This window comes from Triticum aestivum, chromosome 7D (genome assembly GCF_018294505.1).
Source record: "Triticum aestivum cultivar Chinese Spring chromosome 7D, IWGSC CS RefSeq v2.1, whole genome shotgun sequence".
Classification (NCBI taxonomy): Eukaryota; Viridiplantae; Streptophyta; class Magnoliopsida; order Poales; family Poaceae; genus Triticum; species Triticum aestivum.
Window position 1 is genome coordinate 265,288,752 of NC_057814.1, and position 72,089 is coordinate 265,360,840.

The following is a 72,089-nucleotide window of genomic DNA, read 5'->3' on the forward strand; positions in this document are numbered from 1 at the left end:
AAAGGCCACTATAAATAGGACCTAGCCACCACCATAAAGAGGGACTGGGATCAGATCCATTCCAACTTGACCAACTCACGAGCTCATCGAGCTCAAGAACACCTCACCTCCTGAGGCTGTTCATCCATTGTACTAGTTCATCCACAGCCCCTCGAGGCCAAACCACCATAAAGCAGCAGTAGGGTTTTACACCGCAAGGTGGCCCGAACCTGGGTAAACTGTCGTGTCTCTAGTCCGTTGGGTTTGTTGAGCTAGGCCGTGGGACCGGTGGGTAGGCAGACTGGGGAGGACGAGTTCTTCGCACGCACCCTAGAGTTCAAACCTCTGAAGTGTCTGCGGAACCCTGAATCCGACAATAATCTTGAGTAAACTGCTTTGGCAACCACTACAAAGGAAAAAGATTTAGACATTCCTATTGTACGAATACCATCTACTGCTGTTCTTTGACCAGCATAGGGTGATGCTTTTCTTGAGCTTTTGAATACACAAGTACCGGCCGAGGACCAAAAAACCGCCCGACCTTGTGGGTCTGTAACAGTTATAATGGTATTGTTGAAACTAGCTTGAACATGAATAACTAACACAACTCATTATGGGCAGTAAAAAGAAGGCTGCAGAGTTCTTACTTACCATCATGTAGCTCGCTGTTGTCTTGGATAACGTGTAAACAAATAGTTTAATTGCCATATTTGGACCCATTTTACTAACAATCTTTATCAGCTTCCTCACTTGATGCTGGTTCATCGATATCTCATTGCCCCATACGCAGAAAGGGTCGAAGGGCGGATCTTTACCAATGACATATGTACCTAAAAGCACCAAGTTAATATTAGAAGCTAAACAACAATTGCATAATGATGTAGTACAACACTCTTTTATAATATCTTATAACATCCAATATACTCACATATTAGATGAATTAACATCTTATATTATGGGCCGGAAGGGGTTTATTGCATTCTTACAAATTATTGGCTGATTAACTGTTGTTGTATCCATGGGTTACAGTTAGTTTGAGCTAGTTCGGGCTCAAATAGCCCTAAAGTATATCTAAACATGAGGGCTAGTTTGAGATAGTTGCATCTATAACCCACCCAAAAAAACTATCCAACCCAAGAGGTGCTAATTGGAGCTACTTCTCCTAGTGCATTTATTGTCAATCTAACCCTGCCATCCAAACAACTCTTTGGATGGAGTTAGTTCAGGGTTAGTCATGAGCTAGAAACTAACTCTAGCCTCTAGCTAAGTTGAGTATCCCAACAAGGCTGTGTTGTTGTTGTTGTTGTTGTTGTTGTTGTTGTTGTTGTTGTTGTTGTTGTTGTTGTTGCTGTTGCTGTTGCTGTTGTTGTTGTTGTTGTTGCTCTTCTACGTATATCTAGACATCATCAGAACATTAATGTAACACTCTTCCTTGTTGCTATGTAGCCTAGGATTGCATATTTAGACATTAAGTACAATGCATGTTGCTATGTAACCTCAGATATATTACATATGGCCCTAGTTAACCTAACGATAACTGGGTTGCACATATATTCAGTTAAAAGTCTGATTCACTGATTAGTCCCTTATCAGCCCCCTGCCTATATGGTACCAGCTACCGACATCCTGAACAGTGAGCATATATAAGCCATGGGATGAAACTAACCTCGATGGAAAACAGCAGTCGTTCCAAAAATTGTCATGTGTAGGTACATCGAGAAGCATGTTAAGCACAACAGGCTAAACATCAACCAAAATTATCCATGGCAAACAAAATAATCTCCAAAAGATAGCTTCAGTGTGCAGGTTTAAGCACGCTAGTAAAGAAAAACAAGTGGAAAGGTGTGTTAACTGCAACAGGCCTAACATTTAATAACAAGCAAACATAGTCATTCAAACTGGTATTGTGCCAGTCTAAGTACACTGGTTATTGTTAAATAAAAATGGAAGGCGTGTTAACTACAAGATGCAGCAACCAAATGTAGTCATTCATAGTGGTATTGTTGAAACTGGTACTGATGAAATTGAACTGCAAAGTTCATACTTGCACATATAGAACATCACGTTGTGAATAACTGGAATAAACAAGGCATACTACGAACAACCAAAGATAGCATTTGAAACTAGACATATGCTAACTACAAACAACCGACCAATCAAAAAACTTTAAAAGAGGCATATGCTAGCTATAACAGGCTTAATAGCAAGAAAATATATGCATTCCTATCGGTATGTTTAAAACTGGATTGATGAAATGTACTGCACAGTAAATAATTGCACACATAGACCATCACATTGTGAACAACTGAAATAAACATGGCATACTGCAAACAACCAGATATAGCAATTAAAACTCGACATATTCTCACTACACTACAAAAGGGACTCGACAAAACAAATCATGGGTTTCCCCCTATGAAGAGGCATGGCAAAACAAATCATGGGTTTTCTCACTTGTCACACATGGGCTCGTTCCCTTGGGAAGAGCATGGACCCTGGATGCGCTCCATGTTGTCGCAGATGGGCTCCTTCCCCTTGGAAGAGCACGGCTGTAGGGTGCCCTCCCAGCTGTCGCAGAGGGGCGCTTTCCCCTTGGAAGAGCAGATGGGATCTTTCCCCTTGGAAGAGCTGGAGAGGGTGCCCTCCTCGTGGTCGTCGTCGATGAGGTATGACTTGGAAGCTGTGGATCCCAAGCCAGCATCGCAGAACGTGTCCTTCAGAAATGATAAAACAGGCTCGATGGCGATGTAGGATGGCAAATTCTTGACATCTAGCCAGAGGAGATCAGCGGTGGGGCCATGGATGAGATCGACGGCAGTTGAACCCGAGGGGTTGGGGGCGGGCCACTTAACCTGTGACATAGCCCGCCTCAGGCTGTCGCTGTCGACGACCTCGATGTCATAGCCGGCGTCCGTGACATACCTGCATACTCTAGCCCACTGATTGAGTGTCTGCAGCCAGTAATGTTCGTCAGCTTCCTCGGCAACGTCGGGCAAAGAGACCGCGATACACCTCTTTTGGGCCAGTCGCTCCTCGAGCTCCAAGGGAAGGGTAGCCGAGCTTAGTCTGTGACGCTCTGGAGTGGGGGATGGGGATCTATTGAAAAGGGGGCATTTGGCAGGCGTCATCTAAGAAACTCAGGGCAGCGTGGGTATGGAGATCGGTGGGTAAGCTCGTGCAAACCTGCAGATGTTGACAATGGAGGCCTTGCGGTGGCGACGGCGGAGACCTTGCTAGGGTTTAGAGCGAGGGAGGGGGTGTGTGTGTGCACGCACACACCCGAGGAGGTTTGGGTGTGTGTGGGGGGGGGCGGGGGTGTGTTTGAGGAAACGACGCGGGTGCTGAAAATTTTACTACGCGGGAGTCAAATGCGGGAGTGAAATGCCGGGGCTATTGAAATTTTTGATGATGGTGCATCGCACACGGTCCGGAGATGGCAACCGTGTGTTATGAAGCAGAAAAACCCTCGAGGCTGGCAGATATTTTCGAGGGATGCAGGTGGGATTGGGAACAAGAAACATCACACATGGTCGAAACACAATAACCGTGTGTCATCAAATAGAAAAAAGCTGCAGGCGGGTAGATATTTTTTAGAGGGGAGGCCTTGTGGAGCCCAATGCACACGGTTAGTTTGAGTGAACCATGTCTGTTGCGTCATCCGACTTGTCTAATGTTCATAAATTTGGCGAAAAATGACGCGGGAGAGGGTCAGAACACGAACACACTTGCATGTGGACCAAATGTATGTATGAAAAAGGTGGTTTGATTTTCAAATACCAAATGCAACTTCGATGTGGCACCTATCTCGCAAAGCGCACGGTATTGCTTGCCCCCACCCCCGTCGTGTCGGCATGAAGGGAATCCTAAGCTATGAATGCATGCCCCCTCCCCCCCCAACCGAGGTTCACCTAGCAAAGTGCAAAGTAGCTAGCTGCCCCCCTCCCTCGTGTCAGCACGAACGGAATCCTAAGCTATGAATGCATGCCCCCCCAACCGAGGTTCACCTAGCAAAGTGCGAAGTAGCTACCAGCCCCCCTCGTGTCGGCACTAAGGGAATTCTAAGCTATGAATGCATGCCCCCCAACCGAGGTTTACCTAGCAAAGTGAGAAGTAGCAGCCCCCCACACACTTTCACTCGGCGGGCCAGAGAGACATATCTCACCAAGATGGATTGTAAAACGGACCAAGAATAATCCACCTTGGTTGTACAACCTCTCTCTTGTTTTTGGTCAAAGTGATGGCCGTCCATGCGACCCCAGAGATGGGCTAGACGCCAATAATCACACAAGTAGCTAGTCCCCGAAGACAACCACTGCATGCATGTGGCCCAAACATATGTATGGAGAGGTGTGTTTTTTAGTACACAATGGAACAACTTTGATGTGGCACCGTGACTTCGAACTAGAAATCCCCACACCGAGTGAGGGTTAGGTTAACGATGTATATGTATGTTACACCACACTTCAAGCCGACGACGGGGATTCATTCATGCTTGCGTGCATAGAATATGCGCTCATATTTATTAGGTCTGAATCTCACCATGACCTATACTATGATAACACGAACCGAATGAAGAATCCGCCATGGTAACCTATCTTGTTGTCAGTCAAGGTGATCATGGATGTCCACGCGGTCCCACGAATATATAGGCTTGTCGTCGATAACCATGCGAGGGAGTGTACCGTTCGAAGGCAACCACTACATGCATATGTATGGAGGTGATGCGTGCATGCATGTTTGAATACCATTTCACAACATTGATGTGGCGCGTGCGTCGAAAATCATACACTCCCCACACAGAGCGAGATCGGTTCATGACGTGTCGTTGTACTAGCCACTTTGACTCGATGGGAGGGATTCATGCGTACACATGCATGTGTGTGTGCTCAAACTGTATCATGCATGTCATCCCAGAGCATGACCTATATATATACCGTATTACAAGCAAAAAAGACCCTCCTAAGTCAAATTAACCTCTCTCGTTGTCAGGCAAAAAGTAGTGATGGACCAAGCAGGCCCACAGATGGAAATCATCGATATCGCTGATAACCGCTTAAGTCGGTGCGAGAGGACAACCACCATCGCTTTGCATGTGGGCCAAACATATATATGTTGAATACCCAAAATGCACAACTTTGATGTGCAACATGCCTCAAAAACCGTAAACCATGCACCCACACAGAGCGAGGCTCATGTAGCGTACTACATATAATGGTCCCCTTCCCCCCTCTTCGACGCATACTATATGCTCCTACCGTAATACGTACAACCCAAAAAGAATCCTCATCGATGGTGAAATTAATTAACCTCTCCCGATTGTAGGTCAAAGTGATGCATGCATGCATCGACGATGGCCTCGTGGGCCCACAGATGGAAGCGTCACACGTGAGTGTCCTAGCTAGGATAACCACCACCTGCATGCATGTGGCCCAAAGAGGTGGTGTGTGATGTTTGAACAGCCAATTTCACAATTTTGATGTGGCACGTGCCTCGAAAACCGAAAAGTCCCGACACAGAGTGAGGTGTACTTGTTCACGGACGCATACATATAGTATATATGCTAGTCCCCTCCCACCTCTTCGACGCATTCTATATACCACCATATAACACAAACAAAAAAGATTCTACCTTGCTGGTCAAATTAACCTCACTACCGGTTGTTCGTCAAAGTGATGGACGACGACCTCGCGGGCCCACATAATGCGTTACACGCGAGTATTGAGTGTGGTGTACGATAACCATCGACGGCATGTGGACAAAACATGTATGTATGAAAGGGTTGTGCAATGTTTTAAATAACGAATTCACGACTCTGATGTGGCACCGGCCTGCCTAACAAAACGGCCAACCCACACGGTGGCTCACAACTCGTAGTGTACTGCAAGCCACCCGCCACCCCCCAGACACACGCACCCACACACACACCGCGAATCCGCCGCAACTACGATGCATGTTAAATTAATTATCCCGCGGTGAACATAGGTTACCAAAGGAGGGACATTTTAATTTTAAAAAAACAGATATCATTAAGACGTTTTACTACATTAATAGATTGATTTTCTATGGGTATAATGTGCAAAAATCAAATTTGAGCTACATGCACACGTGACAGTGCACCTAAATGGATTGCAAAAACACATGTGTCTCACTGGGTGCATGTTTACTCCCTGTGCAACAAATTTCAAACATTGAGAATCTTGATTTTTAAATTCTAGTACATCCAAAACTTATTTGAAGTTCATGAAACATATCGTGTTGTCATATGGACACCAATAAAAAATGGCATTGTACTTTTTTGGGGTCAAATTTGAGACCAGTTTTGATGTAATCTTTATCTAATTACAAACGGGAGATTATTAATAATTGGGAACCAATATCCCAGACGGATTATTTATTCGAACCATGAGCGTTAGACCAACAATGGATACGTGCCATGCTTCGGTTAAGCAATAAAGCGGCAGCATTAATCATCCAAAAAGAAAAACAATATACGTGCCTCCGCGCGACCCGTGTGCCGTGCGAGCAAGTGTGAGTTGACGGGACACATGCGAGCAGTCCGCTGCGCAGGCACACCGGGAGGCGTGCGTGCATGTGTGTGAATTGACGAAGGCGTGCGTGCAGGTGTGCGAATTGACGGAGGCGTGCTCGATGCACACTGTCATCGGGAGGCATGCGAGTAGCTGTGTGAAACGACGGTAGGCATGCCAGCAGTCCAGTGCGCAGGCTCACCGGGAGGCGAGCCATCGGTTTGACCGCCACCCGCCTCTCTCCCACTACTCCCACTACTCCAGATTAATGGTGCGCCCGAGCGGCCGCACCCCCCATCCTCGCCACACACACAATCCTCTCTCTCCACTTGCATCCTCGACGCCGCTCTCAGTCCTCAAAGCCGTCGGTGTATGAGGATGCCGCCAAAGTGCCTCATTGGAGAGAGTGGCGACGCCGGGGCGGCGTGGAGATGGAGACAGAGGTTGTCGTCACCGCCGGCGAGTTATTGCTGCACCCTGACGTCGTCGACGGCATCGAGCCTCCACAACCGGAGGCGGAGTTCCACACCGACTCTGGTGACGACCCCGGCGACGACTCCGAGGACCACTCCGGCGATGACTCTGACGACGCCGGACAGCTGGTTAGTCATCTATACCTATTTATGTGTCAAATAGATAATAGGGTTTCTCTAGTTACTCCCGCCTCCCCCTTTTTGGAATAGAACTATGGTTATGTTCTCCCAATCCATGAAATCTGAGTAAGTTTCGTTAGATCCATGTAGTGTTGTTTGAATGGTACAAGTGATAAGTGATAACTGATTAGTTGTTTCGTCTATGCAAATGATTTCTACTAGTAATTCGACTATGGTTAGTTTTCATCCTAATAATTCCTAGCCAGGACTTGACAATTGATTTTGAATGACCTACATATGTCTCTGCCATTATTTTCTGCAAGATTTGTCTGTACATAGACGATTGTGCTTAAAAATCGAACCATAATCTCTGGATATTTATAAATAAATAGCCATAAATTCCTAATCCTATGATGATACGTGTTTGTCACAGTAGGTCACGTTTTCTATCATGCATGTACATCCATGACAATTTTATGACAGAATCAAGATAGTCATACCTATGCTGTCGTAGAAGTGTTCCATGACATTACCAAAATTATCATCACGGAAGTGTCCACTTCCATGACGATAAATCGGGCGTCATAGAAGTGCTTTCATCAAGGGTGACCGACACGTGGCATCCGCTGTAATGGGTCGCCGTTAAGCTACAGGATTCCTGTTTGGATCAGATAACCCATTAACAGCCCGGACCAATGGCAATTTTCCACGTGTAAAATTCTCATTCGCCGACGAACCACGTGTCGGCTCAGCGTTGGGATAGATGTCAACCGTCCATTTGACAAGAATCGCCAATGAAACGTTGACACGTGGGACGGCCCAATAGAGGCCCATATTGGTCTAAAAGCTGGCCAAGGAACAGGCCCACAAGATTTCGTCGGATCTAATGGGCCGGCCCGTTAACAGCCTAACATTTTCTGGACCAAATTATAGCCCACGTCAGATACGGGCCATTAAATGACTGCAATATTCTGGGCCCAGTTTATGGCCCATGTCAGATCCAGCCCGTTAACAACCTGCAATAGTTTGGGCCAAATTACGGTCCACGCCTGATCCGGCCTATTAACTGACTTTTAGTTCATGGGCCAAATTACGGCCCATAACAGATACATCCCTTTTAACAGCTATTATGCCACTGGGCCCATTGGCTTCCTGATTTGCTCTTCGGTCTCTTAATGGCCCGTTTAACAGTTCGACCCGATACTAGTTTCGGCCTGTCAGCGGCCCTATCTATATATGGGCCTCTTTCGGCCCGGTTTCACTTTCGGCCATTTAAAGGCCCGAGTTGCACCTGGGCCTAATTATGGTCCATAGTTACTTCCGGCCTCTTAATAGCCCGTAGTCTTCGTGGATACATTCTAGCCCAAACTGCCTATCGGCCCGTTAAAGGCCCTTGAGAGTGTTGGGCCTAATTTAGGCCCGTTATACATCTGGCCTGCTTCCCGCCCGTCATGTAATTTGGTCAGCCAAGGCCCAAAAACATTTCAATCTGTTAAAAGCCTATTTAATTTTCAGGCCCAATTAAGGCAAGCAGTTTACTCGGCCTTTTAAAGGCCCGAAACTAATAGTGGGCCAGATTAAGACTAGACCAAACTAATGGCCCAAGATGATTGTAGGCCCACGGTTCGGCCCATATGTAACATCCCAAAATTCTAAATTTTGGAATGTTATAATAAACAGATAGATTGGATTGATTGTTTGATTGATTGACTGAAAGTGAGTGGAGTTCGAAATCTTTTGAAAGTTAAAAGAGAGGGAATAAAAGGACTTTCCCAAACTTTCATTTTTCTTTTATGATCTCCATGAATTCAAATTCTTTTCACCACAAAACCCTGAAGAGAAGATGACATGACTTCTTCCATTTATTTAAATGACAAGGGGTGTTGAAAATATTTGAATTTCATTTGAAAATATTTCACATTTCTGAAACTTTATGCAACTCAATGATTTTCATGAGAGAAGATAAAATGACTTCTTCAAAAAATATGAAATATGAGTTGGGAGTTTCAAAGGTCAAATTCAAAGTCCTTTTGGAAATCATTTTAGTTTGGAGTTATTTGAGTCTTATTCAAATTATTCTCTCCAAAATAAAAATATACAGAAAATAGGGTAACATGATTCCCTACATCAGAAAATTGGAGAAAAATAAATTTGAAATCATTTTGGTATTTTTAAAATGATTTTTATTGGATTTTATTAAGGCAGTAGCACTGTTTGATTTATTAAAATTTGTGTGGATTTTATTTGACTTTACAAAAATGTTCACACTGTAGGAAATCTTTTTCTAAATTTTTTGAAATATTATATGCCTATATAATATTTTCATTTTCCTTTGTTTTATTATTTCTTTCTCTGTTATTATTATTAAAAAAAACTGCCGCCGACTGGGCCGGCCCAGCTCCCCAGCCAAGCCTAGCCCAGCGCGCAGCTCGTCCCCGACCCCGAGCGGAGTCCGCCGCCCGCACGGCTCGCCGGCGACGCCGTGTCCGCCCCGGTCTCCTCGCTCTTGGCCCCTCCTCCACGCCACCGCCTTCCCCCTCCTCCTATTAATCCCTCAGCCCCGGGCCCTCTCTCTCCTCGCCACCGCCGCATCTCGCCGGAGCCGCATCGCCGGCTCGCCACTGCGCCACCACCGCTCGCCTGCGCCGCCGCCCGTGCCTTGCCCCGCGCCTGAGCCGCCGCGCCGGAGCCACGTCGCCGCCCTCGCCCCTCGTCGCGAAGCCGAGCCGCCGCGCCGGAGCCCGCCGTCGCCACTGCCCCGCCTCGCCGGAGTTTCCCCGCCGGCGCCGGACCGCCGCGAACCGGTATAACCGCCGCCCCGGTTTTCTCGGTTTTCCTTTGTTCGGTTTTTCTAAAAAAAACCCTAGCCTAGATCTGTTTTTTTAGGTTTTACTAAACTGCGAACGTCCACTGTTTAGATCCTATAAACGAACGTTCACTATTTAGCTTTTTCTTTTTCTGTTATTTTCGGCCAGGGACCTAGTAGCAATTTGTTTTTCTTACAGAATAGCCCCTGGTTTTCAAACGTCTATAACTTTTTACTCGTTTGTCCAAATCCAACGAAACCAACGCCCACTTCTTCGTTATGATCTCCTCTATCCAGTAAAACAACTTAAACATGTTTTTGAAAGATTTAAAATTTGAATTCAAACAGATTTGTATTCAAACTTCTTTTGTTCATAACTTAAGTTCCGTAACTCCGTTTGAGTTGATTCTTTTTGCAAATCGAAGCTCTTGACCTAAACTTTCTGATAAGGCCAAATTCACATAATTTTGGTACTGTTAGAAATTGTTTTATGTTGTAAGAGTTAATTGCTTGGTTTTGAAGTTTTCCGAATTGTTTTCCTCGTTCTTTCTGATCTTTTGAGTGATTGCTTATGTGTGGTTACTATTGCTTGCTTGCGATAGATTGACCGGAGTGTGATGAGTAGATCTATCCAGAGTATTGAGTGCGAATCATCTTCATCAACATTGCAGGCAAGTAACACTTTGATCATACTTTCCATACCCAGTTTTATTGCATTAGATCTATTCCTCAAACAATTGCATGATTAGGATCTGATTAAATTGTGGGAACTGGGAAGTAGTTGAGGTAGTACCTATTACCTGTTTTCCATTCAAACCCTTGGGAGTTACTTCTACGTTGCTATTATTATTGCCATGCTATGCTCGTAGACGTGGTTTGGGTTTGAGAGATATTCATGACAGATGTGAGATGTTTATTAATGGTTCAACTTAAGGTGGCAACTAAAACTCACATCTGGGTGGATTGAGGCACCTGGAGAACCCAGTGTTGTCTGATTTTATAAGGTCCGCCACCCAGGCTCAAAGGGATCATAAGATTGTTCATGCTAGAAACTTCCGTGTGCAGCCACAAGCTATTATGGGCTCTAGCATAGTTGAGTAAGTTGTGGGAAACCTTTCCATGATGGGCTAGCAGATGTAGGGGATTGTAGGTGTACCGGCCTATCTATCGGTTAAGGGGACCTCTTCGGAAAGACTGTGTCTCGGTCATCCGTTTCTCAAACATCATGCAGTGCGAGAATCAAGCGGAGGCGATCGAGTCTTGTGGGGAAAAGTGCACAAACCTCTGCAAAGTGTACAAACTAATCATGATTAGCCATGTCCCCGGTTATGGACATCTTGAGTATCTAGTTCTTGGATTATCCCGTTGATCTCATCATGTTACTTTAATTAATATTGTTGGGTTAATGATTATACTTAATTGGGATTGAGATGCTGTCAATCATCTCAATGTTTCACAACCACCATGATAGTTAAATAAAATTTATTCCTTTGCAGTAGGGAAAAATTGGTTTTCGCAAAAACATTATAACCATAGAGCTTTTCCACCAGCTATATATGCATGTAGTGATAGCCTTGGTTCATCATTTCTCTATGGTGTGAATTGCCAGCATATTCCATGTGCTGACCCGTTTTCGGGCTGCAACGTTTCATGTTGCAGGATATCTTACGACGAGTAAGTGATTCGTTAGGGTTACGATTTCTACACTCAACTTTGCCATTGGTGTTGATGGGAATCCACAACCTTGTTACTTCCGCTATTTGGATTGAGGTAATAGTATTTACGTTACTTTATAAATGTGATTTACCTCTGTTATAAATCCTCGAGTACTGTGTGTGTCAGCATACCGATCCAGGGATGACACTTAAGCACAGAGACTTGAACCATTCGGGTCGGGTCGCTACACCATACTAGCGATTGGCGACGACCAGTTTTAGTATAGAAATTATTTTTTTATAAACCTAACCTGTTGGCTCATTGTGCACTGATCAAATATTACGACCTTTTCTTAGAGCAACGACAACAGAAACAACAAATAAATTACAACATCGTGACGAAGAATAAACCAAGACTATACAACAAAGAAATTATAGCATATTACATCCCCTGGGCATCAAAGTTCGCCGCCAGTGATAATAAAGGGCAGCCAGACAGCATATTACATAAAATGGGCAGGTCGCCACCAGTGGAAGTTAACAGGCGGACAAAATAATAGACAAAACCGACAGCACTTCAACACAGTTCAAGAAAGGTTAGCCCGGCCCAGGAGCTGTAGCGTAAGTAGCTTAGCAACCTGATGAGACTGCGCTTCTTTGGCGCACATATCCACCAACTTAAGCTGCATAGCATCAATAAACGTCATGTACTTACAGTTAATCTTGCATAGATATTGGAGTTCCAGTCGGATTTGAGCGGAAGCATGTATATCTGCTTCAATTTCAGACTGAAGAAGTCGAACAGATTCAGGCGGCGACTTCATCGAGCTTGTGTCACTTAGTAAGTTTGACACTACATCAAGATGTGACTTCGTGGTTGTATCCCTACCCTCAAGATGTATTGCCTTCTCCTCTGGAATATGTGTTAGAGGGACAAACAATGGGTTCGTCTCACTATCATTGTGGCAGTTCTTCCTAGCAGCAGTGTTGTCATCCTGTAAGAGAAACAAGTAGGTAGATAACAGGTTTTGCACGTATAAGCATCAACATTGTCAAATCATCTCATTTCTTTGTCAGAAATAAAGAGACACGGTTTAAAATAGCATTGACATAATAGGCATTGTTCATAGTTAAGACGGCAGGAAATGGCATTGTGCAGGAGCGGCCAGCTTCACCAGACCACTAGATTACAGATCAAGAACACAATCATAGATGTAGTTCTAAACAACGTATAAGCATGAATTGTGAGTGTACTGTCAATTTATACCATTTCAGATTGGTAAATAAAGAGACATGACTTAAATAACATTAATATAATATGGCATTGTTCATAGTCGAGACATAGCAGGATATGACATTGTGCTGTTGTTGGTAGTCTCACCACACCACTGGATTACAGATCAAGAACACAAGCATACACATAGTGCTAAATAAGATAACTTGCTATGTTTAGTTTAATTTACATGGTACGAATAAGGAACTAGGTTGTACAATTAAAGACTGAAATTGAGAAGGACAAACTTATGTTTATGTACTTCTACTTTATAAACTTTGAACAAGCAATTTGATGCAGACAACAAAAATGAACATCATTTGCACTCATAGCTATCCAAATATACACAACAAAGTTTGAAGGCTCGAGGAGTACAAACTTACATTAGTAGTGAAGACAGGCTCTATAAAGGCCTTGTCCATATTGATGGGGGGCAATTCAAGAAGTTTACCGCACACTCTTCTTCAAGAGTATTGCCTTTATTCTACATTTTGTTAAGAGTAAATATAGATGTGAAAATATAGGAACAAATGGCGATTATTTAACTTAAGATGCAGAGTACAAATGTAAATACAGCATACAGGCCGAAGGCACTGACAAGAGCAATGCGGAGCTAAAATTCTTCAGTAACATTGGTTTTATTCAATATTTTGGCAAGAGTAAATGTAGATCTGATGTGTAGAAAAATGGAGGACAGGGGAAAATAAGTTGCAATGTGTACATGAAGAACTAGCTGACAAATATAAGTACAGTGATGAAGGACAACAGATAATTACAAGAACAATGCAGAACCAAATTTCTTTATAAGCATTGGGTTTATTCTACATTAATTTAAGCATTAATGTAGATCTGATAATTTGGAGTAAACAGTGGATAAGCAAGCTATAATGCACAATGATGTCTCATAATCCACCAGGTATGAATGTAAGGAAAGCGATAGGACAATATGTACTCACAAGAGCAAAGCAACGACCAGCATAGTTGTGATATCCTAGGTTTTGCAGCGCTGGTTCTATCGCCAATATACGTCGGGTGCTATGTGATTTCTTCGGTAGCACCACCTTTTTCAAGGACTTTGCTTGTACTCCTTCAGGTTCTGTAATCACCCTCTTCCTTTTGGATGTCCGAAACAGAAGAACATCATTTGAATGAAAAAACATGGTATGACGACAAATGGAATAGGTGTTGATAATGGATGGGCATGGCATCTTCACATATATCATGAGTAAACTAAGCAGATGGCGGTGCAACGAAGCAAAAGAAATGCAAGACACCTTATGCAAGATATGTGCAACCAATAAAACCATGCCAAATTAGAACATGCACCTTATTGGTGAACAGGATAGGCCATCTGCCTTTGACTCCTTGAGGTCAAAATAGTCATTAGGATCATATTCTGAATACGGATCTATAGGTCGGGAGTGTGTGGGTTTCATTGCATCCACAATGGACCTCAATCCCTTGATGCTAAGTTTATTACCCATTGAACTGTTCCGCAATATTCTTCTGATGTGCGCATTCTTATATTCATTGTGATTACGTATAATATCTGTAAAGCATGAAAACACAAATATTAGTGAGATTATCTTTGTAATGCAGAGGATATTGTAATATAATAGAGGCTCCCTGTAAACCGTTGTGTGCTATCACTGGATTCTGATGAGAGAGCCCATGTGTGCTGTAATATGGTGAGTAGATTAATATAATCTGGCACAACTTCACGCAAAAATAGGCTCCCTGTTGGGAGCCCCAGATGTAAGGATAGTTGGCAGATGATAGGTTCATAATATACCGTATAGAAAGTTTATTGCCAAACCATGATAACAAGAGCGCAGAACCAGTAGGCAGATCATAGTGTAGATAATAGGGGTACACCATAGCCACCATAAATAAATCGGGAAAGCGGAACTGGCTGGAAAACACATGGTTTTGTCGCTACTAATATGCAACCTATCGATCACCTACACGCCAGCTCTATTCATCTGAAGGCGCACAACTGTTACTATCAGTTTAGTCTATCAAAGACCGCACGGCTCCCACCATTTCCGAGGTATTATGGCAGACCAACTCGAAGTGCGAAATCATTTAGCAGAACCGGCCCAATAGAGCTGTCGACTGCAGATGTCCCTGCTCCCCTTCCTGACAAGGAACATACTATGCTTACTAAAGAAGAACAGGAGAGGAACATGTTAAAGAATAGAACGGGAAGCATATTATTGAGATTCCCCTTCTTTCTATACAATGTTGGTTGCCCACCCATAATGAATCAGAGCGCCCAAAGAAATGCAATTCCATGATGTCTCTCTATATGTGGCCACATGCATTTGGAAACTCAATTGGGAGCATTAGCAAACCAATTAAATGTGTGTCTGTTAGCTAATGTCGGTATCATATCACATTCATATCTAAAGAACCTTAGGACGTATGATTGGTGTGTTATTTAGCTTTAAAGGGTGAAGAGCTGCTAGTAGGACACAAAGCACCTACACAGATCGTAGTGTAGATATAATGGGAAAACCCTAAGCATCAGCAGTAAAATCAGGAAAGTGGAACTTGCTGGAATATATGTGCTAGTATTGCCGGTACGGCTAGAAAGGCTTCAGATACCACCTCTCTTCAACTGAAGGTGCGGTACTGTTAATATTAGTGTAACTCTCAAAGGTGACACAGCTCCCCGCATTTCCTTGCTAATCTTATAGGATTCAAGTGGGCAGGCCACTACAATTCCTATTCCTATGTTTACAAAATCCTACAAATCAAAGAGGTCCGACTAGTTCAAAGTGTCCATCACAACTGACCATATAGACCTCTACACTGCAAATATCCCTGCTCATCTTCACTACAAGGAACATACAGTACTACTATCATACTCCCTCCGTTCCAAAATATAAGTCTTTGTAGAGATTTCCACTATGGATCACATACAGATGTATACAGATACATTTTAGAGTGTAGATTCACTCATTTTGCTCCATATGTAGTCCATGGTGGAATCTATACAAAGACTTGTATTTGGAACGGGGAGAGTACTTATTAAAGAAGAACGGAAGAGGAACATGCTAAGAAGAGCAAGCGGATTTTGGATAATAAAATGTTCGTTGCGCAGTGCCCACACATGATGAACCAGAGCGCATTAAGAATGCAACTCCCTGTTGTCTCTCTATATGTGGTGCATGTGCTTTTCGAAAGTAAAGTAGGAACATCAGCTGACCAATTAAACGTTATCTTTTTTAGTAATATCAGCATCATATCAGATTCGTATTTGAGCAACAAGTTTGGAATTATGAGTGGCACGTTGTTTAGCTTGATGGATTCAGGAGCAGTGCTAAGCAGCTACGATGATGGTACTGAATATAAAGCATGTCTGCATGCAAGTCGCGTGACTTTTGTCATTTGGGTCAGTCGACCATTTTAGGCGGTTGGATGAAGATAATACGTCTCCTAACCCTTCTTCTTCCTCGTCTCTAATTCTTCCCATACAGAACACCGCACCGGTCGCCGGCCGACCCACCGGCTCTGACCCCCCCCCCCCCCCCGCGCCCTCCCCTGAACCGCCCCCACCGCCAGTGTTCCTCTGCCACCCCCACCCCCACCCGCAACCCCACCCGCGTCGAGTTTTCTTCATTCGGCGAGGCCCCACCACCGCCCCCCACAACCACCGTCCCCACCCGAGCCCCTTCCTTCGCACCGGCGAACTACGGCGAGCTCTCAAAAATCGACTGACCCAATTTTGAAATTTAGTCTAATGTCATTTAACTAGTGTGGAATATAAAAGGGGAAAACCATAAGCGTTGCGAGTATAGTGTTGAGCGTGCCATGGCGGATCTGAAGGTGCAAACCGGACAAAGGCAACTTCGCAACCAATGTTTGCTTTCAACTAACAAGTAAGTGATGGATAAGAAATCAGAGTAAAGCAGTGGCGATCTATTTTCTTGCTGCGATAAATAAGTTGAGCAGATATGAAAGAGTACCGCCTCTGGAGCGGCACCGTGTATGCATCTGCTGAGAATTTGACGGTGCTGCGGTAGCGATGGCTGTCAACGGCCTGGAAGCAGGTCTAGGAGGGTAGAAGGTGACGGCGGGGAAATATCCCGGCGCGGTGTACGAGACGGTCGTAGGAGCGGCGCCGCCAAGGTGGACGACGGCGGGGATGAAGCGAGAGGACGGGATGCAAGGATCCCGGTCCGAAGTCGTGGATGAGAGAGGTCGATCTGATGTAATGGATGACGACATCGGGTTATCAGCTCTGGCATGGTGGAGGAGGACGGCGGTGGATGGGGTGGCGGACGGAGGAGGCTGGGGTGGACAGGGTGTTTTGGCGCCCACGGAGTACGAATGGGGAAATGGAGAGAGAGAGGAAGGGGGAACCATGTCTTCAGGGCGCGCTTGTCTCAAATGCGAGGAAATTTACAAACTTAGCCCCCGTTTAAAATTTCCTACATCACAACAATATTAGTCGGTTGGGGATAGGACGGCAATCTTGCATACACCGAATATTTGCCGACGAGAGTTTGTTTTGGCGCCCACCGTGTATGAATCGGGGAGGGAGTCGATTTCGGTCGAGGAGACACTGTGTTTTGGCGCCCACCGTGTATGAATCCGGGTGAGAGGCGGTTATGTAACGTTTGAGTGAAATTACAAACCTACCCCTATCGAAACCTATAGAAATCGAGCCGATAAGCTTTGCGTGTCAGGGGTAGGTTGTAATTTCCATCTCGCAGATTTTGGTTTCGGGCGGTTACTGCGACTTTGCCCGCTTCGTTCAAATTTTTGCAGAGCAAGAGTGCATCTTTAACTCCGCCTATGTTGTCTCAACATAGCTGGTCCCAAGCCCGGGTAAAGGAGGAGGGTTGTGATAGGCTTGGCGAGCCAACGTAAAAACTCAGCCACTCTTATGGAGATGAAACCCAAAAGATTTTCGTTGGGGCGTAACCCTCTCAGCGACGCGCTACATCGGAACCCGGGTGTGGTGGAAAATGGACAAGGGCTGGGCCGTCTCCCCAAGGTGGCACACCGTATCTTGATCCGGATACGGTGGCAGGTGAGCGAGGATCGGGTCGTCGCATCCTTAGTGGCGCGCTACATCGGCGCCCGGATGTAGTGGAAAATGGGCAAGGGTCTTCCCATTTGACTCGACAAGTGCGAACGGTAAGGAAGCTAGCCGAGCCTAGGAGGATTCGCTTAGGTAGCTGGAACGTAGGGTCTCTGACAGGGAAGCTTCGGGAGCTAGTTGATGCAGCGGTGAGGAGAGGAGTTGATATCCTTTGCGTCCAAGAAACCAAATGGAGAGGACAGAATGCGAAGGAGGTGGAGGATACCGGCTTCAAGCTGTGGTACACGGGGACGGCTGCAAACAAAAATGGCGTAGGCATCTTGATTAACAAGAGCCTCAAGTATGGAGTGGTAGACGTCAAGAGACGTGGGGACCAGATTATCTTGGTCAAGCTGGTAGTTGAGGACTTGGTTCTCAATGTTATCAGTCCGTATGCCCCGCAAGTAGGCCATAATGAGAACACCAAGAGGGAGTTCTGGGAAGGCCTGGAAGACATGGTTAGGAGTGTACCGATTGGTGAGAAGCTCTTCATAGGAGGAGACCTCAATGGCCACGTGGGTACATCTAACACAGGTTTTGAAGGGGCGCACGGGGGCTTTGGCTATAGCATCAGGAATCAAGAAGGAGAAGATGTCTTAAGCTTTGCTCTAGCCTACAACATGATTGTAGCTAACACCCTCTTTAGAAAGAGAGAATCACATCTGGTGACTTTTAGTAGTGGCCAACACTCTAGCCAGATTGATTTCATCCTCTCGAGAAGAGAAGATAGGCGTGCGTGCCTAGACTGTAAGGTGATGCCTGGAGCGAGTGTTGTACCCCAGCATAAGCTAGTGGTTGCTGACTTCCGCTTTCGGATTCGTGTCCAGCGGGATAAGAGTGCCAAAGTCGCTAGAACAAAGTGGTGGAAGCTCAAGGGGGAGGTAGCTCAAGTGTTCAAGGAGAGGGTCATTAAGGAGGGCCCTTGGGAGGAAGGAGGGGATGCGGACAATGTGTGGACGAAGATGGCGACTTGCATTCGTAAGGTGGCCTCGGAGGAGTTTGGAGTGTCCAGGGGAAGGAGAAGCGAAGATAAGGATACCTGGTGGTGGAATGATGATGTCCAGAAGGCGATTAAAGAGAAGAAAGATTGCTTTAGACGCCTATACCTGGATAGGAGTGCAGACAACATAGAGAAGTACAAGATGGCGAAGAAGGCCGCAAAGCGAGCTGTTGGTGAAGCAAGGGGTCGGGCATATGAGGACCTCTACCAACGGTTAGGCACGAAGGAAGGCGAAAGGGACATCTATAAGATGGCCAAGACCCGAGAGAGGAAGACGAGGGATATTGGCCAAGTCAAATGCATCAAGGACAGAGCAGGCCAACTCTTGGTGAAGGACGAGGAGATTAAGCATAGATGGCAGGAGTACTTCGACAAGCTGTTCAATGGGGAGAATGAGAGTTCTACCATTGAACTGGACGACTCCTTTGATGAGACCAGCATGCGTTTTGTGCGGCGAATCCAGGAGTCTGAGGTCAAGAAGGCTTTAAAAAGGATGAAAGGAGGCAAGGCGATGGGCCCTGATTGTATCCCCATTGAGGTGTGGAAAGGTCTCGGGGACATAGCGATAGTATGGCTAACCAAGCTTTTCAACCTCATTTTTCGGGCAAACAAGATGCCAGAAGAATGGAGACGGAGTATATTAGTACCAATCTTCAAGAACAAGGGGGATGTTCAGAGTTGTACTAATTACCGTGGAATTAAGCTGATGAACCATACAATGAAGCTATGGGAGAGAGTCATTGAGCACCGCTTAAGAAGAATGACAAGCGTGACCAAAAATCAGTTTGGTTTCATGCCTGGGAGGTCGACCATGGAAGCCATTTTCTTGGTACGACAACTTATGGAGAGATATAGGGAGCAAAAGAAGGACTTGGATATGGTGTTCATTGACTTGGAGAAGGCCTATGACAAGATTCCGCGAAATGTCATGTGTTGGGCCTTGGAGAAACACAAAGTCCCAGCAAAGTACATTACCCTCATGAAGGACAAGTACGATAATGTTGTGACAAGTGTTCGAACAAGTGATGTCGACACTGATGACTTCCCGATTAAGATAGGACTACATCAGGGGTCAGCATTGAACCCTTATCTTTTTGCATTGGTGATGGATGAGGTCACAAGGGATATACAAGGAGATATCCCATGGTGTATGCTCTTTGCGGATGATGTGGTGCTAGTTGACGATAGTCGGACGGGGGTAAATAGGAAGTTAGAGTTATGGAGACAAACCTTGGAATCGAAAGGGTTTAGGCTTAGTAGAACTAAAACCGAGTACATGATGTGCAGTTTCAGTACTACTAGGTGTGAGGAGGAGGAGGTTAGCCTTGATGGCCAGGTGGTACCTTAGAAGGACACCTTTTGGTATTTGAGGTCAATGCTGCAGGAGGATGGGGGTATTGATGAAGATGTGAACCATCGAATCAAAGCCGGATGGATGAAGCGGCGCCAAGCTTTTGGCATTCTCTGTGACAAGAGAGTGCCACAAAAGCTAAAAGGCAAGTTCTACAGGACGGCGGTTCGACTCACAATGTTGTATGGTGCAGAGTGTTGGCCGACTAAAAGGCGACATGTTCAACAGTTAGGTGTAGCGGAGATGCGTATGTTGAGATGGATGTGTGGCCACACGAGGAAGGATCGAGTCCGGAATGATGATATACGAGATAGAGTTGGGGTAGCACCAATTGAAGAGAAGCTTGTCCAACATTGTCTGAGATGGTTTGGGCATATTCAGCGCAGGACTCCAGAAGCTCCAGTGCATAGCGGACGGCTAAAGCGTGCGGAGAATGTCAAGAGAGGGCGGGGTAGACCGAATTTGACATGGGAGGAGTCCGTTAAGAGAGACCTGAAGGATTGGAGTATCACCAAAGAACAAGCTATGGACAGGGGTGCGTGGAAGCTTGCTATCCATGTGCCAGAGCCATGAGTTGGTTGCGAGATCTTATGGGTTTCACCTCTAGCCTACCCCAACTTGTTTGGGACTAAAGGCTTTGTTGTTGTTGTTGTTGTTGTTGTTGTTCAAGAGTGCATGTTTACTATGCCAACTCAATTCGAATCCAGTTTGTATTCTATTTTTGTTTGGGCAAGCTCCATTTTCGATTGGAATAAAATTCTATATACATCATTTTTATATATACTTTCAAAAGCACAACAACCTTTATACATAAATATGGTTTACAAATGGCATGATCTTCGATTCATATGGTTGTATCCATCTTAATTTGGATTTTCAAATATTTGAAACCACTTTATGTTGAAATCCAATGTATGCATTCCTCGCTAACTGTTGCTACCTCTTGAGCATGCGTTGGTTTTCCCTTGAAGAGGAAAGGGTGATGCAGCAACGTAGCGTAAGTATTTCCCTCAGTTTTGAGAACCAAGGTATCAATCCAATAGGAGACAACGCACAAGTCACCTAGTACCTGCACAAACAATCAAGAACCTTGCAACCAACGCGATAAAGGGGTTGTCAATCCCTTCACGGTCACTCGCAAAAGTGAGATCTAATAAAGATAGTAAATTAAATATTTTTTGTATTTTTGTTGTATAGATTGGAAAGTAAAGATTGCAAAATAGTAAACAAGATGAGATGTAAATAAAAGAGATGCAATATAATAAGAAAGAGACCCGGGGCCATAGGTTTCACTAGTGGCTTCTCTCAAGATAGCATGTATTATGGTGGGTGAACAAATTACTGCCGAGCAATTGATAGAAAAGCGCATAGTTATGAAGATATCTAAGGCAATGATCATGAATATAGGCATCACGTCCGTGTCAAGTAGACCGAAACGATTCTGCATCTACTACTATTACTCCACACATCGACCCCTATTCAGCATGCATCTAGAGTATTAAGTTCATAAGAACAGAGTAATGCATTAAGCAAGATGACATGATGTAGAGGGATAAACTCAAGCAATATGATATAAACCCCATCTTTTTATCCTCGATGGCAGCAATACAATACATGCCTTGCTGCCCCTACTGTCACTGGGAAAGGACACCGCAAGATTGAACCCAAAGCTAAGCACTTTTCCCACTGCAAGAAAGATCAATCTAGTAGGCCAAACTAAACCGATAATTCGAAGAGACTTGCAAAGATATCAAATCATGCATATAAGAATTCAGAGAAGAACCAAATAAGATTCATAGATAATCTTGTTCATAAATCCACAATTCACTGGATCTCGGCAAACACACCGCAAAAGAGTACTACATCGAATAGATCTCCAAGAACATCGAGGAGAACTTTGTATTGAGAACCAAAGAGAGAGAAGAAGCCATCTAGCTAATAACTATGGACCCGAAGGTCTGTGGTAAACTACTCACGCTTCATCGGAGAGGCAATGGTGTTGATGTAGAAGCCCTCCGTGATCGATTCCCCCTCCGGCAGATCGCCGAAAAAGGTCCCAAGATGGGATCTCACGGGTACAGAAGGTTGCGGCAGTGGAAAAGTGGTTTCGTGGCTCTCTCTGGTCGATCTAGGGTATAAGAGTATATATAGGCGAAAGAAGTACGTCGGTGGAGCTACGAGGGGCCCATGAGGGTGGGGGCGCGCCTACCCCCCGGGTGCGCCCTCCTGCCTCGTGGCCACCTCGTAGAGTCCCAGACTTCAACTCCAAGTCTTCTGGATTGCTTTCAGTCGAAGAAAGATCATTGCGAAGGTTTCATTCCGTTTGGATTCCATTTGGTATTCCTTTTCTGCGAAATTCTAAAATAGGCACAAAAAAATTGGCACTGGGCCTCCGGTTAATAGGTTAGTCCCAAAAATAATATAAAAGAGCATATTAAAGCCCATTAAACAATCAAAACAGATAATATAATAGCATGGAACAATAAAAAATTATAGATACGTTGGAGACGTATCAAGCGTCCCCAAGCTTAATTCCTGCTCATCCTCGAGTAGGTAAATGATAAAAACAGAATTTTTGATGTAGGATGCTACCTAACATAATTATCAATGTAATTTTCTTTATTGTGGCATGAATGTTCAGATCCGAAAGATTCAAGACAAAAGTTTAATATTGACATAAAAATAATAATACTTCAAGCATACTAACAAAGTAATCATGTCTTCTCAAAATAACATGGCTAAAGAAAGTTCATCCCTACAAAATCATATAGTTTGGCTATGCTCTATCTTCGTCACACAAAATGTTCAAATCATCCACAACCCCGATGACAAGCCAAGCAATTGTTTCATACTTTAGTATTCTCAAACTTTTTCAACTTTCACGCAATACATGAGCGTGAGCCATGGACATAGCACTATAGGTGGAATAGAATGGTGGTTGTGGAGAAGACAAAAAAGGAGGAAGATGGTCTCACATCAACTAGGCGTATTAATGGGCTATGGAGATGCCCATCAATAGATATCAATGTGAGTGAGTAGGGATTGCCATGCAATGGATGCACTAGAGCTATAAATGTATGAAAGCTCAACAAAAGAAACTAAGTGGGTGTGCATCCAACTTGCTTGCTCACAAAGACCTAGGGCATTTTGAGGAAGCCCATCGTTGGAATATACAAGCCAAGTTCTATAATGAAAAATTCCCACTAGTATATGAAAGTGACAAAATAAGAGACTCTCTATCATGAAGATCATGGTGCTACTTTGAAGCACAAGTGTGGAAAAAGGATAGTGGCATTGTCCCTTCTCTCTTTTTCTCTCTCTCTTTTTTTGGCTTCTTTGGCCACTCTCTTTTTTTCATTGGCTTCTTTGGCCTCTTTTTTTTCCTCACACGGGACAATGCTCTAATAATGATGATCATCACACTTCTATTTATTTACAAATCAAGGATTACAACTCGATACTTAGAACAAAATATGACTCTATATGAGTGCCTCCGGCGGTGTACCGGGATGTGCAATGAATCAAGAGTGACATGTATGAAAAAGTATGAATGGTGGCTTTGCCACAAATACGATGTCAACTACATGATCATGCAAAGCAATATGATAATGATGAAGTGTTTCATAATAAATGGAATGGTGGAAAGTTGCATGGCAACATATCTCGGAATGGCTATGGAAATGCCATAATAGGTAGGTATGGTGGCTGTTTTGAGGAAGGTAAATGGTGGGTTTATGGTACTCGCGAAAGTTGCGCGGTACTAGAGAGGCTAGCAATGGTGGAAGGGTGAGAGGCGTATAATCCATGGACTCAACATTAGTCATAAAGAACTCACATACTTATTGCAAAAATCTACAACTCATCAAAACCAAGCACTACGCGCATGCTCCTAGGGGGAGAGATTGGTAGTAAAAGACCATCGCTCGTCCCCGACCGCCACTCATAAGGAAGACAATCAAAGAAACACCTCATGCTTCAAATTTGTTACACAACGGTTACCATACGTGCATGCTACGGGACTTGCAAACCTCAACACAAGTATTTCTCAAACTCACAATTAATCTACTAGCATGACTCTAATATCACCATCCTCATGTCTCAAAATTAATAATCATCAAGCATCAAACTTCTCATAGTATTCAACGCACTTTATATGAAAGTTTTTATTATACCCATCTTGGATGCCCATCATATTAGGACTATTTTTATAGCCAAAGAAAATTACCATGCTATTCTAAGAGACTCTCAAAATAATATAAGTGAAGCATGAGAGATTAATAATTTCTATAAAATAAAACCACCACCGTGCCCTAAAAAGATATAAGTGAAGCACATAGAGTATTCTAATAAATTCCTATTCATGCGTGTCTCTCCCAAAAGGTGTGTACAGAAAGGATGATTGTGGTAAACTATAAATCAAAGACTCAAATCATACAAGACGCTCCAAGCAAAACACATATCATGTGGTGAATAAAAATATAGCATCAAGTAAAGTTACTGATAGACGAAGACGAAAGAGGGGATGCCTTCCGGGGCATCCCCAAGCTTAGGCTTTTGGTTGTCCTTGAATTTTACCTTGGGGTGCCTTGGGCATCCCCAAGCTTAGGCTCTTTCCACTCCTTATTCCAAAATCCATCAAATCTTTACCCAAAAACTTGAAAACTTCACAACACAAAACTTCAACAGAAAATCTCATGAGCTCCGTTAGTATAAGAAAATGAACCACCACTTTAAGGTACTGTAATGAACTCATTATTTATTTATATCGGTGTTAAACCTACTGCATTCCAACTTCTCTATGGTTCATACCCCCCGATACTACTCATAGATTCATCAAAATAAGCAAACAACACACGAAAAACGGAATCTGTCAAAAACAGAACAGTCTGTAGTAATCTGACTAGTTCGAATACTTCTGGAACTCCAAAAATTCTTAAATAAATTGTTGGACGTGAGTAATTGGTCTATTAATCATCTGCAAAAACAATCAACCTAAAAGCACTCTCCAGTAAAAAAATGGCAGCTAATCTCGCGAGCGCAAAAAGTTTCTGTTTTTTTTACATTAAGATCGCAAAGACTTCACCCAAGTCTTCCCAAAGGTTCTACTTGGCACAAACACTAATTAAAACATAAAACCACATCTGAACACAAGCTAGATAAATTATTTATTACTAAACAGGAGCAAAAAGAAAGGAACAAAAATAAAATTGGGTTTCCTCCCAACAAGCGCTATCGTTTAACGCCCCTAACTAGGCATAAAAGCAAGAATAGATCTAGGTATTATCATCTTTGGTATGCAATCCATAAGTGGATCTCATAATAGATTCATAAGGAAATTTAATTTTCTTCCTAGAAAAGTGTTCCATGCCTTTCCTTAACGGAAATTGGAATCTAATATTTCCTTCTTTCATGTCAATAATTGCACCAATCGTTCTAAGGAAAGGTCTACCAAGAATAATAGGACATGTAGGATTGCAATCTATATCAAGAACAATGAAATCTATGGGCACATAATTCCTATTTGCAACAATAAGAACATCATTAATCCTTCCCGTAGGTTTCTTAATGGTGGAATCCGCAAGATGCAAATTTAGAGAACAATCATCAAATTCACGGAAACCTAGCACATCACACAAAGTTTTTGGAATCGTGGAAACACTAGCACCCAAATCACATAAAGCATAGCATTTATAATCTTTAATCTTAATTTTAATAGTAGGTTCCAACTCATCATAAAGTTTTCTAGGGATAGAAACTTCTAGTACAAGCTTTTCTTCATAGGATTGCATTAAAGCATCAACGATATGTTTAGTAAAAGCTTTATTTTGATTATAAGAATGAGGAGAATTTGACACGGATTGCAACAAGGAAATACAATCTATCAAAGAGCAATTATCATAATTAAATTCCTTGAAATCCAAAATAGTGGGTTCATTGCTATGTAAAGTTTTGACCTCTTCAATCCCACTTTTATTAATTTTTGCATCAAGATCTAAAAACTCGGAATAATTGGGATGCCTTTTAACTAAAGTTGACTCATCTCCAGTCCCATCTTTATCAAGATTCATATTGAAAAAAAAGCTTTAATAGGAGACACATCAATCACTTTTAGATCTTCATCATTATTATCATGAAAACTAGAAAAACACGCTTTCACAAAGCAATCTTTTTTAGCACGCATCCTAGCGGTTCTTTCTTTGCACTCATCAATGGAAATTATCATGGCTTTGAGAGACTCATTGATGTCATGCTTAGGTGGAATAGATCTAAGTTTCAAAGAATCAACATCAAGAGAAATTCTATCCATGTTCCTGGCCAACTCATCAATCTTAAGCAATTTTTCTTCAATCAAAGCATTCAAATTCTTTTGCGAATTCGTAAATTCTTTAACACTAGTCTCAAAATCAGAGGGCATCTTATTAAAATTTCCATAAGAGTTGTTGTAGGAATTACCATAATTATTAGAGGAATTACTAGGAAACGGCCTATAATTAAAGTTTCCTCTATACGCGTTGTTACCAAAATTGTTCCTACCAACAAAATTCACATCCATAGATTCATTATTATTCTCAATCAAAGTGGACAAAGGCATATCATTAGGATTAGAAGAAACACTTTTATTAGCAAATAATTTCATAAGTTCATCCATCTTTCCACTCAAAACATTAATCTCTTCAATCGCATGAACCTTTTTACTAGTGGATCTTTCAGTGTGTCATTGAGAATAATTAACCATAATATTGTCTAGGAGTTTAGTAGCTTCTCCTAAAGTGATTTCCATAAAAGTGCCTCCCGCGGCCGAATCTAAAAGATTTCTAGAAGCAAAATTCAATCCGGCATAATTTTTTTGTATAATCATCCACAAATTCAAACCATGTGTAGGGCAATTACGTATCATTAATTTCATCCTCTCCCAAGCTTGTGCAACACGCTCATGATCAAGTTGCTTAAAATTCATAATATCGTTCCTAAGAGAGATGATCTTAGCGGGAGGAAAATACTTAGAGATAAAAGCATCTTTGCACTTATTCCATGAATCAATACTATTTTTAGGCAAAGAAGAGAACCAAGTTTTAGCACGATCTCTAAGCGAAAACGGAAATAGCTTCAATTTAACAATATCATTATCCACATCTTTCTTCTTTTGCATATCACACAAATCAACAAAGTTGTTTAGATGGGTAGCGGCATCTTCACTAGGAAGGCCAGAAAATTGATCTTTCATAACAAGATTCAACAAAGCGGTATTAATTTCACAAGATTCAGCATCGGTAGTAGGAGCAATCGGAGTGCTAATAAAATCATTGTTGTTGGTATTGGAAAAGTCACACAATTTAGTATTATCTTGAGCCATCGTGACAAACAATCAATCCAACACACAAGCACACAAGAAGCAAGCGAAAAGAGACGAACGGAAAAGGGGCGAAGAAAAGGCAAAGGTTTTCGAAAATCGTTTTAGAAGTGGGGGAGAGGAAAACGAGAGGCGAATGGCAAATAATGTAATGCGAGGGAGAAGAGTTTATGATGGGTACTTGGTATGTCTTGACTTGGCGTAGATCTCCCCGGCAACGGCGCCAGAAATCCTTCTTGCTACCTCTTGAGCATGCGTTGGTTTTCCCTTGAAGAGGAAAGGGTGATGCAGCAAAGTAGTGTAAGTACTTCCCCCAGTTTTGAAAACCAAGGTATCAATCCAGTAGGAGACAACGCACAAGTCACCTAGTACCTGCACAAACAATCAAGAACCTTGCAACCAACGCGATAAAGGGGTTGTCAATCCCTTCACGGTCACTCGCAAAAGTGAGATCTAATAAAGATAGTAAAGTAAATATTTTTGGTATTTTTGTTGTATAGATTGGAAAGTAAAGATTGCAAAATAGTAAACGAGATGCGATGTAAATAAAAGAGATGCAATATAATAAGAAAGAGACCCGGGGGCCATAGGTTTCACTAGTGGCTTCTCTCAAGATCGCAGAAGGATGTCTAGTAGGAACAGATCACTGAGGTTACCAGCCAAGCCAGCTCTTTTTTTCTCAGTTCCCATGTATTATGGTGGGTGAACAAATTACTGTCTAGCAATTGATAGAAAAGCGCATAGTTATGAAGATATCTAAGGCAATGATCATGAATATAGGCATCACGTCCGTGTCAAGTAGACCGAAACGATTCTGCATCTACTACTATTACTCCACACATCGAAAACTATCCAGCATGCATCTAGAGTATTAAGTTCACAAGAACAGAGTAACGCATTAAGCAAGATGACATGATGTAGAGGGATAAAATCGAGCAATATGATATGAAACCCATCTTTTTATCCTCGATGGCAACAAGACAATACGTGCCTTGCTGCCCCTACTGTCACTGGGAAAGGACACTGCAAGATTGAACCCAAAGCTAAGCACTTCTCCCATTGCAAGAAAGAGCAATCTAGTAGGCCAAACTAAACCGATAATTTGAAGAGACTTGCAAAGATATCAAATCATGCATATAAGAATTCAGAGAAGAACCAAATAATATTCATAGATAATCTTGTTCATAAATCCACAATTCATCGGATCTCGGCAAACACACCGCAAAAGAGTATTACATTGAATAGATCTCCAAGAACATCGAGGAGAACTTTGTATTGAGAATCAAAGAGAGAGAAGAAGCCATCTAGCTAATAACTATGGACCTGAAGGTCTGTGGTAAACTACTCACGCTTCATCGGGGAGGCAATGGTGTTGATGTAGAATCCCTCCGTGATCGATCCCCCCTCCGGCAGATCGCCAGAAAAGGCCCCAAGATGGGATCTCACGGGTACAGATGGTGGAAAAGTGGTTTCGTGGCTCTCTCTGATCGATCTAGGGTATAAGAGTATATATAGGCGAAAGAAGTACGTCGGTGGAGCTACGAGGGGCCCACGAGGGTGGGGGCGCGCCTAACCCCCTGGGCATGCCCTCCTGCCTCGTGGCCGCCTCGTAGAGTCCCAGACTTCGACTCCAAGTCTTCTGGATTGCTTTCGGTCCAAGAAAGATCATCGCGAAGGTTTCATTCCGTTTGGATTCCGTTTGGATTCCATTTGGTATTTCTTTTCTGCGAAACTCTAAAATAGGCAAAAAAACAGAAATTGGCAGTGGGCCTCCGGTTAATAGGTTAGTCCCAAAAGTAATATAAAAGAGCATATTAAAGCCCATTAAACATCCAAAAAGATAATATAATAGCTTGGAACAATCAAAAATTATAGATACATTGGAGACGTATCAAATATCTCCAATTAATGTGTGTTTCATGCGGGTTTTTTTACTTCTCAAACATGTATAATGTGTTTCACACACGCAACATATAGTTTAATCCCGTTTAGACATTAATTGCATATAAACCATGCATTGTCTCTAACTAAATAATCTATGGATCACTAATATTGATAAACTATATAACATTACACGTGTCCCCAAATTCAAATGAATATGCATGTTTGATACACCAATTTGCGTTATGATATTATCAATGTCGTGATCTCTAGTTTAAATATTTGAATCCCCTTTAATCCAGATATTCGTCTCATATAGCTATCACTCATGCTTATATAGGAGTATCTCTCTAGACCTACACGCGTTCATCGTCTCTCGGGTATCTCTCGTGCTACCTGCATGTCGACAATGATCTTTTATCTTCGTAACACACTGACGGTACTCTCTCCCTCAACCTTCATCACTGTATCTCTCTCTAAGTATATCTCGCTCCCTGCTATGTGTCTCAAACTATGATTCTCTATGTGAAATCTCTTTCTCTCACACAAACACAAACTTCGTCTCCCGGGGTCTCATTTCTCTCTACTATTCCCTTGTGTGCCACTCGCACACCCCCTCTCACACAGAGATGTCTTTCGCTCCTTAGGTATGAGAAGCTATGACTGTTCCTCTTAAATATCTCTTTCTCACACACAAACACAAACTCTGTCTCACAGGGTCTCATATCTCCACCATTCTCTTGTATGTCGCTCACACACACTCTCTCTCTCCCTAGAGATATCTTGCGTTCCCTGATATGTCTCTCTAGCTATCACTCTCATTGTGAAATATCTTTCTCTCTCGCAGACACAAAACTCCATCTCTTGGGATCTCATTTCTCTCTGATATTTGTTTGTATGTGACGCACATGCACCCTCTCTCTATCTCTCACACACCCACACACATAACTCAGCCTTCTGATCCACTCGACTCCTATCTCTAACACACACACTAGCTAGCATATTTATCTTTCTATTTATTTATTTCTCCATCAACCTTCTTTCTCGCCCTCACTCTTGCTTCCTATCACGCACACTATATATGTTTCTCTCTACATGCAGTCATGTGCCCTCTTTTTCTCTTTCTCTCACACACACATAACTTCACCCTCTGAACCACTCGGCGGTCATCCCCAACACTCAAACTAGCCGATGTCCCTCTGGCTAGCACCTCTATCTCTGTATCTATCTGTAGTTTCTCCGTCAACATTTCTTTCTCGCACGCACACTATATATGTCTCTCCATACATGTATCTATAGGTTGATCAATTTTGCCCAATCGTTGTGTCTCGCTCCCTCTGCTCGCCATAGATGCATGCTCCAGCCCACGCCACTATCTCTTAAAGACAAAAACACATGCTCAATTATCGGGCCTTCTTCGTTGAACTCTCACATGCATGCATATTGTCATACCGATCCGCCTCTCCCATGTCATTGATCTTATGACTTTTGTCTTCTTTCTTTTATCTCGATCACACGCGCGCACACACACACACACGTCCCACGTATACATGTATACCTCTCGCACATGCATGTTCAAGGTATCCTATGTCTCCATACGTAGTTAATTACCCTCAGCCCTAACCCCACATCGAATCGTTCTCTTCTTGTGTGCACATAACTTCCGCCTGAATGGGTAAAACACACACTCACACTTAGCAATCTCCTTCTAGCTAGCCCCCCTCTCTCAGTCTTCCCCTATATCCCCGAAACCAATAAGACCATCCCTTCATTTAATTCCCGCCTACATGCACCATCGATATATAGTAGTCTTCCTCGGTGTCTCTCGAACAAACACGTTCTCTCGATGTCGACTCCTCTCACGCGCACACGCCTTCTCTTCCCTCTCTACGGGCCTTTTCTCTCTCACACCCCCTCGTTGGTGGCCTCTGCCATACACATCACCTCTCTATGATGAAGCCACGCGCACTTAAATTACTTTCGCCACCGAGGACTTCGTGTCACACACACACACACACACACACACACACACGCACGCACGTACGCACCCGCCCACACACACACTAAGACTCCATCTCGCAAACACATGCTCTAGGTGGAGCATTTGTTCCTACCACCCTTCGTCTAGCCTTACCCGCATGATAAACAATCACCTTAATTTACTTGTATAACATGGACAAATTCCACTTTACTTTAGTAGTTAGCAAACTATCATCTTTACTCTTATAAAACCCTGAGTTGGTGATGATGGTGTGTCTGCCATCTTGTAATATAGATCGTCTGATCTATATCTGACGGATAGAAAGCAAACTATGACAATTTTACAAAATATACCCACACCTCTCTCCACATTTACAGATAAGGCCTTGCCTCGTTCATCCTTATTTCCCACAACCTCATTGCTGAGCAATTAAAAAAGGAAGTCTCTGGAACAATCTAGCATGGTGGCCGCTGCCGCCTGCCAGCGCCGTCCATCCCCATGCCTCCGCCCAGTCCGACCCACCAGTCACCACCACGCTCCACTCTTCCTCACCTTATCTCTCATCTTTCATTTTTCAATGAAATTCTCGAGATACTATTTTCCCGATAAAATTCTCGAGATATCATTAGTTTTTACACATGGGATTACTCCTGAAAGGGTCAACCACAACAGGTGTTGATGTTCCGTGCAATGCACGGGCATCTTGCTAGTAATTATATAACACAAATCACGAGCACGAAGTGACATTTGTTTTACACAACCACGTTAACATGGCCACGTAAATCACTAGCTAAAGTGAAATACCATTATACTTATATCCGGATGCAAAAGGTTGAGTACATGTCCGAAGAGTAGAGTTGCACACACGCACTCTGTCTCTCAGAATCTCTCACACACACACCAGTTACGTGATGCCCCCTTAAGCAGACCCGTATGTTACAATTTGTGCATCCGCGGGTACACGTGATGGTGCGCATTTATTTAAGCCGGACGGCGAACCCAAACAGTAGCCGCTTTCCCCTCCCGCCGCCTCTTCTTTGGTCGCCGTCACCCGATAGCCATGGCCCGGCTGAAGGTAACAACATACGCCATACTCCCGCTGGAGCGGCGCTTTAATCTAGAGGCGGCGCGAAGCCCGGATCGCAAGCGCCCTACCTCCGGAGTCCAGACTAGCCGGAGCCGGACTAGCCCGAACCGGATGAGGAGGCGTTGGAGGAGGAGCAGCACGCGGAACCGGAGGAGGAGAACGGCGACGCGGAGCCGGAACAGGAGGACGACGATGCGGGCGAAGCGGAGTCGGAGGAGGACGACGATTTCCATTATACTCACACTTAAAGGGCTTTGAATTTCACGCCACATTTATTTCATAGAGATAAGAGAAAGGAAATTTTAGTGGTCATGCATGCATCTTTTTGTGCTAGCACTCCTATATAAGGGTTGACCGGTCGCTTCCCGCGGACGTGTGCGGGCGGTGGAAGAGGAAGGAGAAGGGAAGCAGGCTGTGGAGTAACGTTTTTTCAATTTCTTAGGAATTTGAGTGCAATAATTGAGTAGTTTTGCAAACTACCGGTACTACATTTGAAACGGTTCAAAACCAATACCACCACCACGCCCGCGTCTGACCGCCCTGGCCGACCCAACCCCCCTCCCTTGCCGGCGCGCGCTTCCCCCGTGAAACGGTCAGCGTCGCCCCGGAGCGTCAGTGCCGCATTAATGCCCGATAGGAGCGGAGGCGACCTCTCACTAGCGCCGGCTTTGAAGCAGCGCGATGGCTGAGAGAGCGCCGCTTCCCAGTGCACGCAACTTCGGAGGCCATAGTTTGGATGAGTCTCCATCGTGGGGAGCCACACTAACTGTGATGATATGGACTCCCGTTGCCCATAGTTATGGATCGTTCCATCTATGAAGAACACGTGGGACTGGAACTACGAGACGGACATGTACCCAGGAGTGGACGTACGAACCTGAGTGATGTATCGCAGTAAGGGAAGTAGAAAGGCACAAATAGTATGAACATGCGTGGCATATAGGCATTTGTCTTTTACTACCACTAAATGTTGTACGTGCAATGCACGGTGATGTTATGATGTACGTGCCTAAGTACTCTACTACTACTATATTAATTGGAAGCACATATAAGGTTTTATATTTGTTTACATGTATGCCCGAGACCTTCCAAATAGACGTGTCTTTCTCTCCGGGTCGCACTTTGTATCGTTCATACCACTAGTACTACTACGTGTGGTCTCCAACCCAGAAGTGGAGACGCTCTACCACGCTGTTCATGTCCCACTCCTTTCGCTGACGTGTGGGACATCTAGCACGTGCCGTGTTTGGCATTCCTTCGTCATAAGAGTTGAAACACTAGCATTCATCAGAAATAAAAAATAAATATAAATCAGCAGTGATACTATACCATGCGGTTTCCTTGCTCCTCGATATCGGAAAGAATACTTCCGTTCGCCGACATGTGGGATGTCGACCATCCTGGTCCACTTGCCATGCACGCAGAACTCCAAGGGAGAGTCACCCCGGTCGCCCCGCCGCAGTAATAATGACTAATGAGCCGTCAAATCACAGTACCAACCTTTCCCAATGTGAAGTTGCTCGGACAAAGGAACCATCATGACTTCGTTGAATTCCGCTTTTTGAAGAAAACTACAGTACCAGCAGTACTGCTAGCTACAGTAGTTACTCCAGCAGAGGCCTCCTTTGGTTCATAGGATAGGGGTTTTATAGAAATATGAAAATCATAGGAAGTGAGATGACATGCATCTCAATTCCTATAGAGAAATAGATGCCATTTAATGCATAGGATAGGATTTTTTCCATTGAGTCTAGGCTAATGTACTGGTAATTTGCTCTAAAAACTACAGTAGTAACTAGTAATGGTACATGCTCGTAATTAATTAAACAAACGTACGGGCAACACAGACACACACACTAACTACTAGTACTACTACTTCTCACATGCTGGCCAGACGTCGTCGTTCTCCTTCCTGGCTTTGTCGGTAACACCCCACCGTGCTTGGATCTCCGCTGACCTCTCCGCAGCAGCGCGTGCGTCCTCTTCTTTCTTGCGGCGGCGGGCCTCTCTTTTCTTGAGTGCTTTCTGACTTTTCCGCTCCCTCTGTGCGGCTTTGGCTGCCTCTTGCTCTACCGCCCATTCGGCCTTGGCAGCTTCAAATTTCGCCCATGTAGGTGTGAGGTCGCAAGCTGCGATGAACTCGACACGGCGGGATGCCATCGCTTCCCTACCATTTTGTGTGCGGTCGTGGGCGGCGAGGAACTCGGCGCGGCGGGATGCCATCGCTTCCTTACCGGTTAGTGTGTGGCGCGGTGGCATGAACGACGCTTGGTGAGAGCTCTGGGGTGGAGTGGTCGGACAACCGTATAGTGCATTGGTTTCTCAAGAGCTCAAGGATAGAAGACGAAGGAAATTCGGATTCCCCTTAAATCCTGGTAATTTATTACCGAGTAAAATGCATTGGTGGTCATCGAACTTGTCTTGATAGCTCACTTTGATCATTTTATACGAGATATGGTGATTATACGGTCACTGGCTCAGCGTATAGCTCCGTATTTGTCTGGTTGACCAGCCAAACAGTCCGCATGCGCCTCATCAGCTTGTGTTCTTTATATATCTATCTATGCGGGCCTACCTGTCCGTGCGGAAAGAAATAAAAACCAAAATTATGCGTATGTGAGGAATCAAACCGCGGACTCGTCGCTGCAACGCCCACTTGTCAGCCAAATGAAAATGAAATACTGTGTGTTAAATGCACAAACCGATTTTTTATTATACGTGATGCACACATTAGCGCACACCGTCCATAGAGGCAGGTAGCATGTACGCGTGTAGACACTCACGCTCACGCTGTCAAACCATGCTAATGCATGGATGTCGCCCTCTCAATCAAAGTCCTGATCATGGCGCAATGCAAAAGGCGAGCCCGTCACCTTCGCGCCTCGGCGGTGCCTGACATTACTGTTTAGACGTTTGTTGGAGGCCTCCGCGAACACCGAGCATGTATTCACCTGGCTCAACACTAACGGCCATACTCGTGCTTGGGCACCGAGCTGCTTGACATTAGCCATGGCTCTGCACACGACACGACAACGTGACTCGGCGCCTTGCTCATGTATATCATCTATCACAACGACAATCTATAAAACAGCCTAGCTAGAGAGGGTTCTATGGTACCTATATATGTATCGTGAGCGACCGATCATAGTGCCACTGCAAACGAGTGTGTGTCTGATCGATTCGTCCATTATTCGTAAGTTATACATGGTTGTGTGGTGTCTAATGGTGGTCGTCAAAGGCTAGCTGGCGACAAGAGCGGTTGCATGGATGCCTGGTTGTCAATGCATGCCACATACGCTTCAAAGGCTCGTCATCCATGAGTTCACATTTTACCACCAGCGTCTGACCGCCCTGGCCTACTGAAACCCCTTCCATCGCTAGCACGCGCTTCCCGCCTGAAATGGTCACCGTCCTTCCAGAACGTCAATGCCGCATTCACGGGACTTAACTGCAGGTGCAGTTGGTGTGTCACTGACATGCAGGCTAGATGCCTATTGGGCCCACATGCCAGTGACCCAACTGCACCTGCAGCTAAGTCACTGAAGCAGCGTCCGCATTCACGCCCGACGCGGCCACTCACTGGCGCTGGCATTGCAGCAGCGCGACGGCCGAGAGAGCGCCACCCGCGCGGCATCCCGGTGCAAGTGACTGCTCCGTGTTAACGACACCACGGCCATCCTTCCATCCGCCGCCCATATTAATGACACGCGGCTACCGACAACCCTACTCCGGGGCCAGCCGTCCATCCGTCTGCCGCGGCTCATTGCCATTCGCCCGCTATATTAACTTGAGCCCCAGCTGCCAGCCATAGCCAAAGACCCACACTCATTCTCCTCCGGTCCCTTCCTTCTGTCGGCACCACTCCAACCATGGCCTCCTGGCGCTCGAAACCTCTCTTGGACGTACTGTCGCAGGAGCAGACGAAGGACATCGGTGGCTCCGCTCTAGGCATGCTCCAAAGGTCTCTTGGACGTACTGTTGCAGGAGCAGACGAAGGAGCTCGCCGGCTCCCCCCCCCCCCCGGCCGCCCTCCGCCGCCACGACCACGAAGCCGGCGTGCGTGCGCGGGCGCAGCCGGCAGTGAGGAAGAGTAGTACACGGTAGGTCGCCGCCGCTCTGGTCCCAGGAAGGCCACCGCTCCTCCACTCAGTCGGTGCCAAGCTTGGTGGGATAAACATCGGAGGCCGATTAGCCACTTGACAGCAACGTGGAGGCGGAAATCTTCAGAACCTTGTGCTCCAGAGGAGGAGGTTATCGAGGCGGATGAGGACGAGGCAAAGGCAATGGCCGGCTTTCTTGGGGCTCATGGCCGGACAAGGTGGTCGGGCGCAGGCGATCGTTTAGATTAGGTTTACAGTAGGTTTTAGTACGGTTTGCGCAAAATATGTAATGAATTTCGTCCAGTTTATAGTAAAAGTTTTCGAAATGTAATGAATTTCATCTGGTTAATTTGAAATTTGCTTTGTTTCCATGAATTTCTTCCGGTTAGTTCATATAGTTGTCGAAAGGCATGCGGGCAGCATTGGATGGCATCCTCTGGCATCAGTGTCTTCAGACAGATGCCGGTGTAAATTTGTGGGCCAGCGCTGGAGTTGCCCTAACTATCATGCTATAATCGCTAAAAGTGCTCCATTATTTCGTAGGGAACAGTTGTCCCTCGATCAAAATCAGATCTGCCGTGTTTCGCACTCCTCCCACATAAGAGCGTAGACTCTGGCTTACATAAAAATGGAGCAAGTGGGCGACACTGTAGCACGTCATATCTCTCAAACTAGCCCGCCTAACACGCGGGAAAGCCCCGCCCTCGTCATTTTGTTCTGGATTTCTATTGATCAATTGCACGAAAATGTTACGCTTTGCAAGTTCAAAAGGAAAAGGCGACACACTTACGACTCATACGCGTCGCGTTCGCGTCGCACCCCCGACAATCCGGCTCGCACGCCGCTCACCAGAGGGGACACGCGTTGTCTTGCATTTTCACTGACATGTGGGACTGCAATTGAATAAACCTAGATAGCCGAAATCTAATCGCTCGGCGGGCATCGGCTAAGAAGAGAGAGACAGGGGAGGGAGAAAAGATCGCTCGCCCGCCGCACACGGACTCCAAGAAATATATGGTGATAATGTGAGGTGGGCCATGCGGGAGTCCGGACAGCTTCCAAGCCCGTTTCTGACTACCCTGGCCCACAAGAAAATCCCCCCCCCTCCCGCGCGTGCTCCCCCCTCAGACGCCAGCTGCCCCCATTCATAGCAAGTAGTTCTAGTAAAATACTGGGCTATAAGCCCACTTATGTGGAGGAGAGAGAGGCATTAACAAAGTCAAGGAGTGGGCTCTGCAAGAGCCCATCTCTACACGTGTTCCTAGGTATAAAAAGCTAATTCTAAAAAAAGAGGTAGAAAAAAAGAATTGTGTCTAGAAAAAGAAAGGTAAAAAACATTTGAGAGGAAATAGATAGAGAGAAAGTGAGAAAAATTTGTAACCTTATGGCCAACCTTATAGTCAATACTATGGTAGTATTACATGAGGAAGGAGGGAGTGGTGCACATGCCAAGTTCACTAGGCTGCCGTGTTTCACACTCCTCCGTCGTAACAGTGGAGATAATAGCTTTCATCAAAAATAAACAATGAATACTCGTTGCTCGTCCTCTATATCGGAAGGAATACTTTCATTCACCGACATGTGGGAAGTCGACCATCCTGGTCCACCTGCCATGCACAAAATTATCCTGGTCCACCTCGGTCGTAGCGCAAGCCGAACCTTTCCCACTGTAAGTCGGTCGGACGAAGGAACCATCATGACTTCGTTGAATTCCGCTTCTTCAAGAAAACTTACTGTCCCGCAATACTGCTACCACACGCGAAGACTGGACGGCACTGTACCACACCATATCACTGAAACCCACTAGGCCAAACTAGCCCGCTTAGGATTTGTACTCCCTCCGTTTCAAAGTTAGTAGTACAAAGTTGAGTCATATATTTTGGAACGGAGGGAGTAGGTCTCTGTACTGCTATGATTTTGTGTTCTAAAAAAAGTACATCTCTGTACTTTTGCTATGATTTTCCTACCCTATGAACCAAATGAGGCCTGAATGTATCCATTTCGACTATTGTCTGATCGATCGCTAAGCCTACAATTTTAGGAGCATGGGCTATTGGCCGATCGACGACGGATCAGACCTATAAGCGTACCACGAGCTCACCAGCCCCAACGTTTCTCTTTGGTGAGTGTTTTACAAGTAATATAGCTCGCACAGTAGCTAGCCTACTAACACCAAGAGTCATCAAACAAGCCCTAGTGATATGATAAATGGTTCAAACTTAAATCTAAGCATGCCATATATTACATCAAAAGTTGGTGAGGATAGATCTGTTTCCATAACTCGGAGAGGGTTCGCATGATTCACTATCAAACAAAAGTAGAAAGTACCACCCACACAAGATAGTGCACTAGCCCTAAGATGGTTTGATAACACGCATCGTTCTGGTAATTAAACACAATGCAAACTACCCTGAAGGATTAGCGTGACCAGCTATTTCTTGCCATCGATCTCTCGGGCAATGACCAAGCATGGACAGCGGCATGGGAATCAATCTCTGGGGCGATGTCCACAGGACAGACTGCGACATCGGAATCGATCTCTGGGGGGATATCCACATGATGGATAGCGGCATCAGAATCGATCTCCGGGGCGACGTCCATAGGACGGATCACGACATCGAAAGCAATCTCTGGGGCGTTGTCCATAGGACGGACCGCGACATCGGAATCATCAAGGACATCCACCGGCACCTGCACAACCCTAACATATTAGCAAGCACATTGCAAATAATCAAAAACCACAAATATGGTAAGCCATTATTTTTTACCTTGTGCAGCTCACCGGGGGATCCCATCCCTCTGGGGGCCATCTCCTCGTCCTCGATGGGGGCCATCACCTTGCCAGGGAAATACTGCTTCTCAACGGCGACTATTTCCTCAAACTCGGCCTTGAGCCTCGCATAGGTGGCCATTAGAGTTTCTGGGGTAGGCACGATGGGGCCCTTGCTGTTCTTCCAGCTTTCTTTGAGGAGTTCGTCCGCCAACGTCGTCAACTCTTTGGCCAGTGCCTGTTTCTTGGACTTCTTCATCTCCATGGGTTGGCCCGCCAACATGGTCAACTCGTTGGTCGGTGCTCGCTTCCTGGAGATCACTGTCTCGAGTGGGTTGTCCGCCGGCAACTCTTTGCCTAGTGTGCCAGGATCCATCAATGAACTGGCAAACAACAAGCAATCGAAAGGAAACCACAATCGCAATGAAAATGGGAAAAGAATAGGCTGTGAGAATCGGTCGGTGCTTCACAAAAAGAAGATTCTTGGAAGGAAAATATAGTAGCATCACTGATTCGCCCACCTTTCCTTCGTCGGTACGAAGAAAAATGGCAGAAGTGAGTAGCCTGGGGTGAGGTTTTCTTCAAGAAAGGGGAGAAAGGGCTTCAAAGAGCATTCCAGTGAAATGATGGTTGCTTCGTCCAGTCCAACTTTGAGGCCACTTTACCACTGCTGGTAAAGGTGTGAGTTTTGGGATATGACGGGTCATGACGGCCACACCGGGGTGACCGGTGAGTCTCGACTGTAGCACCTCACTGTGATTTGGTGGATGGCACACGGGCTCGGATGCTTTGATGTCCCGCATGTAGATAGAGTGGCTGGTCATATACTCAATATTGTGCACCGCGACCAAGGCGGAGAGGAAAATGAGAGAACTACGTATGGTGTAGATTCACTCATTTTGCTCCATATGTACTCAATTAGGGTGTACTCTAGTCACTTGTTGAAATCTCTAGAAAGGCAAATACTCCTTTCCGGTTTACAGGGCTATACTAGCCAGTACTACAACAGTTGGCTCACATAGCAATTGTGTCTCATGCAAGAGCCTGGCTATATGTGTTCTCCAAGGCTCCGCACCACGCCCCACCCCTACACAAACACTGCCACGCGAGCGTTCGCAACTGCCACATTCGGGTTGCGCTTGGCTCTTCGCCTCTTCGAGAAGACGAACAATGATGTTACTACTTCTACAGTATCGAATCAACTGCTGCATGTCCATCCACCGCGTGCGGGAGTAGTAAGCAAAAGCCTGTCCTCGTCTGCGAGCCACTGCGTGCATGGCCGAGGGAAAATGTGTGTAGTAGTAAAATGAAGCTTCTCCTCGTTGTACGAGTTGACGCGACACAACATAGCACTCGCCCCACATGCTTGCCTCTAAACTTGGCTAAAAGACCCACAGTGTACAATATATTTGCTGCAACCTCTAACATTTACCCCACCACAAATTAAAATATATATTCCTATCTTAACCAGATGAGCGTGCAAACTACAATCACCAGGATGACAGGTAGGGCCAGAAGATTATTTTAATCAAAAAATGCTTCGAGACGGCCTCATAGCATGGAGCCGACCCTAACGATTTTAAGGTTAGAGGCACGGTGCACGCTATCCTAGACTACTCTACACATGAAACTGCCACATGAGCGTCTGGGCTGCGCTTGGCTCTTCACCTCTTCGGGAAGTCAAACAATGATGGTACTACTATAGTGGAGTACTACAGTACGCTTCTGGCCATATGACACCGAATGAACTGCTGCATATTCACCGCGTGCGGGAGGGAGAGCGTGTAGCGAAAGCTTCTCCTAGTCCTGCCAGCCACCACGCTCATGGGCGAGGGAGGGACGCAGCTTCATTGACTTACAGCTCCTGCCTTTGGGTGTATGACAGGTGGACCCAACAGGTGGCTGGCCCACCTGTCATACAGCCAAAGGCAGGTGCTGTTAAGGCACCGGAGCCCAGTCCGCGAGGGAGAGGGTGTTGTAATCAAACTTCTCGTTGTTGTACGAGTTGACGCGACACATCAAAGCACTGCACTCGATATATTTCAATAGTTTGCGTTTACCGATGCATTAATTACAACGCATGCATGCAGGCCATGACTTTCCTTTTGATACTTGCATGTGTTGATTTGTAATGCATCTTGAAGTAGTATGAATATGTGATGGTAAAGCTTTGTAATGCCCTGCCCTAAAGCGAGAGATGATTGTGCACGAGGAGGGACGACAGACAAGGAGCTCCATCCTGGTTTATTAGTCCCTATGATAATTTGTGCCAAATTTTGACTATAAATTTAACTAACCAAATGTTCATGCATGTCACAAAAAAATTACATCATTGAAAACTATGTTCAAATACGAATCAAACGATATAATTTTTGTTAACATGCACTAACATTTTGTCAGTTAAATCTTTGGTCAAAATTTAGCACCAATTACAAAGGGGCCCAATAAATATTGTACTCTCACATTTTGTTTTGAGGATACTCCCACATAGAAAATATAAATAATAATGCATGTTGGGGCAGCCCACGTTTTCGATAATTTTAGCAGTGAGCTTGTTCACAAATTTTATGAGGCGATGGTTGTTCATTTAATGGAGGGTCTTATACCAGACTTGAATGATACAAAGTGCGACCTAGCACACCGTCACACCACTTGGAATAAGCGGGTAGCTATCTCAAAAAACAATCAACAACTCAAAAAATGGCGACCTGGCACGTGCACAATTTTAAACGATTATTTTGATGGAGTGAAAAAGGAAAACTACCCCACTATGTATATATATAGGCCAGAGCCTCCGCGCTTGCTTGCTAGGGTTGCTCTATTCACACACTCTCATCCTCTCCAGATCTAAACAAGATAGCAGCGGTAACACTGTCTTTCTATCCTCACCGCTGGTTACAGATCCGGACGTATCGCCCTCCACCGGTGAAGGGGAGGAAGAGCAGCGTTTAGGCCGTCGTCGACATCGAGGGAGGAGACCCACTGCCGGCCGCACCGTTATCTCTGGCCGAGCGCCGGCGCGGGAGTTTCTCCGATCCCTTCGTCGTTGCCCTAGTGTGGGCGGATCCAGGCTCCCGCTGCCCACCTATCCACATCCCGACGACCTTCACGTATATGTTCCTTCGAAACCGGCCTAGCTCTACTTCCCTAGCTCGCTACGTCGCTGCAGGTGCATCATTTTCTACCTCTTAGCAGGGGCGGAGCCAGGATGAAAAACAAGAGGGGGCAAAGGGGTATAGGATTTTTTTCAGAAACACCTATAAGAACTAATGGCTAGATCATTTAAGAAACTAACCACACAAAGCATACATATAGTGTGTAAGAAGCAAAAATCATATATTTCCTTATAAGATAATGTGAACACACATGTAATTATGCAAAATATAATCATTGCCAAAATAAAAGTAAACTAACCACTTTAGGCACAATAACTTGAGAAATATGAATATGCCGTTCCTTTTTCCTGGTACGTCCGTGAATTCTAGCAATCAAGCTGCAGGAAAAAGAAAAATGTTTAATGTAGAGAGAGAATGTAAACATTGACCGCTAAAAATATAAGCTTGAGCACATTACATTCCATTTAGATGATTGATATTAAAATCTGTAAGTATCATCCTTCTAGATGGATCCTGAGTAGGCTTGTTCAGATTGACTATTTCAAGCACACTATCAGTTGCGGATTTTGCAAATAATCTGTCCATTAGCTTTCGAAATAAATTGAAGCCATGAAGGCAGAATATTACTATAGTCCAGAGATTTTATTCTACTCCCATGTGCTCAAAATTATTCATATGAAATTATTACATAAAGCAAGATTCAATCAACCTAGTTACCAATTTGTACCTTTTAAACATGGAATCGGAATAGACTGGTAATATGGAAATTAGAAGATAAAAATGAGAACTGAACTTAGGGCTTACATTGACTAAAAGATTGATGATTAGTGTAAGTATTTTTTCTCCTCTAGGACGGCGACCCGGCCGGCGAGCCAGCCGGGGTGCAAGGCGCAGATCAAGGCTGATCGTCGGAGGGGCGACGTGTAGGCATAGCTTAATGTTGCCGGCATCGGCAGCTTCGGCTCGTCACAGCGGTCACATGAGCAGCAGATCAGTCAGGAGCCAGGCGGCGGCGCATAGGTTTCTAGCGATTTGGCAAGCGGCTGCCGGTATGCGTCAGCCTGCTCGTATTCCCTCTACATGGGCTGCAACTCACACATGGGCAGATGGGCTTTATATAACAGAAAAATTAAGAAGTGGGGACAAATACCCTGGGCTGAGCAGGGGCAACATTGTATATCCTAGGCCTGGTATAAATGGGCTGAAAAATCAAGTGGGGGCATTCGCCCCCACAACCTTGTACGTAGATTCGCCCCTGCCTCTCAGCCCCTCTCGATCGGATGGTCCAATGTCACCTATTTTTCTTCTTCTATTGTTAGAGGTAAAGCTACTTCATGGAGTCGAATCTTATACTTGGTTCAAACAAGAAATAAAGGGGGGGTTAGTATGTACAGACTTGGTACAAACAGGAAGGAAAGGGGGTGAAAGTAGTATTGACTGGTCATCCGACCGGTCTCTTGGTCGAAAAGGGAAATATAGGGGAAACGTTGTACACAGTGGTATGACCAGGACTAGATTTGCTATCCACACATAGGAGTAGGTGGCTAGAGTGAACAAAAATGGGACCAACCCAGATATGTTTCTTGGATGTTTGTTTCTCGGGGAACAAACTCTGAATCACCACTTTATGCCCCGGTTTAGGTACATGGTGCTGGAATGCTGGTGCACCCGCTGTCCCATGCCCTTATACCAAATATTTAGCTGTTCTTAATCTAATGCCCCTGGTAAAATGAAGCCATGCCACTATTATAAGCCATGACAAGTTTAGCCAGATGTTTTTGCCAGTAATTGTTTGAGACTCTGACTGTTTCCTTTGTAGATTTTTGTGCAAACAGGGATATCCATTTCACCTCGTTGCTATTGTGACCTTTTGGTGCACTGCACAAAACACTTCTTAAAAGAAGTGACTTTTGTGTTGTTTAACTGGAATGTCAAAATGGAACAGTTGGTTGATTTCGGTGGAACTGCACAAAGGGAGATCTGTGTTCCAATCCTCATCATCCATATTGGCACCATAACCTTCCTTTAGGTAAGAATGATATTTAATGCATGTGTTCATCTCTATTTTGCGACTGCCATGAGAAAATAATGCTATTGTTTACTAGTACACTTGTACTCCCTCACTAACAAAACCAATTCTGAAATAGAAGGCCAATCATATACTTGGTTTCACCAAATGGTGAGGAGAAAGAGAAACAGAGCATGAAGAGGAAGAAGAAGAAGAAGAATAAAGAGGAAATGGAGATCACACGATGGTACCGTCCTATCTTATCCTGACATCTTGCTAGGGGTATTGTATTGTTGTGTTGCTACTAGTCTTAATTTGCTTGGAAGACTAGCAAGATGCCCGTGCGTTGCACGTAACATCAAGATGCATTTGTATGAGTAGTTTATATTGTGAGAGAAAAGGATGAACAAGGGAAGGCCTTATTTGCAAATGTGGAGAGGGATGTGGGTACCTTTTTGCACAATTGCCATAGTTTCCTTCCTATCCGTCAGATATAAATCGGACGGCCTATATTGCAGGATGGCAGGCACACCATCATGAGCAACTCTGTTTTTTATAAGAGTAGAGTAGAGATGGATAGAGAAATGCAGCGGAGTGATGTCTACTACACAACCTTCTTCTTGTAGACGTTGTTGGGCCTCCAAGTGCAGAGGTTTGTAGGACAGTAGCAAATTTCCCTCAAGTGGATGACCTAAGGTTTATCAATCCGTGAGAGGCGTAGGATGAAGATGGTCTCTCTCAAACAACCCTCCAACAAAATAACAAAGAGTCTCTTGTGTCCCAACACACCCAATACATTGGTAAATTGTATAGGTGCACTAGTTCGGCGAAGAGATGGTGATACAAGTGCAATATGGATGGTAGATATAGGTTTTTGTAATCTGAAAATATAAAAACAGCAAGGTAACTAATGATAAAAATCAGCACAAACGGTATTGAAATGCGTTGAAACAAGGCCTAGGGTTCATACTTTCACTAGTGCAAGTTCTCTCAACAAGGATAACATAATTAGATCATATAACTATCCCTCAACATGCAACAAAGAGTCACTCCAAAGTCACTAATAGCGGATAAAAAACGAAGAGATTATTGTAGGGTACGAAACCACCTCAAAGTTATCCTTTCTGATCGATCTATTCAAGAGTCCGTAGTAAAATAATATGAAGCTATTCTTTCCATTCGATCTATCCTAGAGTTCGTACTAGAATAACACATTAAGACACAAATCAATCAAAACCCTAATTTCACCTAGATACTCCAATGTCACCTCAAGTATCCGCGGGTATGATTATACGATATGCTTCACACAATCTCAGATTCATCTATTCAACCAACACAAAGAACTTCAAAGAGTGCCCCAAAGTTTCTACCGGAGAGTCAAGACGAAAACGTGTGCCAACCCCTATGCATAAGTTCACAAGGTCACTGAACCCGCAAGTTGATCACCAAAACATACATCAAGTAGATCACATGAATATCCGATTGTCACCACAGATAAGCACATGCAAGACATACATCAAGTGTTCTCAAATCCTTAAAGACTCAATCCGGTAAGATAACTTCAAAGGGAAAACTCAATCCATTACAAGAAGGTAGAGGGGAGAAACATCATAAGATCCAACTATAGTAGCAAAGCTCGCGGTACATCAAGATCGTGCCAAATCAAGAACACGAGGGAGAGAGAGATCAAACAAATAGCTACTGGTACATACCCTCAGCCCCGAGGGTGAACTACTCCCTCCTCGTCATGGAGAGCGCCGGGATTATGAAGATGGCCACCGGTGAGGGATCCCCCCTCCGGCAGGGTGCCGGAACAGGGTCCCGATTGGTTTTTGGTGGCTACAAAGGCTTGCGGCGGCAGAACTCCCGATCTAGGTAATTTTCTGGAGGTTTGGGTATTTATAGGAATTTTTGGCGTCAGTCTCACGTCAGGGGGGTCTCCGACTCGTCCACGAGATAGGAGGGCGCGCCCTCCATCCTCGTGGATGGCTCGGGACTCTTCTGGCCCAACTCTTTTACTCCGGGGGCTTCTTTTGGTCCATAAAAAATCATCAAAAATTGGCACGTCAATTGGACTCCGTTTGGTATTCCTTTTCTGTAAAACTCAAAAACAAGGAAAAAACAAAAACTGGCACTGGCACTGGGCTCTAGGTTAATAGGTTAGTCCCAAAAATCATATAAAACACCATATAAAACATCCTAGATGGATAATATAATAGCATGGAACAATCAAAAATTATAGATACGTTGGAGACGTACCAAGCATCCCCAAGCTTAATTCCTGCTCGTCCTTGAGTAGGTAAATGATAAAAACAGAATTTTTGAAGAAATGCTCTCTTGACTCACTTAGATTTATTTGAGAGTTAGTAATTTTTTTAATAAATTCTCTCTTGCTTCACTTAAATTAATTTGACAGAAAGAAATATTATGCTCATGATCTTCACTTATATTTGTTTGAGCTTATCAAAAGCAACATTCGAAAATTAGTCCCAAAGTGATAGATATGCAAGGAGGATATAATAAAAACTTTCATGATGATCATTGGAGAAAATAAACTTGATTCCTTGTAATGTTTTTTTTGAGATATGATGATGTGATATGTGAGTCATGTTGATGAGTAATTATGCTTTAGTAAGAATATTGGTGTTAAGGTTTGTGATTCCCTATGCAAGCACGAAAGTCAATAGTTATGCAATTAAATTATCCTACTTGTGGTGGATTATCTGGTGTTTATTATGCTCAATGCTCACTTATGAGATTTTTTGTTTCTTGGTTGGTCGCTTCTCAATCTATTGCTAGCCTCCTTTTTGCACTAAGTATGATCACTACTTGTGCATCCAAAATCCTTTATACCAGTTTTGCCACATGAGTCCACTATACCTACCTATATGCGGTATTCTTTTGCCGTTCTAAGCAAATTTGTATGTGCCATCTCTAATTTTCAAAATAAATTTCTCTTGTCTGTGCTCGTACCGCTCATGAAACGGTAGGGGGTGACTAATATATTTCCATGCTAGTTATGTTATTCTCACGATGAGTGTTTATTCACTTGTCATTGCACAAGAGGAAGGCAAAGGTATTAGGGATGTCGAGTCCCGAAATGAAAAATGAATTTACTTTATGTTGTCAAATAATAAATTCCTTGGAAAGTGTTGGTATGGAAAGCACGCGTGGATACAGTTAGCCATGGAAAGTGAAAGTATGGTGGAAAAAGGAATAAACTTTACTTTCTGTTTGGGAACCGCCTATGATATATCTAGCATGGAAAGTATTGGGAACTACTCGATCGTTCTCGTTGACAGGAAAAGCATGCCTACCAAAATGTTTTTATCTTTATCTTTTTTGCTTTGAGCTTTGGCACCGCTACAAATCCCTACTTCCCTCCGCGAAGGTCCTTTCTTTTACTTTATGCATTTTTATTTTTATTTGAGTCTCCATCTTCTCTTATAAAGCACCAACTAAGGGGCACTATGATCGTACTTGAGCATTGGGTGTAGCTAATATGCGAGTGTGTTTCATGAATGGATCAATGATTGAGCGTAATGGGCTAGGGATAACTTATTTTAGCGTTCATATTTTGAAAGACATGGTTGCTTGTTGATATGCTTGAGTATTAAAGTCCTTATGTCAAACCTAGACTATTGCTTTGAACCATATAAAAGTCCAAATGTCCATGCTATAAAGAAAAGAATATGAGATGAGCATGTTAGGCAGCATTCCACATCAAAAATTCTGTTTTTATCATTTACCTACTCGAGGACGAGCAGGAATTAAGCTTGCGGATGCTGATGCGTCTCCAACGTATCTATAATTTTTTTATTGTTCCATGTTGTCATATTATCATTCTTGGATGTTTTACAATCATTTTATAGTCATTTTATATCATTTTTTGTACTAACCTATTGACATAGTGCCAAGTGCCAGTTGTTGTTTTCTACATGTTTTTTACATTGCAGGAAATCTATACCAAACGGAGTCCAAACGCAGCGAAACTTTTTTGTGGATTTTTTTGGACCAGAAGACATCTATTGGGCCAAAGAAGTACCAAAGAGGGAGCCCGAGGTGAGCACAAGACACCAGAGCGCGCTTGGAGGCCCAGGCGCGCCCTGGTGGGTTGTGCCCACCTCGGTGGCCTCCTGAACCACCTCTTTGTTCTATAAATACCCCAATATTCCACAAACCCTAGGGGAGTCGACGAAAATCAATTCCAGCCGCCGCAAGTTCCAGAACCACCAGATCCAATCTAGACACATATTCCATAAATATCCATAAGGAAACTAAGGGATATTAAGGACTCCTTTTAATAGAGAACCGAAACAAAGCATTAACACATAGTGACTATATGAACTCCTCAAACTACAGTCATCACCGGAAAGTACCCCAATTACTGTCACCCTGGGGTTTACGGATCATAACATGTAATAGGTGCATATGACTTGCAAGATCGGATGTAGAACATAGATATAATGGTGAAAACATAAACGGTCCATATCTGAAATCATGGCACTCGGGCCGTAGTGAGAAGCATTAAGCATAGCAAAGTCATAGCAACATCAATCTCAGAACATAGTGGATACTAGGGATCAAGCCCTAACAAAAATAACTCGATTACATGATGAATATCATCCAACTCCTCACCAACCAGCGAGCCTACGAAGAAATTACTCACTCCCGGTGGGGAGCATCGTGGAATTGGTGATGGAGGATGGTTGGTGATGACGAAGATCGAAGATCGCCCTCTTCGGAGCCCCGAATGGGCTCCAGACTGAAGATCTCCCACTTATGATTAACCATTCTCGCAAGCATCCGCAACTACAAAATAAGAATTAAGATAAATCTAACCATAACATGAAACATATGGCTCCAAATCAGCCCCTTACGAAGCAACGCATAAACTAGGGTTTAAGCTTCTGTCACTCTAGCAACCCATCATCTACTTATTACTTCCAAATGCCTTCCCCTAGGCCCAAATCATGGTGAAGTGTCATGTAGTTGACGTTCACATAACACCACCAGAGGAAAGACAACATACATCTCATCAAAATATCGAACGAATACCAAATTCACATGATTACTTATAACAAGACTTCTCCCATGTCCTCAGGAACAAACGTATCTACTCATGAAGCATATTCATGTTCATAATCAGAGGGTTAATAAATATCATTAAGGATCTTAACCTATGATCTTCCAGTGGATAAACGAACTAGCATCAATTACAAGGAGTAATCAACACTACTAGCAACCCACAGGTACCAATATGAGGTTTTGGGACAAAGATCGGATACAAGAGATGAACTAGGGTTTGGAGAGGAGATGGTGCTGGTGAAGATGTTGATGGAGATTGACTCCCTCTCGATGAGAGGATCGTTGGTGATGACGTTGGTTTCGATTTCCCCCTCCCGGAGGGAAGTTTTCCCGGCAGAACAGCTCTTCCGGAGCCCTACATTGGTTCTGCCCAAGTTCCGCCTCAAGACGGCGGCGCTTCCTCCCGAAGGCTCTCTTCTTAGTTTTTTTGCAGGTCAAAAGCAACCATATAGAGAAGACGGGCACCGGACAACTGCCAGGGGGCCCACAAGCCCTAGAGGCGCGCCTCGCAGGTTTGTGGCCACCTGGTGGGTCCCCTCTGGTATTTCTTCGCCCAATATTTTTTATATATTCCAAAATAATTCTCCGTAAATTTTCAGGACATTTGGAGTTGTGCAGAATAGGCCTCTCAGATTTGCTCCTTTCCGGTCCAGAATTCCAGCTGCCGGCATTCTCCCTCTTTGTGTAAACCTTGTAAAATAAGAGAGAAAATGCATACGTATTGTACCATAATGTGTAATAACAGCCCATAATGCAATAAATATCAATATAAAAGCATTATGCAAAATGGACGTATCATAGGTCTATAATGAACTACTCACGCATCATCGAAGAGGCACCAATGAGGATGATGAACCCCTCAGTGATGGTGTCTAGATTGGATCTCGTGGTTCTGGAACTTGCGGTGGCTGGAATTGTGTTTCGTCGACTCCCGTGGGGTTTCTGGAATATTTGGGTATTTATAGAGCGAAGAGGCGGTGCGGAGGCCACCGAGGTGGGCACAACCCACTAGGGCACACCTGGGTGCCCAGGTGCGCCCAGGTGGGTTGTGCCCCCCTCGGAGCACCCCTCTGGTACTTCATTGGCCCATGTTGTTCCTTCTGCTCCATAAAAATTCTCCAAAATAATTCACTGCGTTTGGACTCCATTTGGTCCCGATATTCTTCGAAGTAAAAAACAAGCAAAAAATAGCAACTGACACTGGGCACTATGTCAATAGGTTAGTCCCAAAAAATGATATAAAGTTGCTATAAAATGATTGTAAAACATCCAAGAATGAGAATATAAAAACATGGAACAAGCAAAAATTAGAGATACGTTGGAGCCGTATCACTCTCCGTCCCGCTGGGTGCCCATCTTGACATGCTCCTCCACCAGCTGGCCCAGCTCCGTCTGGTGGGCGACCTCCATCTGGGCCCCTTCTGCCACCAACCGGTGCACCTCGGCCTGAAATTGGTCTTGGTCGGCGGCAGCTTGGTTGCGCTGTTGGCCGGCTTCCGCCAGTCGGCTCCAAAGACCCGGCACCTCGGCTGCGGCAGCTACGCGGCGGAGTTCCCAATCAGACGCCGGACGCGAGGAAATGAAGGAAAAGGAAAAACAAGCTCTAAGATTTGACCCGACTGCTCAACAGTCGGCCCGAATCTCGGGGGCTACACCAAGTGGGTGTGCTGATGCGCCCCCACTAGAAGCATGCAAGTCATACCTTGGGCCTGGCACAACTCCTCCTCCTTGGTGGCGAGTTGAGTCTTTGACGTCACGGTACCGGTCTAGAATCTGGTTGTATGTGCCCGCTCGCAGGTCGTACAAGTGCTGTGTGAAGACGAAAGATTGAGAGAAGGCAAAGGACACCAGTGAAGACCAGACCCGGCTACCGCGTAGCCGGCCCATGCCTCGGGGGCTACACCTAGTCGGTGGCTATTGCGCCCCCACTGGACGACGGTCGAAACAAGCAAAGGAAACAACACCTACCACAAATGCCATCTCCAGCTGCCGCCCCTGCTCCTCCTCTTCCTAGTCGAAGGTCTGCAAACGGTCGCTCCGCCCATGGAGCTGCAACCGCACGGCGTCCACCGCCGCATCCTCCCGAGCGCATGACCCGATCACGACCTCGTCGGTGCTCGCCCAGGGCTGCTGCATCCGCGACCACGTCGCGGACCCAGAGCCGGATCCGCTCCCCTCTGGCAGTTGCTCGTACTTCCTGGTGGCTGGAGGCGGGAGGACCACCAGGGCGCCAGAGTCCCCGGTCGTAGCTTCTAGGGCTGGCGCTGGCTACACCTCGCTGGTCAGTGCGACGTCCAGCCTTTGGTCTCCTCCTCCCTCGCTCCCGCCTGCCGAGTCAGCCTAGGGCAGCGTGTCCACGAGGATGTCATCATCAACCTCCGACTCGCCGTCGGCCGGTTCCGCCTGCCCGGCCGGCTCACGCACCGATGCCGGCTATGGCTCGAGGATCATAACATCCAGCATCGAGTCCTCCTCCCATGCCGGCCAGGCTGGGTCCGTGGCGGTCCTTCCCCGCACCTCGGAGGCCCTCTCCCACGCCTGGGGCGAGGCCTCCATCGCCTCCTTTTTGGCCTCCACTCAGTACCGCCAGGTGGCGCGCTCCGCTGTATCGAGGTCCTGGCCGGTCTATCGGGCCACGAGGGCCTCTTCTGCGGTCTGGTCGAGCTCGCGGTCTATGGCGCTACTCCGGGTCCTCCTCCAGACGGTCTCGCCCCCGGATGTGTCTGCTACCGCTGCCACCGCCAGGTCAAGGGCGGAACTGCGCACCATGAAGATAGCATGAGAAAAACCCAGATGAACAGTGAGCAAGAACTTCAGGAAGAAAAGCAAGACCACTAACCCGATGGCCGTCGGGACTGTCCCCTTGGCCCTGATGATGGGGCGAGCTTGCGCTTTTTCTTGATGGTGTGCCTCTCGCACACCGGTTGCGCCGCAGCCGGCCTCTTCCCAGGCGGCCCGACTCGATCGACGTCTTCCCGTGTAGCCGCAAGCCGCAAGCCGGCAGCCGGGTTGCGGGAGGTCCTGACGTCAGCTGCCTTCGGCAACTGTCTGCAGGGGGTCACGCTAGCATCCGCTTCCCCGGGCAGGGGTGCTGCATCGCTGGCATTGGTCAGCCCTCCTTGTCATCGTCCGGCCATTCATGCAGAAGATTTGGAGGTGGAGACTTACCCGCTTGACACGACCCGCCGACGTTGGCTAGGCGGGCCTCGGCCGCTCCCTCTTCTTCTTTGAGGCCGGCCTCCTCGTCCGAGGCGGGCAAGTCGTCCAAGAAGATCTGGGGGTTTGGTCCGTCATGGACCTTCTAGCTCGTGAACAGCTGCAGCTCCTCCGACACGTTAGGGCGCAAGAACAAAGTTGAAGTGGCGAAGAAGAGAGACCAGGGACTCACCGCTGGCGTCGGGTTCCCCCGATAGTAGAGTGCCTTCACGAAGTGCAATGCCATCTCGCTCAGCCCAGCCTTGGAGATTTTATTGACCTGCTGCACAATCCCGAACGGCGTCAACTCCTTGGTCGACATCCTAGTCGGGTCATGCCGGTCGCTGATGTCACAGATCCGGTGCGACCAGCGCTATAGCGGAAGCACCCAGCGGGCGATGAAGGGCGCAATGAGATTGGCCGACACCAGCCCCTCACGCACCGTCATCTCCTTGATCCGACTGTAGATGTTTAGTAGCTCCTGCGATGGCTTCTTGGGGAGGTAGCCCCAGTTCTGTTTGGCCAATGGCGGCGCGTCGATAAATGATGGCAGGTTGACGACGTCCACCGCCGGGTTGACGTTTCGCACGTAGAAGGACTTCTGCCACTTTTTCACCGAGTCCTCGAGCGGCACCTTCGGGAACAACCTGTGTGGCTGTCCAGCGACCACAACCGCCCCGCAGTCAGACATGGCGCCGCCCGCCGCCCACTACTGCTTGAGGTAGAATAGCTTGCTCCACAACTCGACGCTCGGTAGCAAGCCGAGGAAGCCTTCGTGGAGCGAGTAGAACGCTGCGAGCTGCAACACGATGTTGGCTCCGAGGTGGTGCGGCTACAGCCCAAAGAAGTCCAAGAAATCACGGAGGAAGAGGCTCGCGGGGAGGCCGAACCCGCGAAATGTGTGTAGAAGATGACATACTCACCCTCCTGTGGCGTCTGCACCCTCTCTGGGCTGGGCGCGCGCGTCGCCAGCGCCTCCGCCGGCGGTAGCCACCTCATGCGCCAGAGATAGTGGATGTCCCCCACCCTCGTGTCAGAGCCTTCCCAGGATCCCTTCAGCAGCGCCATTGGGGCTCCTGGGGCGCGCGGGGACGGAGAAAGGGTAAGTGAAGAGGCGGAGAAGGCTGCGCGCTGCAGAGGGCTGGCACAGCATGCGGTGGCTCGGGCTCGCGAGTACTGCGGCAAGGCTTCACTGGTGCGCAGCAACAGAGACGAAGAGGAAGGAAGAGTGGGAGCGGGGGTGCGTGTGTGGTCGTTTCCTCCACACCCCCTCCCCCCTCATTTATATCCATAAGAGATCGCGGGGGTGTGGGATCGTCTGCGCCCTTGATCCCCACTCCCCCCACTGTGCAGGCACGTTTCCCGCGTGCATTAACTACATCAGGAAGATCAATCATCTGTCGCGGCCACAATCATTCCCACGCGCATGGGCTGAGAGCGCGGCATAGTGGGACCCGGCTTGTCGCCGCGTCCCATCATGGGCGTGGCCTGACAGGGCCTCACCCGCCGTGGGTCTGCGCGTGGCGGCCCGTCGTGCCGCGGCATGCGTGAATCGCCTTGCAAAGTCAAGTTGTGGCCAGTGGGCATTTCCGTTTCCTGCCCGGGCTGAGTGCCATGATTCGACTGCCGGAAACCGGCATCCAGTGGGTGTTGCCGGCGTCTAGGCCACCAGCGCCATTCGGCAGGACACGTGTACTCCACCAATAAACCACCTCCTCACGGACGAAAGCTGCAAAGACCCTCCTGCTTGAAGCCAGCGGGCCTTCACAGCTTTGGGGAGTACTGTCGGGGGGTGACCCCGGTTAGTCAGCGGAACCCGAATCCTTTTTTCAAAAATCCGGGGCGGCCGACGCCCCTCAATCCGGCTGGCAGCACGTCGGCTCCCCAACGTGAGCCGGCTCGGCACGGCTACCTGGTCCGGCCAGCTGGCCGTAAGTCAACGGTTGGCCCCTCCGGACATACAATAGGACGATCCTCCACGACGAAGCAGGCATGGCCACAGTGTTCCCCCCTTTGCGCCGACCAAGGTCAGCGTGGCCAAGAAGGACGGCGCCCGGACGGCGCGATCCTATAGCAGAGTGGCACCTGCCACTCGGGGTGTGGGGCGGACATGCTACAACACCAAGGAGCCGGCTAGGCCCGTGCCCAGCGGCCCCAGCACGGCCCGCACCCGGCGGAACCGGCAGGACCCGCACCCGGTAGCCCACACCGCTGGCTCCTAGACTATGACACCAGGGCCTCTCGCCCATGTAACTTTACCAATGTAGCCCTGAGGGTTGGCCTATAAAACCCCCCAGGAGCCCTCCATGTAGAGGGTTGCCTGATCTGTAGAACACACACACCCATTCACAACCACTCACCGGAGAGGCAAGGACTGAGGCCTAGCCCCTTCTTCCTCCTCGCCCCCCAGACAACTCCAGGAGCATCATTGTAACCATAGTGCACACCATACCGTATTCGGTAGGACTAGGGGTGTTACCTCCCACGGAGGGCCCCGAACCTGGGTACGCCCCGTGTCCCACACTTGCGTGTGCTAACCTCGTCTCTAGAGCCCACCGACGTCCTCATGTAGCCCCCCACTTTTAGCCATCTTATGGCATCTGCCATGAGACCACCACGACATATCTATTTCATGATGATCACACTTTTGATGAAAATACCAAAAAGGAAGTCCCTCCTTTGAATATAATCCAACAAGTTTTTAATAGTATTAATAAACAATACCCGTGGATTGTAAACGTTAACCAAGAGGGATTTGCGGATGGTCAACTTGCTAATGCTAAAATTCCCATGGATGATGTGTTTCATATTGTTTTTGAAAAACATCCCAAGGAAAACACATCTTTGAATGAAAAGAAGAAACATGACAATACTTGAAACTATGCATTATGCCTAGCTAGGGGCGTACAACAATAACGCTAGTTGGGAGGCAACTCAATAGTTATCCCTTAATTTTTTGTTCTTTTCTGTTTTCTCAATAAGCACACAACTATGCTACTATTATGATTGATTTTTTGTTTTTTAGTTAGTGTTTGTGCCAAGTAAAGCCTTTGGGATGATTTGGATGATAGTTGCTCTGATTCTGTGCAAAAACATAAACTTTTGCGTCCAGAAGCAGAATTATTAAAATTTGCTGGAGCGTGATAACTTTCTAATTTTTTTGCGCATGATTTATATACAAATTTCCCACGTTGTCCTATTTTTTAGAATTATTTGAGGTACATAAGCATGGTCAATGTTCAGATTGCTACGGACTGTTCTGTTTCTGAAAGATTCTGTTTTTGTTGCATTGTTTTGCTTGTTTTGATGAAACTATGGATTGTATCGGGGGCTATAAGCCATGGAGAAGTTAGAATACAGTAGGTATAATGAAAAAGCAAAATATGAATGGGTTTTCAACAGTACTTAAAGTAGTGATTTGCTTTATTATACTAACGGATCTCACGAAGGTTTTGTTGAGTTTTGTGTGATTGAAGTTTTCAAGTTTTGGGTGAAATCACGTTGGATGAAGGAATAAGGAGTGGCAAGAGCCTAAGCTTGGGGATGCCTGAGGCACCCCAAAGTAATATTCAAGGACTCCCAAGCAACTAAGCTTGGGGATACCCCAGAAGGCATCCCCTCTTCTTCTACCAGCCATCGGTAATTTTACTTGGAGCTATATTTTTATTCGTCACATATCATGAGCTTTGCTTGGAGCATCGAGTATTATATGAGTATTTGCTTTGTTTGCTTTTTAGTTTATCACAATCATCTCTACCGAACACACTTATTTGAGAGATCCACACGTTTATCATGATTTGTTAGAATGCTCTAAGTGCTCCACTTAAATCTTTTGAGCTAGGCAGTTGCTCAAGTGCTTCACTTATATCTTTTTGAGCATGGAGGTGATTACATTTTAAAGAAATACACTCTCATGCTTCCCTTATATTATTATGAGAGTTGATTTAATAAAATTTTGAAGAAATATTTGCACTCTCATGCTTCACTTATATCCTTTTGAGACTTGATACTAGCAATGGTAATTTGCACGAGATATGAATTTGGTCCCAGTATGATGAATATCCAAGAGGGATATAATAAAAACTTTCATATAGATCATTGGATATAATAAGTTTGATTCCTTGCAATAGTTTTGCGATATGGAGATGATAATATGTGAGTCATGTTAGTGAGTAATTGTGCTTTAGTAAGAATATTGGTGTTAAGGTTTGTGATTCCCTATGCATGCACATAAAGTCAATAGTTATGCAATGAAGTTATATCCTCCTTATGGTGCATTATTCAATGTTAGTTATGTCAATGCATGTTTATGAACGTTTTCTCTTTTTGGTTGGTCGCTTCTCAATCTATTTGCTAGCCTTCATTTGTACTAAGCGGGAATGTTGCTTGTGCATCTAACTCCTTACACCCAAAGTTGTGCCAAATGAATCCACCATACCTACCTATATGCGGTATTTCCATGCCGTTCCAAGTGAATTTGCATGTGCCAACTTTATCTTTTCAAAATGAAATTCTGTTTTGTATGCCCATACCGCTCATGAAGCGGCAGGGGTGGCCAATATTTTTTATGTCAGGTATTTTATTCTCACGATGAGTGTTTATTCTCTTGTCATTGCATGAGAGTGTGGCAAGTAATAGGGATGCCCAGTCCCGAAACGAAAATAATAATAATATGATGATAATAATAAATTCCTTGGAAAGTGTTGGTATGGAAGACACCCGTGGATATGGCTAGCCATGGATTGTGAAACAATGGTGGAAAGGAAATAAACATTATTTTTTGTTTGGGAACTGCCTATAATTTGTCTAGCATGGAAGATATTGGGAATTCTCGGTCATTTTTGTTGACAGGAAAAGCATGCCTCTCAAAATACTTTTATCTCTAATTTAAGACTTGAACTCTGGCACCTCTGCAAAACCTTGCTTCCCTCTATGAAGGACCTATCTATTTACTTTTCTGCAATTTTATTTTTATTTTGAGTCTCCATCTTCTCTTATAAAGCACCAACTAGAGAGCACTATTGTCATACTTTTGCATTGGATGTAGCTAATGTTGAGTGTGTTTCATGAATGGATCAATGGTTGAGCATAATGGGCTAGGTATAACTTTCTTTAGCATTGATATTTTGAAAGACATGGTTGCTTGTTAGTATGCTTGAGTATTGATTTCCTCATGTCAAATTATAGACTATTGCTTTGAATCATTCAAATCCAATTGTCCATGTTACAAAATGAAAAGGTTATATGATGAATATGTTAGGTAGCATTCCACATCAAAAATATTGTTTTTATCATTACCTACTCGAGGACGAGCAAAAATTAAGCTTGGGGATGCTTGATACGTCTCCCACGTATCTATTATTTTTATTGTTCCATGCTATTATAATATCAGTCTTGGATGTTTTATATACACTTTAAAGCATTTATATATCATTTTTTGGACTAACATTTTAACTTAGTGCCCAGTGCCAATTGTTATTTTTTTTGCATATTTTTGGTTTTTCAGAATATCAGTACCAAACAAAGTCCAAATGCCATGAAACTTTTTGGAGATTTTTTCTGGAAATAAGAGATGCTGGAAGCTTTGGGAGGGGGTGAGAAGATGGAGCAGTGGCCCACGAGGCACCAGGGTGCGCCCTGGTGGCTCATGGGGCCCACGTGGCTCCATTTGACCTAACTCCGCCTCTATAAATTCTATAAAATCTAGAAACCAATAGAGGAGTCCACCAAATACTTTTTCTGCTGCCGCAAGTTTCTGTTCTTGACAGATCCCATCTGGAGGCCTTTTGCGTCTGCCGGAGGGGGATTCGATCACGGAGGGGCTCTACATCATCCTTGTTGCCCTTCCGATGATGCGTGAGTAGTTTACCATAGACCTACGGGTCCATAGTTAGTAGCTAGATGGTTTCTTCTCTATATTTGATCTTCAATAAAATGTTCTCCTCGATGTTCATGGAGTTCTATCCAGTGTAATCACTTTCTGCGGTGTGTTTGTTGGGATCTGATGAATTGTGAGTTTATGATCAGATCTATCCATGAATATTATTTGAGTTTTCTCCGAACTCTTTTATGCATGATTGTTATAGCAACTTATTTCTCTCTGATCTATTGGTTTGGTTTGGCCAACTAGATTGATTTATCTTGGAATGGGAGAGGTGCTTTATAATGGGTTCGATCTTGCTATGCTCAATCCTAGTGCAAAAAGGGGACATGACACATATTGTATCGTTGCTATTAAGGGTAAAAAGATGGAGTTTATTCATACGTGAGTTTATCTTACCACATTATGTCATCTTGCTTAAGGCGTTACTCTATTTTTTTATGAACTTAATACACTAGATGCATGCTGGATAGTCGATGTGTGGAGTAATAGTAGTAGATGCAGGCACGAGTCTCGAACGTGATGCCTATATTCATGATCATTGATGACCTACAAGTATAGGGGGTCTATCATAGTCCTTTCGATAAGTAAGAGTGTCAAACCCAACGAGTAGAAGGAAATGACAAGCGGTTTTCAGCAAGGTATTTTCTGGAGGCACCGAAATTGTCGGTAACAGATAGTTTGATAGCAAGGTACGAGCAAGTAATAGTAACGGTAACAAAAGTGTAGCAAGGTAGCCCAATACTTTTTGTAGCAAAGGACAGGCCGGACCGGTCTCTTATAATAAGCAAAGCGTTCTCACGGGAATTCCATCTAGTCACTTTCATCATGTTTGTTTGATTCACGTTTGCTACTTTGATAATTTGATATGTGGGTGGACCGGTGCTTGGGTGTTGTTCTAACTTGACCAAGCCTCCCACTTATGATTAACTCCTCTCGCAAGCATCCACAACTACGGAAGAAGAATTAAGATAAAATCTAACAATAGCATTAAACATATGGATCCAAATCAGCCCCTTACGGAATAGCGCATAAACTAGGGTTTAAGCTTCTGTCACTCTAGCAACCCATCATCTAATAACTACTCCACAATGCATTCCTTTAGGCCCAAAGATGGTGAAGTGTCATGTAGTCGACGTTCACATAACACCACTAAGGGAATCAACAACATACATATCATCAAAATATCGAACGAATATCAAATTCACATGATCACTTATGACAAGACTTCTCCATGTCCTCAAGAACAAAAGTAACTACTCATGAAACATATTCATGCTCAAGATCAGAGGGGTATTGGATAGCATAATAGATCTGAACATATGATCTTCCACCAAATAAACCAACTAGCATCAACTACAAGATGTAATCAACACTACTAGCAACCCACAGGTACCAATATGAGGTTTTGATACAAGGATTGAATACAAGAGATGAACTAGGGTTTGAGATGAGATGGTGCTGTTGAAGATGTTGATAAGATTGGCTCTCCCACAATGAGAGGGTTGTTGGTGCTGACGATGGCTTCGATTTCCCCCTCCCGGAGGGAAGTATCCCCGGCGGAATCTCCCCGCCGGAGAGCAGAAGTGCTCCTGCCCAAGTTCTGCATCGAGACGATGGCGCTCCATCCCGAAAGTCCTCTCCTTATTTTTTCTAGGTCAAATTGGCTTATATACCAGAAGATGGGCACCGGAGGCTGGCCAGGGCCCCACTATCGGTGCGCCAGGGGAGTAGGCGCGCCCTGGTGCCTAGTGGGCACCTGAGTGACCCCCTCTGGTATTTCTTTTCTCCAATAATTATTATATATTCCAAAATAAATCTCCGTAAAATTTCAAATCATTTGGAGATGTGCAAAATAGGTATCTCTGACGTAGCTCTTTCAGGTCTAAAATTCCAGCTACCAGCAATCTCCCTCCCTCTTCATGTAAACCTCGCATATTAAGAGATAAAAGGCATCACAATTGCTCTACAAAGTGTTATAATGATTAAAACACTCTAAATAACAGTAGAAAAACATGATGCAAAATGGACGTGTCAATCATTGCCTTCGATATCGTCATAATTATTTGCTTTTCTATCAGTTGCCCAACAGTAATTTGTTTACCCACCGTATGCTACTTTCAAGAGAGAAGCCTCAAGTGAAAACTATGGCCCCCGGGTCTATCTTTTATCATATATAAAAACCAAAATACCTTCTGCATTTTTCTTTTATTTATTTTCTTTTGTATTTTTGTCCGATCTATATATCAAATACCATACAATTTAATCTTGCTCGTAACCGTCGAGGGATTGCCAACCCCTTGTTCGCGTTGGGTTGCAAGGATTTGTTTTTTGTGTACAGGTGCTGCTAACGAGTTGTTGGTTGGTTCTCCTACTGGATCGATAACCCTGGTTCTTAACTGAGGGAAATACTTATCTCTACTCTACAGTATCATCCTCTCCTCTTCGGAGAAATCCCAACGAGTTCACAAGTAGCCCATATGCGATAGCAGTGTCCCAAATTAGAACCCATTTGTGCTAAAGATGATATAGTTTCTGCAACTGAGAACTTGTTTTGATCCAGATCTTGCAACTTATCAAGATGAAGGTAGAGATCCCATCACGGATGCATCTAAGAATAATTTTGGTAGCAACTTTTCTAGTTTCGATGAAGAAATAAATTTCTGTGATGCACCTTAGCCCATTTTCACTAATATGAATGTTGGTGTTAATGCTCTATGATCTGCAAGATCACAGTACCAAACTTGATTGCACGCGGCTGTAAAAAAATATGAGAACCAGCAAGGAATTGCTGCCGGAATTAACTTCTATGCATGCTTTAACTTATCACTATATTACTGTGCAATGAAATTTATTGTTGAATAAAAAGGATAAGTATTTCTTATACTATGTATCTGATATGAAGTGTTGATACATCTCCAACGTATCTATGATTTATGAAGTATTCATGCCACGTTTACAACAATTTTATATGGTTTTGGTATGATTTGAATGGAACTAACTAGACTGACCTTGTTTCAGCATAATTACCGTGGTGTTGTTGTTGTTTTTGCAGAAATAAAAGTTCTTCGATTGGGATGAAAATTTACGATGATTTTTTATGGACAAAAAGCTTCGAGGAAGGACCAGAAGATCCACGAGGACACGACAAGCTCAAGGGCGTGGGACCCCCCTAGGGCGCGCCTACCGAGCTTGTCGCTCCCTCGTGGGCTTCCCTAACATGAAACCGATGCCAAAAATTCCTATAAATGTAGAAACCCCCACAAAGAAACCAAGAACTTCTGCTCCGCTGCTACAAGCCTCAATATTGAAGATATCCCATATGGAGCCCTATTTCGGCACCCTGCCGGAGGGGGAAATCATCATCGGAGGCCATCTTCATCATCCCGACGGCCTCCATGACAAGGAGGGAGTACTTCACCTCCGAAGCTGAGGGTATGTACCAGTAGCTATGTGTTTGATCTCTCTCCTCTCTCTCTCTCTCTCTCTCTCTCTCTCGTGTTCTTGATCTAATATGATCTTGATGTATCCATGGGCTTTGTTACTATAGTCGGATCATATGGCGTTTTTCCTCTCTATCTTGTTGTGATGAATTGAGTCTTTTTCTTTGAGGTTTCGTTATGTTGGATTGAATATTGGATTTGAGATCACTTGATGTATGTCTTGCATGTGGATACCCGCGGTGACAATATGGTATTCTATTGAGTTACTTGATGTATGTTTTCGTATTCAACTTGTAGATTATCGTGACATTGGGGTAATCTATGCATAGGGGTTGATAGACGTTTTCATCCTACGTTCTCCGATAGTAACTTTGGAGTGATTCTTTGTTGCATGCTGAGGGATTGTTATACGATTCAATTATGTTAGCACTGTTGAGAGATTGCACTAGTGAAACTATGAACCCTAGGCCTTGTTTCTAAGCATTGCAATGCTGTTTGTGCTCCGTTTTATCACTTGCTACCTAGCTGTTTTTATATTTTCATATTACAAAAACTTATATCTACTATCGATACTACACTTGTATCACCATCTCTTCGCCGAACTAGTGCACCTATACAGTTTACACTTGTATTGGGTGTGTTGGGGACACAAGAGATTTCTTGTATTTGGTTGCAGGGTTGTTTGAGATAGATCATCTTCATCCTACGCCTCCCACGGATTGATAAACCTTAGGTCATCCACTTGAGGAAAATTTGTTGCTGCCCTACAAAACTCTGCACTTGGAGGCCCAACAACGTCTAGAAGAATAAAAATTGCGTAGTACGTCATCAAGTTACTTTCAGTAAACATACACAATTATTCAGTAAACATCCAGATCGGAGCAACCCGTAAGCAAATGAAGGAACAAAAGAGAAGGGGAGGACACGAGGGATTCATTCCTACGCACCATTGTCGGAAATCTGTCATCACCAGGGATTAGCTCGCCTTAGATGGTCGGCTGCCAGCGAACGTCATGGAGGTTGAGGAAGAACATTCGCTCATTGTCGCCGTCCTCGAGCAGGACAAGGATGTCCAGGAGACGGAGCGACACATGGGGGAGAGGGTGGCATTGGGGAGGAGTAGTCGGAGCAGCACCGAAGTTGGGGGCGACCGAAACCCTAGCCACCAGGTTGCGTGTGGCTGGGAGCAGCGTATCCAACCGGATGGGTGGATGCAGAGGCGCGAGGTTGGGAGGATTTGGTCGCCCATGAGCCATGAGGTGAGAGGAGGGCGGCGAGGTGGGAGGGCGGCAGTGGTTGGCTTGGCGGCGGCGACGTGAGAAGACGGACAAGGTAGGGTTTCAGGAGAGGGTGATGTGGGGTGGATGTGGATAGGCCATTATGTGGGTCCCGATGTGTTGGCTCGGCTCCCTCTTCCTTCTTTTCCAAAAACTGGAGCCCTTTTTTACGGGAAAAACTCGAGCCCTTTTTAACATTGGCGGGCAGAAAAGAATACGTGTGGCGGGCACAAAACAACGTCGTGGCGGGCACGTATTGCGACCCGCCAGTGTTATTTTTGGATAGATTTGTCGTGAGACCAAAAATAACAGTGGCGGGTACGTATTGCTGCTCGCCACTGGTAACTCAGGTACCAGTGGCGGGCGTCAGTTTGTGCCCCCACTGATAACATTTGTCGCACGACAAATCTGGACAACTTGTACTAATGGCGGGCGCAAACTGAAGCCCGCCACTGGTTAGCCAATAGGAGTGGCGTGCGGGTTTTATCGCCTGCTGCTGGTAATTTTTTTAGTTTAGCAGTGGTGGGTGCTAAACTGTGCGCGCCACTAATGGGGGTTCACCTATAAGCCCTTTCCCAGTAGTGCTTGTGACTACTAATGGGGAAGTTTCAGTAAAAGAATTTGTCACCACATATTGACATCATTTTTCATTAACTGCTCTATAGAAGAACTACAGATGGTTTAACTCTAATTCCAGAAACAGCATAAAAGGGTCACTTTGATTTGCAGTATTCCAAGAGCACACGTAGTAGAGTAGATTGGTTTCTCCTTCATGAACCCTTTGTGGGTGAGTGTCCTTCATGGACCGTTCCTTCGTGGAGTCTCGTAACCGAGATCTTTGTGATGTTAGACACTTTGTGAGTGAAACATTCCATCGACATGGATGTAAGATAGCATTAACTTTTTGAACCACAGAAAAAGGGATAATTGGTTTTATACCCTTAGGTGTGTCCCCCTCGTCAGGATTGCCCATAGTTTTTGAAAACACGTGGTCTTGCCCAACCCAATTTGGCGTCTTGTGCTTTTGCCCTTTGACCGTTTAACTGTCACTTTGAAAACTTCATAATTAATTCATACTAAGTCAGAAAAATACAAATAAGCTACCAAAATGTTTCGAAAAACATCACCAATATGTCAATGTCACTTGCATTCATGACAAAAGTGTTGGTAAGTGCCCATCCGAGTTGAGTTCTTATCATACCACCATGAATAGTATAATGTAAAAAATTCAAAAAATTCAAAAAAAAGTTGGTGGCAAAGAATGACAAATGTTTTAAGTGCTTGCCAAGTTTCATCAGGGAATGATATTCGTGGAAGTCGTGGCAGAAAAAAACAATCAACACTCGAAAAAACAATCAACATTGGAAGTCGTGGCTCGGCACTGGTCCAGTATCCCGTCGGCTCCCCGTTGCCGGTCATAAAGTGCGCCCGATTGCCCGCGGCAGGTGGTGTGCCATGTTTCCACCACGCCGGAACACCTTGGATGGGTGTTCTTCAAGTTCAAAAAAGACGGGGTGAATGCTTCTTTTGATACGGTTGTACTTCAGATTCAGCGTCGTTTGTAGCTCATTGATTGCTCAAATTTGTGTGTAGGATGGATGCAAGTTTTCGTACTGGGAAGAAGATTACATCGATCAATTGGTAGAGAGAAATTTGGCAATCCTCTCTAGAGTAGAGACTAAAGATGAGACTAGATACAACACAATATCAAATTCGTCGAAACCAAAGAAGAAAGAAGCGTGCAAGCTCGAGAAGCCAATAGAAAGAATCAACAATGAAGACAGAGAGAAAATATTAGTGGGAGCAGTTATGAAAATTGGATATCTATTAAAGTGTCTAATTGTGGTTTTTGTTTTCTTTGATCTTGTTCTCGTGGCGAGGAATTTATAAATTATGTGCTCCAATGTATCAAAATGTTATTCAAACAAAATGTATCAAAATGTCGTTCCATGAAAAGATGCAATGAAATTCGTTTCGATGGCGGAAAATGAAATGAAGATGAAATAATTTTTTTACTTCATTATATTTAGGGGATCGGGTAGGTCCGCCCAAACTTAGTGAAGTAAAAATACTCCATCAAGGGTTTACTTTGCCGGATCCTTCTTTATTTTTAGGGGATAAGTTAGAATTGCTCTTAGTACAATCCAATGTAATAATTACCAAAGATTTTTCACAAAGTTAGACTCAACGCAATAAATCCCGTTTAAAATTGTGTGTGAAGTAGATTTTGTATTTTTCTTTTATGGTTTCTAATTCTAGAAACCAAACAAGATCAAAAAAAATCATAAAAGGACAAAAACCTTAATTTATATGAAAATTCTTTGAACTAAGAGGCTCCTACTAGCTTTTTGTGTGTGGCCAGATAATAAAACTAGGGCCGGCCGCAAGGCAAAAATATCTCGTCCACCTTCAGCAAGGTCGGTCGGTTCGTCGTCTGACAGCATAAAATTTACGCAGACACATATCCTCGTCCAAGATCTTGTGTGGCCGACGAGACGAGTCAGCGGGAAAGACGGCGATGTCCAGCTGAAATAATACGTGCACACACAGACACAGATGCACACACAGGGACAGGGAGCATCCAGCTTTCCCAGCACCGTCCGCAACGCGACGCGCGCACCCCGATCCCTCGCTCCATCTGCCGCGCATTGCTGACGCCAGCACACCACTAAGCGCCTCCACGTGTCCCTATCCCGTTGGGCGTTGGCCACCTTGGCCCCCACCTCCCCACCAACAGTCGCCACCGCAGCCACGGGCCCAGCCGACATGGTGGGTCCCACCTTCCGGCGACCCGACGCACCGTACACCCCAAGTCGGTTTTTCCTCCCACGTGTGGGGCTATATATACGGCTCCCGGCTCTCCCACGGCGTCCTTTTCAAATCGATCCAACCATTTCTACAAGCAATCTGCTTCTCTCTTCGTCTTCAGCAGCACCAGCCTCGAGATCTAGAGAGGGAGAGAGCATGGAGGTGGAGAGGCCCGTGTCCATGATGCCGGGCCTGGCCGACGGGTTCTTCACGGAGGCCGACCTGGCGGCGGCGGACCAGCTGGTGCAGCTCAGCGTGAGCGGGGGAGCGGAGGCGACATCCCCGACGTCGTCCTCGCGGTCGGTGCAGTCGGTGAACAACACCGAGGCGGCGGCGAGGAAGGGCGGCTGCGATGACGGCGCGCCGTGGCTGGACAGGAGGGCGAGGAAGCGGTACCGGCGGGTGGCGGAGCTCTACCACGCCACGCGGCCGCTTAAGCGCACGGACGCCGGCGGCAAGCGGAGGAGGGAGGAGGTCACGGGGTATCGATAGGAGGGATCAGATCGATCGGCCCACTGGGCTAACTGCGCATTTGTGTAAATACGTCGTTTTGTAAGGTGTTTGCCTCTATTTACCTTTTCCCCTGTGCGAGTGGTCATGGTCGTGGAAAGCAGCAAGGCTAGCTTTGTACAGAGTTTTGAATAGTTTTGAATTTTGATGATGCAGCAGAACGCTTCCCAACTAGCAAGTTGTTTGTTCTTTGTGTTCTCTTATTCGTTGATCTCTATGGATGCTTTGCTTCGTTCTGGAATGTTCCGGAGCGTGCTGGCGTATCATAGTCATAGGTTAGTAAATGACGTCTTCATTTCGGCTGTGAACAAGCACGCGGCCGTACGCTTGGTTTGCAAGCAAAAGGAAAACTGCGCGCGTACTACTGAGGGCATCAGCAGTGTACAGTATATGACCAAATTTGACCTTATGATAGAATTCACATACGAAGCCATAATTAGATAACTAAATGCACCAACTCATAAGCTGGGTCCCTTGTGTAAGAACAACCAACTCATAGCTTTGTGATTGAAATTCAATTTTCATCGCTATATGTACCAGGTATTATCATTCTAGTGCTTGTCGACTATTCAATAGCTTATGTACAGTTTTTTAAATACACTGTGGATGCCCTAGAAAGGAGGACACACAACTCTCAGGCGGAGACACGCATAGGTGCAAGCATTTGGATTACTTGGCTACTCCCTCTGTCCAGAATTGCTTGTCATCAAAATGAATGAAAATGGATATATTTAAAACTAAAATACATCTAGATACATTCATTTGTATGACAAGTATTTTCGGACGGAGGGAGTACTAATTAATCTAGCCATGAGTAGTACTAGCTGCGGGCAAGGGCAAGGGAAATGGATTTGAACATGTGAAATGGCCGGCCCAAACAATAGAACTCGAACACAACGGCGGAAATGGTGTGGGTGTGATGTTGGCTTTGCTCCTCGGCTAAATGCCAATGTTACGAAAACAACGGACACCCTCCTCTTTCGACAAAGGGTAGCTTTTAGAGCAATGCTAGACGTACGGGAAGTTACCGGGAGTTTACTGGGCTGTGATTGGCAGAAATTTAATTAGGAGGGCGGGCCCATCAGTGAAAATCGGGAGGGGGCAATTAGATGAGGCCACGTTCTCTCCCTGTAAAGCTTTGTATTGGTAGCTTTCATTGGCTTAAAATGACGCATCAAGAGGATACAAAACACGATAAGCACACATCCGGCCTCTGCATAGTTGGATGCACACAGCCAACTCTAACACACACAAAAAACACGCCAACAAATTGCAAAGTCATATAAGACCAAAGCTGTGCATAGGCGAGAGAGAAAAAAACAACAAAGCGATCAGATCCGCGTTTGGCAAACTGCAACAATGACCATATTCGCACCAACCATCTCATGAAATCACAGGGATGACGATGTTCTTCAACAGCAACGCCTTCAAGAATGGAGCAGCGCTCAAGCGCCTCCGTCACCAGATTCTACCACACGGGGTCAGAATCTAGGTTTTCACCTTGAAAAACCAGTTCGAACATATCCGAGCAATGCCTTCAACAAGGTAACGACGCCATAACATCGCCATTGCTAGGTACCATACCTACGCTTTCACCCCGGAGCTCGAGACAGGGTGCTCGAGTAGCACCGCAATTGACGTCTTCTATGTGTTGTCACCATCACTTTTCCACAATCCATGTAGCTACGACGGCCGTCGCTGCACAACCATCCCTCTGCGCCAAGCCATTGTGTATAGTTTGCATCTCACCACGAAGTCAACCACCAGATCTGAAGGACGAAATCCTTGCAAAGATCCTCAATGGCCACCACAATCTGCCGCTCCAAAGGCCGCCGGTGCAACCACGGACAGGCCCAAAGGAATCAGGATCAAGACGTCAAAGACTCAGCACGTGCCCAGCCATGCATGCACCGCGCCACGGCCAGCTCCTCAAGCATCACCATGGGAGGCTGCGATGGACTCTCTGCCAGTCTACACCTGCGCGGAACCACGGCCGCGTCCTTATGTCGCCCCCGCCTTTTGCACTCGCCGGCGCAAGCTCTTGACCAGCACTTCTAGTCCAGCTCGTAAGCCATCAGATCCGCCGCGAAGGCGCCGCCAGACTGCCCCACCGCCGCCGAAGCCGTCGAGGTTTTGCCCGACGACTCTCTCCGGTGACGGTGAGGGGAGAGCAGAAGGGGAGAGGGCCCCTAGGCTGCCGGAGTTGGGGCGCCCCGGTGCGGCCGCGGAGCCGCACGGACACCCTCCTAAAGAAATAGATTTTTTTTTGGAAACCACCGATAGACTAGTTACTATGTGCAGTCACAGAGATCTCGTATTTCTTGAGAATGGCGACGCGGCACACTTGAGAATATTCTAGTTGGTTTCTGAGCTTTCACGAATAGCTACATATTTTTAATTGCCACGCAAGATGTTTTGAGGATGGCAAACTGGGAAGCTTCTGGAATTATTGGTAAATGTAGAAGATTTTGTCATGAAGGTTCTAGAATGAATATGTAGGTAAGATTAATGGCAAATGATAAAGAAATCTACTCCCTCTGTTCTTGAAAGTGTGTATTTCTAATTTTGTTGAAAAGTCAAACTAATGCAAAATTTGACCGAGTTTATGCAAAAATATATTAATGTCTGTGAAATCAAATAGGTATACGATGAAAATATATTTAATCATGAATCTAATGCTACTAATTTGATGGCATAAATTTTGATGTATTATTATATAAATACGGTTAAACATAAAAAATTGAATTTCCAACAAAGTTGGAAGTACACTCATTCAAGGACGAAGGGAGGAGATACAAACCCGTTGTGTAGAGTATTGGTGTAGGCTTGGTTTAGGGCATCAAACCCAACTAACACCCGGTAGATGGCTTGGTCACTCACCGGTTAAAGAAACACGACCCATAAGAGCGTCTCAAACAGGCATCAAATGTCCGGACTGACCGGCACCCCTTACATCCAGCCCAAATATGGGGTGGATATGGGAGGCGCGGGCGCGTCCGTCACTTTGGACCAGATAGGCCTACCCTACCCCAAATCCCACCAAATCCATCAAACCCTTCCCACCTTCTCCCGCCTCCCTCCAACATTTCCCGCGTCTGAGCCCTCGCCGTCCGCCACCCTTGCTTCCCATCCTCGCCGCTGGTTCCAACCCTCCGCCCAAGATGTCATCCAGCCCGTCCCCGACCGGCGCGACAAAGGTTGCGTTCGCCTCGTCCATCGGCATCCCGTCCTCGGGTTCGTCCTGCAAGCCGAAGAACATGATCGTGAGGGACTAGCGACCGAGGTAGCAAGAGAGGGAAGCTTTGGCATCAGAGGGAGTGGATGCAGACATGGACTATCAGTTGTCCCCTCCCCCACCGCGCCCAGGACCCCGCACCACATCCTTCACGACGTTGACAAGGATCACGCGTCGGACCAGGTTGGGACAGAGGTGGATCCGACGGACTGTTGGGGCATCCCGGAGAGCTTTCCGCCCACGCTGATGTTGGCGATGGATGTCTGTCACTCGCCACAGCTGGTTCTGGCGCAGGCAACCACGGGCGCTGGTGGCGCCCGGGCTGCCCACGACCTGTTCGACATAATGTTCTTGTTGCTCCTATCCGATCAACTTTGCATGTGCCAAGTTCAATGTTTTGCATATACTGCTAGTTCGTTTCAGACATGATGAATGCCTGGAAACCATGATCATTTAGGAGTTGATCATGTCGGACATGATCAACGACAATGAAGATCTGAACCAAATGGACTACAAATTGGGGGATCCAACTAGCCCTTGATTTGAAGTTGGCACAACATCAAATCCCAATCAGAGCAAGAATAAGAAGAAGGCAAAGACGAGAAAGGCAAGAGGTCCGGCATTCTCAACTTTTGAGGATATATTGTTGGTCAAAGCTTGGTTGGTTACAACAATGGATCCAATATGCGGCACGGAGAAAAAGGTGGACAAATATTGGGAGAAGATTTCGAAGGAATATCATGAAGAAAACCAATATGTGGAGCCGCATCCTATCGTCACCAACCGCAATGTGGCATCTCTCCAACATCGATGGGGGATCATTCAAGGGTAAGTGAACAAGTACATCGGCTACTATTCACAATTTCTTGGCCGCCCTCAAAGGGGGATGGGAGTGGCAACTCACGTAAGATAAATTACTTCATCTTGTCATCATTTGCATATGCTTGTTTTTATTGCATTCTCATGCTCATACATATTTTGTTTGCTAGACGGTGGTGGCGGCCACTATGTATCAAGTAACGGAGAATAAGGCATTTGGTTTTAGCCATTGTTGGGTGATATTGAATGGCAAAACAAAGTGGACACAGCTTGTGGCCAATCTCAAGGCCGACAAGAAGAGGAATGATGGCTCAAGCTCCCACCAATCAATTGGGTTGGACAAAGAAGAGGAAGATGTTGTATTGGATAATGGAAGAGCCGTCGTGCCAAAGGATATCCGGCAAGTCATGGGAAACAAGTGGGAGAAGGCAAGGGCCTCCCACGATGCCACGGCTACAAAAATGTCCTCCACATGGATGGAAATTTTTCCGGTGAGGGAGAACAAGAAAGAGGAGAGGTACAAGCTCATGTTTGATGCGCAAAAGGAGAGAATGGATTGGGACTGAAGGAGGGCGTAGAAGAAGCTAAAAATTAAGAGGGAGAATATCGAGTTGGAGAAGCAAGAGGCGGTGATAAAATGGGAGATCGAGAAGGCCAAGACATTTGGAGAGATCGAGCTTGATAAGTAGAGGTTGCAAATCGCACGGGACGCGGAGGATGCGAAGATAATGTCGGCGGTGGAAAGCCTCCTGGAGCATGCAAAGAAGTGACTTGTGGAGAAGAAGAAGGAGATCAACGACCGTAGGGAGTACGAGATGGCGAGGGTGGCTACGGTAGCAGCAGAGCATGCGGCAAGGGTGCAGGCAGAGCACGCGGCCCGAAAGCAGGCAGAGCATGACGCAAGGATGGCCTCAGAGCAGGCGGCATGGATGGCATCCAACGAGTGATCAGGACAGCCAACGAGTGATCCGTCACACTAGGACACACATTTCGTTTTGGCATGTCCGAATTGTTGAACTATGATTTGTTTTACTTTGTCGTATTTGTTCGAACTGTTGAATTCGTATGATTTGTATTGTTGAAGGAAATATGCCCTAGAGGCAATAATAATGTTGTTGTTTATATTTCCTTATATCATGATAAATGTTTATTATTCATGCTAGAATTGTATTAACCGAAAACTTAGTACATGTGTGAATACATAGACAAACAGATTGTCCCTAGTATGCCTCTACTAGACTAGCTCGTTAATCAAAGATGGTT